Below are 72,089 nucleotides of genomic sequence, written 5' to 3' on the forward strand. Positions count from 1 at the left end.
GTCTGTTGATGATAAAGTCTCCAACAAAAAAAACAAAAAAAACATTTCAGACATGTTGCGCTGGAAAGGGGTGTGAAAAACTATGGGGAGAGATTTGTCTCAAAAATATTCTCACAAATACTTTCGCGATTTACACATATCTTTTGTCGATGCACAAATATATCCAAGATTTTCACATGTATTTTCGAGATCCACAAATATATCCATGAGTTTCACATGTGTTTTTGTAATCCACTAATATATCCTCGAAATTCACATGTGTTTTTTAATGTTGTGCGTGCACTCATCATGAATTATTGTTTGCAAACATTCGAATTGTATTTGTGAATCAGCGGCCGCGTGCATTTATTTTTGAGACAAACATAACAAGAACAAGTGCATTGGCGATTCACACGTGTTTTTCAAATTCACAAATACATCCGCGATTCTCACAAATACATGAGTGATTTTCACACGCGTTTTTCAGATCCACAAATACGTCCGCGTTTTCCACAAGTGTTTTTCAAATCCACAAATACTTCCGCAAGTTTCGCATGTTTTTTAATGATGTGCGTGCAATTATCATGACTTGACATTTTTTAAGTATTCAATTTTGCTTGTGAATTGCTGGAGCTGTGTTCTTTAACAGCAAACACGCGCATTTCTTTTTGAGACAAACGTCACTCGATGTTTCACCAAGATTTTCTCACACACAGTAAGCCGAGAATTTTCACGTGTCTCAAATAACCTCCGCCTTCATCTGATAGGTGGCAGTTTTGAGCGCATAGACTATAAAAGTATGATTCCCAAACTTCAAGAACTATCAAGACTGTCCGTGTACCTTGAGGCCGTTTGTTTTTCCTTCTAATTTTGGAAAATAAAAAACGAAAAACGAACCTTAATCCGTTTTTACAATGTCAATTTATTGAACTGAAGTCGAAAAACAAAATACGACCAATATTTGTTTTCCTCCGAGTTCGCTTTTACAATGAGCCTTGAACCGGAAAACGATGTTTTTCTTCAATAAGGCCTCGTCTTCCGGGTCATGGCTCATTGAATTCTTTGCAAAAAAAAATCTTTATTTTTGGACAATTAGAGGCAGAAGACACTTTTTGTGTCACAACTTTTTAATGGCACCTATGTTTTACGCGGAGTTTTGGGATTATTTTCAGTTACCAGTTAGACCTAAGCAATATGCTAGTGTTGATGATGCGATTCCTTCAGGATTCATTATGCTGTGCAGAAATGTAAACATGCCATTTCAAACTTTATCTCCTCCAAATATACTAAATTCAAGTGTGGGGAAATTATGTTTACTACATAACAAAAATTTGAATAGATATACTCGATCTCTATTTCAGAACGAGATTAGATCCAAAGCATATGTTAAGTCTTTTTGGAGATATCATTTGGTCCACGCCTAAGTATGGACTATCCCCAATATGTTTCGGTTGACAAGTAAGGTCAAAGAAGTCGCTTTCAAAATTATCTATAGATAAGTACTATCCTGCAAACCACTACATGAAAAAAATTAAAGTGGGACATTGATACAGAGACAGTTCAGCACCTTTTTTGGACCTGCTCTTTTTCCAATAAATTTTGGAAAGAACTTTGCAAGTTCAGAATCAGGAGCCTACACATGTGGACTTCAAACTCAAATGGGAAAATGTCTTTTTTGTTTTTGTTTCTATAAGAATCTCAAGAAAGAGATTGTTTCTATTATTAATCTTGTCATTTTGTCGAAATTCTACCTACACAAATGTAAATTTAGCAAGCTGTTACCTTCTTTTTCTCACTTTCATAACGAGACTGTGTGCTACATAAATCTGTTTAAAAAATCAAATAATCTAAAAGCGGAAAATAACAATATTTGTGGAAAAACTTGAATCTCTTTGTGAATAATTGCTCACAGCATTATTCATTGTTTTTTTGTTTTTGTTTTGTTTTGTTATTTTCCTGATGTGCAATGTTTGAAATGTTTATAACCCCCTGGCATATTTGTGCTGTTGTTTTTTTTTTTTTGTTAATAAAAACAAATATTGGACATATTTTGTTTTTCGACTTCAGCTCAAAACCATTAATTGGTAAAATGGATTAAGTCTCGTTTCCGTTATTGAATTAGCAGTTTTTAATTGGGAAACGGGAGATGATTCATTTCTCTTTTTTTTTTTTTTTTTTTTTATTAACACACATAAAAACAAAAAATGGAATAGGGTAGGTTTTCCAACGGACCCAAGACACCTGTTTATCTGTTGCCCGGTGTAATGTCACCCGCTAGGTGTCCGTATGTGATCTGGGGATGGGGATGGCGTGGCTCTGCGGTAGAGTAGTTGTCCCCCAACCCAGAGGTTGTGCAATTCTCTGCCCTGATGAACTCGCCTAAGTATCCTTGAGCAAGATACTGAACCCCACATTGCTCCTGGTGCTGCGTCACCTGTATGTAGATGGCGATGTAGTGTAAAGCGCTTTGAGCGCCTTGAAAGGTGGAAAAGCGCTACATAAGTAGAACACCATTTGCCATCTGTGTTGATGGGCACTTTTGACCTTTCTATGCGCTCAATACTGCCGCCTATCGGACTGAGGCGGAGGTTATTTGAGACACGTGAAAATTCTTGGTTTACTGTGTGTGAGAAAATCTTGGTGAAACATCGAGTGACGTTTGTCTCAAAAAGAAATGCGCGTGTTCGCTGTTTAAAAAAAAAAACAAAAACAAAAAAAACACAGCTCCAGCAATTCACAAGCAAAACTGAATGCTTAAAAAATGTCAAGTCATGATAATTGCGCGCACATCATTAAAAAAAACATGCGACATTTGCGGAAGTATTTGTGGATTTAAAAAACACACGAGGAAAACGCGGACGTATTTGTGGATCTGAAAAACACGTGTGAAAATCACTAATGTATTTGTGAGAATCGCGGATGTATTTGTGAATTCGAAAAACACAAGTGTGAATCGCGAATGCGCTTGTGTGAGAAAATTTGACCGTTTCTTGTTATGTTTGTCTCAAAAATAAATGCACTCGGCCGCTGATTCCCATATACAATTCGAATGCTTACAAACAATAATTCATGATGAGTGCACGCACTACATAAAAAAAACACATGTGAATTTCGAGGATATACTTGTGAATTACAAAAACACATGTGAAACTCATGGATATATTTGTGGATCTCGAAAATACATGTGAAAATCTCTGATATATTTGTGCATCTACAAAAGATATGTGTGAATCGCGAAAGCATTTGTGAGAATATTTTTGAGACAAATCTCTCCCCATAAAAAACTAATTGGGGGAAATCACACTTCAATCTTCTTTTCAGCATATCCCGCCTGAAACAAAGTTAAAGGGAAAGATGAGCACAAGACACACATATTCACATCACACACACCCACATAATACATTCACTCTTGCGCTTATATTTCTCATTCACACAAATACACCAAAGAGAACAAAATGAAACGTTCTCTCAAGGCTTTTTTTCAGAGACTAAATAAAAAAAAAAAAAAAAAACTTTTTAGTATGAATATTTATAAATTACCTGTAGTCTGAAGCATCAAGATCCTCATGGTTCTTCACGATGTTCACGAACAACCTTCTTGGCTTGTCCATTCTGAGCACTTCTTTGTCAACGATAATCCTTTGACGGATCACTTGTTCACAAAAGAGTTTGTAGCTCTCAGCATAGGGTTGTCTGAAACACACACACACACACGCACGCACACACCCACACACACTTAGGATGTGCAAAGAGTAACGCTTTCGATGCTTTGGCTAAAGGCAAGCAGAATACAAGTGACATGTTGTTGACCAACGCTTTACCTTTGAAATGTGTCATTTTACAGCGAACTTATCCACATCAGCACCAAGTCCAAGCCCACCAAGTCCAGGAAAGAAGTGCCCTTCCAAAACAACTGTCATATGAAAGTGCAATAGATGCTTTTGCATCAGTGAAGACAAGGTGAGTAAGGTTATAGGTCGAGGTGAAAAAAAGTTGCATTTTAAAGTGTTCGGTTTGTCTTTATATAGGTTTGTGTTGGTGGGGGGTGTTAATCATATTGTAACAACAATTGTAAAAGTCATCAAGATTGTGTTCAACTGCAGGTTTTTTGTTGTTGTTTGTTTTCCCTTCGGTCATTAAAAGTTCAATTATCCCTCCCCCTCCAGCACCTCAACCTATATGTATTCATGATCCAGATCAATTGAGATCACAGACAATGGTTTTGGAGCTAAGTTTTCTGTTGTGTTGAAGCACATGTCTTTTGGACATTCTCTTCCTACGTTTGATACATTATGACAAAACACACACACAAGCACCACATACAAAATTATCCATCTCGCAATGTGAAACAAAACACCTGGAATGTGAAGCGTTGCATTGAAAACCTCAGTCCATGTAGAACTGTAACATATATGTATTTATTTTTTATTTTTTAATGTTAATTTTATTTATATATGAAAAAATACAATTATACATTAATACAAATCTATTGGGTTTATTGATAATTTATTGATTAAAAAATCATTAAGATTATAATGGAATTAAAAAAAGTAGATATTTATTTATATCATAGGTAAATACTATGACCCTTTAGTATAAAACTAAAACTAACCAAAACTAAACTACAAGAGTATTTAACTGCCATTAGTCAATACTTAGTATTATATATTTAGTGTTATTATATTTAGTAATACTACTACTACTAATAATATAGTATTATATAATACTATAAAATTAAATTAAAAAATAAATTATTATGAATTTATTAAATTTATTATTATTAAATTAAAATTATTATTATACAATTTAATAGTAATATTTAGTGTTATTTTTTTTTAATTCATAATAATTTTAATAGTTTTAAAATAGTTATATATATACATTTGTATTAATGTATAATTTTGGTTCGTTTAGCTTACTACTGACAACAACAGAAGTGCGCTTATTCTTAACTGGGAGGACTGGCTATGGATTCTCACGTTTCTGTGCCAATGACGGTGCTAGACGTCCAATCCATTTGCAGCCTTCCAAGGCAAACCGAAGTGAATGTTTCAGGTTTTCAGTCAGTGGCGGTCAGTGAGTTAAATGAGTGGTATATCAATGCTTAAAGTCAGTCGTTAGTTTTAAATAGGCTTTACTACACCCTTTTTTCAAAAGTTCACAGTCGGATCAGAAAGTGTCTCAAAACCGCGGATGTATTATGTATTGTTTCCATTGTTTCAAATGAGACTGACAGTTTGCTTAATATGTCTAGTAATCTGACAAGTATACATTTCCCCGAGGTGGGGCCAATAAAATGCCCTTTTATATTGATCCCCTAATGATCTGAAGAAACAAATCCAGTCCCAACAACGTTTGCAGTGAACCTTGAAGTCAAATAAAAACGTGAACTCACCAAGCGAAGCCCAAATGCCAAGCACGGTCAACGCTTGGAAAAGGAGCGATTGTGCCTTCTTCATCTCTCAGGTCCAGATAGAAGATCAGCCAGATAAACTTCAGAGGAGAATTTAATACGACGCAAGCCTCTTTCGCTCTGTGACAGACACACAAGCTTGACTACGTCACGCACGCACGCACGCACGTCCAACGACACAAAGGCTGGAGGATGACGCTCTAAAGAACTCGTGCATCAAAAGAAAACAAACATACAAACAAAGAAGAATTCGTGCATCAAACACGTCTCAACGTCACGTGGAACATTTGGAAATTAGGGTCGTACTAGTGATGGAGAAACCTTAGCTTTCTGAAGCAGTAAATATATATCAAGCAACGTGTCGAAATGGTTCATTCAGTGTTATGAAGCATTTGCCACGAATCAGTGTGGTGAGTCACGACAGACGACACTGCTTCACCGCTGCTTTCTGTACCGCTGAAGCAAATGTGTTGAGATGGTTCCGTGCTACGAGGCATTTGACACAATTCAGTGTGGTGACATCTTCTGGACAAAAATATATTGAATTGTCATCTAACCAAATGACCAAGTGTCATCTGAACAATGAAACCTGTGGGTGGTATGGTGGTTATATACTATGTCTGATGTGCGAGCAGTAGTGGGTTTGACCACTAGCCTGAAATGTATTCTTTATTCTTCCCCCAGATTAATAAAAAAAAAAAAATAAATAATAATAATAATAATGAAAACAAACAAACAAAAAAAAGCTGTTGTGTTACTTTTAAATGAAATACGCAAATGCTTGTGCAATAGGGAACTCTTGATGGTAGGTGTATAGAATGCTAGTGACACTGGGATGGGGATTTGGGTGTTTCACACATTTTTATTTAAAAACAGAATCATCTCAGCAGCATTTGGTTTCAGCCGGTTCCTCTTTTTGCTAATGACCTCTCCAGCTTTTGACAATATTCTCTCACATGGCACGAACAAATATACAAACTGACAGATAGACAAACAAACACAAAAACTGACAAACAGACAGACACAAAAACAAACACAAAAACTGAGACACAAAAACTAAATTGTGTGTGTGTGGGGTGGGGGATGCGTGGGTGTGTGTGTGCGTGTACTATGGCGAGAGGCTGACGTGACTGACCTGAAAAGAAACTGCTTTTCTGTACTGTTTCTCTTTTTTATTTACCAGCTTTCAATTTAACATGTTTAACAATTGTACATGCAGTCTAAACATTAAGTATATGAAAATGTCTTGTAAACAGTAAGAATTCAAGTGTGAACATTTATAACAGCTAGTATGACTTGAACAACATTATACAAATCAATACGACGACTGTGCAAACATGTCATTGTAACACAAATGACATACGACTTGAACAGTACACTTCAAACAGACAACTTATTGTTCATGGCTGATGTGACATTATTACTTTTTGCTTTTTACTTCAATGTTTCTGTTTTTTGTTTTTTTTTTCTTCTTTTTTTCAGAGCATTTTTTTAAATACATGCACGCACATATGCACCCCCACCACAGAGACACACACACTAAAGCTATATTGCTCTTATGCCAATGAAGCGTTTAAGATTTTATGATGGCCGTAATGACAGAGAATAAAGCAAGCACATACAGAAAAATAGCGGTGGCCATTAAATGGTGATATTATAAGCCCCACTGTTGGATTATAATTTATGGTGAATGCTTTACCATCATAAAAGCTGTCAAAGAAATCACACACACACACACAGATACAAAATAACGCGACATACTAATTGCTAGATGCAGTCGGTGCCCAATCCACTCATTAAGTTCAGCCGTTTTGACAAGGTTAGAGCCGCTATCAGACTCCATCACGTTCATTTGTAGCGTTAGCCGCTAGCGTCAGCCAGTAGAAAGCAATAGAAGCACCCTCTCATGAAATCGTGAGGAAAGCGGGTGAAAGCCTGCCTGGAGGCCGCCAAGAGTCTACTTAATGTCGGGTGAAAGTTTGGCTAAGCTCCCTTAAGCCCGACTCCATCACGTTTGCTTGTAGCATTAGCCGCTAGCGTTAGCCTACTGGGCTGCTGTTTGCTTGATTTCCTGATAACCACGTGACTTCACATGTAAACACACTGACTGCTTTCTTAAAGGGGAACGAACGTAGCCGAACAACACAGCGTCAAAGCGGGATGAAAAGACTATATTCACTTGTTTTATTAAATGACCAAATTTACCGACATGGTCAAAATTACGTCGGTCATCGTGAAGAATTTTGGTAACGGTCAATTTTTGGTAAACCGCCTGGCTCTGCGGAAAACTCATTTGGGTACAATGCAACAGGTATCTGGATCTGTCAGGACATCTGGTATTGAATGAAAGAGCTACTATTCGTCTATGTACTGCCCAAAAATTATTTATTTTCTTTATGGTACAACAGACGTTATGGCCAACACATATCAAGGGGACGCCGCGTCCCCGATTTTACTACGCAGAGTGTAAAGAGTTCATTCTTGGATAATTGTGAAAAAGTGATCATCCGGGATGGAGGATCGAGCCGCTACTCCTCCGCATTGTGAGGAGCCAGCTGAGGGGGTTCGGCCATCTGGTTTGGATGCCTCCTGAACGCTTGTCCAAAAAGAATATACAAAGAATATTTTATTTAAGGCCAAAATTGAGTTTTTAAATATTCTATTGTATTTTTCTTGGTCTAAGCTCTTTTTTTTATTATTATTATTATTATTTTTTTTTATAAGATTGAAATGAAAACTGTTTGTGGTCTTGCGCCTGTCCTTCACCACAAAAACCGGCGTTACTTTGGAAGGGCATAGGTTTGGTCTCAACATTCGTAGGGACGATATAACAGCATAACTTGCATGTAGGTACACTTTTTGCTGGGGACGGGACATCAATTAGACCAAACAGATTGGATGAAGGGGGCAAAGGGCCACATTTCTCATGTATATGAACCTAATTAATTAATAGGCAAAATGATCAATGCAAAATAAATCCTTATCTTCTGATAATAACTTTTACGTGCATTGGTTCAGATGATACACTGTTCGATTCAAACCTTTGTTTTCAAAAAATACTAAAGAAACATTTTGAAAACTTCCTGAATAAATGTCTGGTTTTTATTAGCAAACATAAACATAATGAAAATGATTCACTTAATAATGGTAGGGTCAATTCTATCCTTACAACATATGGAACTATTGAAAGATCTAAATTCTCTATATAACTGAACATTATATCATGCAAAAAAGGTAAGGCTAATTAAAAGTTTGTGGGGACAATTTTAGCATCCTGAAAAGTTGGTAGTGTTATGTACCTACCGTCCCTATGCAAACCTACGCCCTTTTTGTAAAAGTCCTCCTTATTTTCCTTTACTTTAAAAAAAAATCTCTCCGCCTCAATGGAGAGGATTGCTTCAATTAGATCGTTCTGTGTTCTGTTTGACATGCCAGAAAACACAGTGGACGTGTCCAAATGTCTAGCTAACCTTTCATCTTTCTCAGCAAAACCATGTAATCGTTCTACATATATGCCACGTTTAGAAGAGCTTACACGCTTTCACCACGAAATGTTAACTCCTGTTTAGCTAGGATGCAGGTTGCATTAATGAGGTCTTTCAAACTCTTTCGGTTTTCTTTTACCTTAGCCTTGAGGATGCTACCGTTGAGCTTCCGCTGTTCTTCAAAGCCAAATCGATCCTTGAGCTTCCAAAAGTTTTTAAAGCAATCAGGCTTTGAATGTGAGTGGTCGAGCTCTCATGTTTGCTGAGGCTTCGTGGTAGTTTTTTAATGTCACAATATCTCGTGTTAGTCCAGACATTGGCACAAGTTGAGAAGAAAAGGCAGGGAAAGCAGCAAAGGCGATTTTTCGAAGGACAGCCACATAGCCAGTCTTTTCCGGTGTACCAGTCCGTTTGAAAAGCGCGAGTTATCTTCTGTCCCGTAGTTTGAAGCAAACCTTTTAGCTCCGGTGTTGTGTTAACCGCGTCCACTTTTAACGGAAAGTCTAGTTTCACGTACGCCCCTTTGCAGTGCGGCAGAGTACTATCTGACGCAGCCTGTGCCTTTTCACTGCGGTTTTATTTCCCATCAGCAAAACTAAATATGTCGCTAACAAACATTAAACTTTAAGGGATAAAGACATTAGCCAGACTGTGGAAAATCAGGTCAAATAAACGTATGTGGAAACATTATAATGGCGACATGCAGATGTACGGCAACCAGCACGCTCCAATTCCATGTATCAACCCGGTTTGTTATGGATTGCGCAATCAGAGGTGAGGCTTTACTCGTTGCTGCCGCACCTCTCGTTTCATTTCTTTATTTGAACAGGAAATAGGCAAATTCAGCGATTTTGACTATAAAAATGTTTGAAATGAGTCATACATAAAGAGCAATGGACAAATATGAATAAAAAATCAATGCTATAATTACTTTTTTGTCATGATGACAGGTGAGGCAGAGCCTCCCCTGACCGCACGTCACTGAATTATGCAAAATACGCATAAGACTTTGGTGAAACTGTATTTAAACATTTTAGCAACTCGTTTAGCTCAACAAATACACTGGATGGCAATATTTAGTCACAATATACAAACTATGTCAGGAGTCTTGTATGTTGTGAAGACAACGTACAAATGAACGTAAGGCACAAATGGACCCGCACGAAAAAGGAAACTACGGCGTCCGTCGAGGGACAAATGTAGTCATTGGCTTGATAATTTAATACTCGCCATTGACACCTTGTGGTGTATTTAAATCACTACCTAACATAGTTAAAGAGTGACACTGTGGAAGTACAGCAGTGTACTCATGTGACATCGCCGCCCTGCGACATCAACAACAATGGCGAGCTACTAGTTACTTTTTTGATTTAAAATTTTGCAACTTGTATTAAAACGAAAACATTAAGAGGGGTTTTAAGATCAAATGATTATAACTCGTACTAGAATTTATCGTTTAAGAACTACATGTCTTTCTATTCGTGGTACCCTTTAAAGTGGCAGCAGGGCACTCAGAATAGGAATGTATCTATCTGCCTGCCTGTCTTTTGGCCTGCCTGCCCATCTATCTGCTTGCCTGCAGCCCTGCCCATCCTAATAACTGTTGTTCCAATTATCTGCTCAATTGCTTACCCCCAACAAAACAGTTAAAAAAAAAAAAAAAAAAAAAAAACAGCATATATGAATGTATATGTAATATAAATAAAGTTTTTTTTTTCTGTTTTAAAGCCATTTGGGAACTTTCAATACCACAGTATGTAGTTTTGTTATACATACACTACCGTTCAAAAGTTTGGGGTCGCTTTGACCCCAGACTTTTGAACCGAATTGTACATAATGAAAAATCCCATATGATACACTATGATAGACAACTTTGAGTGTAGGCTAAAACATGATGTTCTTAGTTTTTTATCAACTTCAGCTTTGGTGACAAAGCATTACATTTTATTATTATTATTTTAACTTTACTTTCTGCCCAACGGCACTCACAGGGGGAATAAACAATACGCTTAGTCCCGTGTTTGGGTTGTATTTAGAAAAGAAACCAGCAATCTAGTTAAAATACATGAACAAAACCAAAAACTGCGAGCACGACGCAATTCAGACATTGTTATAAAGTACGTTGTTTCCATCTCGTGGTCAAATATCAAAAGCGCAACCAACGTTTTATTTCAGGTGCGATCGTAACGTTGTTCATCTCCCGTTGTCCTATGGCTCAAAAATTACGCACCCTACGAAATTAAAATGTTAAATCCAAATCTGTTTTTTTAATGATTTGTTTTTTAAATGATGAAACAACATGTTATTTATCAATCGAACCCTTTTTTATTTAACCATGTATCCACACATGACAAAAAGTCATTCACCAATGAAAATGACTCTTTATTTAATATCAACGTTATTATGATTATTATACCACATTAGATATGTGCAAGATAATATAAATTTAACATCACAAACAATAAAATATTGTCGAAATGATAATAACAAAAAAAGTGTAGAACATTCTACTTGTGACGATTTGGCTCAGACGTGCTGATCACTACAGCGGCTCTGGTTAGAGAGCACAGGAAGATGAAAACAAATTATTTTGTGGGGCTCATGTGCAGGTGTGCATACATGTACACACATTTAGTATCTGGTAAATAACGTAGACTACAGAAATATAGTCAACATTCACTGACCTCTTAATGTGTTAGTTTATTAAACATTAAACAACATCATTTTAACTATAAACCAACTTCAGTGAACATTTGCACGCCATCTCCCTTCAAACCACTACATTCACTGTTGACACATTCATTTGTTTTGATATGATGCTAACAGTAGGGAGACCATATATTGATTCCCCCAAAAAGAGAACACTTGGCCCGGCCTTGAGTCACTTGAATTTTACTCGATGTTCACTCAAAGATGCCTATATAACGTTAATATATGGCGGAAAACACAGACAAGACTGAAAAAGCAGTTTCTGCTCTTGCACCCTTCTTTAAAATAAACTGTAGCATTTTGAGCCAAAAGAACCGATGTGTTTGATAGAACAATATGTCTATATGCTGCCATAGCAGATTCATGGTGCATTAAGCCCCCGAACTATTTTTAGTTGGTCCGTTTTACCCTGGAAACCCCCGTTTACAGACGTCGCGCAACCGTTTTTGTTTCTGCCAAGCCATAAAAAGAAAGTAATTATATTTATTATCCAAAATGTCTGCCATTTTGAGTTTAGAATCATTAAACTGTGTCTAATATTTCGTTTAAGAAAAACGACTTAAAAAAAATATTTTTAATTTTTTATTATCTTAATATTATTATTGAATATATTTATTTTAATTTTGAATCATTTTTAAACATGACATATTTTAAACTTTTAATTACATTACGTCACAATGAAAACAATTGGCGTCTGTAAATAAGTCACAGATATCTACCTCATAACTATCGCTTAACTGTATTTGTTTGTTACTGTCGCATTTTCCCCGTTATGTTAGATGATTCATAATCGATCCAAACAAAGAAAATTAGGGGGGGGGGGGACGTTTACAAGGGTAAATATATGAAAAAGAAAATCTCGACTACTCCTTGATGTCCGTGATTTCTGCGTGGCGATTCTTGTTATATTACCATGTTTTACCCATAAAATCCGCCAAAAAAACAGCTGTGGCCATTCACAGCTCTGTCTTGACACTTGGTGATACATGCTACATGGAGTTTTCGGATCGATAAATGAAAGTACACGATAAGATCTCGTTAAAGTCATGGCGTCTGTAATTCTGCTGTCGCGTTCTCTCACCTCCAGATAGGCTTCCGCTGTTTAAAAAAAAAAAAAAATTTTTTTTTTTTTTAAAATGGCCACCTGTTCAAATTTTTTCTTCCCCCAGAAAATTGAGATTTTAAGCTTTCCAATGATGTATCACACATGCATATAGGTCAATTTTGAAATTTGGCCAAATTGGGGGTCTCGGAGCAGAACTTCAAGTCATCTGAGTGTTTTGCGCCATATTTATAATGTGCCTCCTCCGTTTGGATAGAAAAAAAAATAGTTTTATTAAAATATATTTTAAATATATAATATACTGTATATATATCTACTGTACAGTATATGTTATACAACCAAAGAAAATTTCAAATTCTCAGAGGTTACTCGAGAGGCTTCATTCTTCCTAAAGAAAGAAAGAAGAAAAAAAAAAAAAGCAGACAATAAATATGCAAAAAAGAAAAAAAAAAAGAATGAATAATGATGAAAGAAAAATATATATATATATAATGCAGATCCATGGACCCGGTTTTCTGACGGGCCGCCTCGTCCTGCTCGGCGTAGCTCTTGGGGCAGTAGGAAGCCATGCGTTCCAGGTTGGTGGCAGCTACTGCCATCTGGAATTTGTCGTAGATGTAGATCAGAGGCAGCGAGTCCACGTCCTGCCACTGGTGGTTGTCGGTGTTGTGGCGGGTGGTGACAGTCTTTAGCCTGTCGTCTTTGCCCATCTCCAGGGGCGTTCGCGCTGTCACACAGACGTAGCGGTCCTCAGAGCTTGCCGCGTAGACGTTGCACACGATCTTTGGCGCCGACTCCAGGTTGTGTCACTTGTCTATTTTCATTATTTTGGTAGACCTCTGACTCCATGAGAGTCAAATGCGTTGTCATCTATTGATGGAGCTGGTTTATGGTCATCTGGAGTTCTATCAAACACTGAACATCCAAGAGTATCGGTGCTCGGTTAAGCATGCTCGTTCTCCTTGCTTGCTTGTGATGTTAAACCACGATGTTTCTGCATACCGCTGTAGTCTTCTTTGACGTTGATAGTATTTGGACACTGATGAAGAAGAGATGTGCGTCCGTTTGATAGTATATTTGCCTTGTATACATTTACATCCGAAGGCTTGTGGACTGTTCCTAGGCACACATCTCCAACGATGACCCACCCCAGGTCCAGCCGTTGTGCATAAGGAGCATTATTTGGTCCGTTGATCTGTTCTCTTACTTTGTGCACTCTTAAGATGTCTCTTCCTAAAAGCAGAAGAATGGGAGCGTCGTGATCGACAGGATACAGTTTGTTGGCAATTGGCTGTAAGTGAGCGTGGTGGAGTGCAATATTTGGAGATGGAATTTCAGTCCTGTCGTCTGGTACCATCTCACACTCGATTAAAGTGGGCAAAGGAAGTTGTGATTTCCCATCCATAGCCTCCAGTATGAAATTCGATGCTCGTCGACCTGCTGTCTCTTGTATACCTGAGCATGTTTTCAGTGTGTATGGCATCATCTGAGAGTTTACACTGAAAATTTCAAAGAATTCAGTCTTAGCAAGAGACTTGTTGCTCTGTTCGTCCAACACAGCATACACTTTAACAGCTTTCTCTCGTTGACCAGCTTCACTAAGCAGATCTTGGAACATGAACGTGAGCCATTTTCGCTTCCACAAATCTTCGTACACATGGAGTTGACTGAGGATGATGAGCTTTCACTTTGCTCCCCGCTGTCGTCTTTGTTGGTTGTAGTCTGGTGTGTAGCTTCAGCCGGTGGACCAGGGTGCAGAGCTGATATGTGTCTTTCACTATTACACTCAATATGTTAGGGTGCGCTGGGAAGTGGACCCCAAAGCAGACAAGGGTGGCTGTGGTGATTTTCAAAAGTTTATTTGAGCACAAGTCGCAGCACCGCACGTGCACTTGGCGTGTAGCTGGCAGGTGTTGACAGGAGCTCAATCAGGCGTCGGTACAATTCAGGGAGCAGGCACGGGGAATCCTGGGACGGAACAAGAGGTCTGATTAGCCGGGTAAGAATTAATGTGGTAAATACCTGAATGCTGGACTTCACTGACGGGATTACTGAAAGTTTGGTCTGGCGACGAGCGGCAACGACGAGCTGGCTTATAAAGGCGGCTGATTTCGATGGCTTGCAGCTGTCGGCGTCTTCGCCCGTCTGGTCTCCAGCCTGCAATCAAGGAGCCCTAACAGTCCCCCCCCCCCCCCCCCCCCCCCCCCACGGGCGACACAAGGCGCCCGAGGCACGCGATCGGGATGGGCGCGATGGAAGTCGCGTATCAGGGACCTGCACAACACCTGCCTGGCTGGGATCCAACTTCGCTCCTCAGGCCCATAGCCCTCCCAGTCGACGAGGTACTGTACCCCACGGCCACGACGGCGGACGTCCAAGAGACGTCTCACTTTGAAGGCTGGGTGCCCGTCAATTAACAATGGAGGAGGGGGAGTCTGCACCGGAGGGGACAACGGGCATGACGAGACCGGCTTTACCTGGGAAACATGGAAGGTGGGATGGACACGCAGAGACCTGGGGAGCTTGAGGCGGACTGAGCAGGGATTCACTACCTTCTCTACTTCAAAGGGGCCGACAAAACGTGGGGCCAGTTTCCTGGAATTAACTCTTAGTGGCAAGTGTTTTGAGGAGAGCCATACCTTCTGCCCCACAGAGTAGACAGGGGCTGGTGTACGGCGACGGTTGGACTGGGCCTGGGAACTTTCGGACGAGCGGATTAGCGCAGCGCGTGCTCTCCTCCAAACCTTGGTGCACCGGTTGATGTGCCTTTGCACCGAGGGAACCGCTATGTCCTGCTCTTGGGATGGGAACAAGGGGGGCTGTTAGCCCAGTGAGCACAGGAAGGGGGACATGCCTGAGGAGGCGTTCGGCAGGGTATTATGGGCATATTCGACCCAGGAGAGGTGGTCGCTCCAGGAATTGGGACAGGACTGTGCGACACAGCAGAGTGCTGCTTCCAGCTGTTGGTTTGTGCGTTCACACTGGCCGTTGGTTTGAGGATGGTAACCTGAGGAGAGACTCACACCAACGTCCAGAGCTGCGCAGAAAGCCCTCCACACCTGCGAGGTGAATTGGGGACCCCTATCAGACACAATATCAGACGGGATGCCATGCAGGCGGAAGACATGCTGGACCAGCAGTTCTCCGGTCTCCTTCGCCGATGGGAGTTTGCGAAGCGGGATGAAATGGGCCCCCTTGGAAAATCTGTCAACCACAGTGAGTATTACGGTGTTACCTCGGGAAGGGGGGAGACCGGAGACAAAGTCCAGGGCGATATGGGACCACGGGCGGCTAGGGATGGGAAGAGGGCGAAGCAGGCCAGAGCTGGGTTTGGTCGAGGTCTTGTTGCGGGCGCAAACGTGGCAAGCAGTGACAAAAGCCCGTGTGTCCTCAGGCATTGTGGCCCACCAGAACCATTGGCGCAACACAGCGAGGGTCCTGCGGATACCCGGGTGGCAGAACAGGCGAGACGACTTGGCCCACTCCAGCACCTGTTGCCGGACTGATGCGGGAACAAACAAATTAGCCTGAGACCCCTGCCGGGGGTCCGGGTGCTCCCCAAGGGCTTCCTTAACCTTGGACTCCACCTCCCATTCCACTGCAGCAAGAAAACAGGTGGAAGGGAGAATGGGGGCCGGGTCCACCCTGGTCTCACTAGGCAGGAACTGGCGGGATAGGGCATCTGGCTTGATATTACGTGCCCCTGGGATATAGGAGAGAGAGAAATTAAAACGTTCCAAAAACATAGATCCTCCGGGCAGCCTTGAGGTACTCCAGGTTTTTGTGATCAGTCAAAACGATGAAAGGCTGGCGAGCTCCCTCCAGCAGGTGCCGCCACTCCTCCAGGGCAAGTTTAACAGCCAACAACTCGCGGTCCCCAATGCTATAGTTTTGCTCGGCGGGGGTTAGTCTGCGGGAGAAAAATGCACTGGGGTGCACCTTGCCATCGCCAGTCTGTCGTTGGGACAAGACTGCTCCCACGCCCATTTCAGAGGCATCCACCTCCACAATGAACTGTAAGGCAAGGTCAGGATGTGCCAGCACGGGGGCTGAAGTAAAGCGTTGCTTAAGGTACCTGAAGGCAGCGTCAGCAGAGTCAGACCAGCGAAACGGTGAAACGGTCGATGTGAGGGCCGTTAGCGGTGCTGCGACCCTGCTGTAATTCCTGATGAACCCCCGATAAAAGTTTGCGAACCCGAGGAAACGTTGGAGTTGTTTCCGATCGGTGGGCCGTGGCCACTCTACCACTGCGGTTAGCTTACCAGGGTCCATGCGGAGTTCACCCTTGGCAATGACGTAGCCCAGGAATTTGGTCTCTGGGACGTGGAACTCGCACTTTTCTGCCTTCACAAACAGACGGTTTTCCAGGAGTCTTTGGAGCACCTGGCGTACGTGCTGCTCGTGCTCTGTGAGGTTAGGAGAGAAAATCAGGATGTCATCAAGATAAACAAAAACAAACCTGTTGATCATGTCTCTCAGCACGTCATTGACCAGGTTCTGGAAAACCGCCGGGGCATTAGTGAGTCCAAAAGGCATGACGAGATACTCAAAATGGCCCAGGGGAGTGTTAAACGCGGTCTTCCACTCATCTCCCTCTCTGACACGGACCAGATGATAAGCGCTGCGTAGGTCGAGCTTGGTGAATATACGCGCGCCATGGAGGGGTGTGAACGCCGAGTCCATCAGGGGGAGTGGGTACGTGTTCTTAATGGTGATTTTGTTGAGGCCACGGAAATCAATGATGGGCCTCAATGTGCCATCCTTTTTCCCCACAAAGAAGAGGCCGGCGCCGACCGGGGATGAGGACGGACGAATTATACCTGTGGCCAAGGACTCTGATATAGGACTGCAGCACCTCCCTCTCAGCTTCCGAGATCTTATAAATGCGCTCCTTTGGCAGGGCGGCGCCAGGAAGTAGGTCTATGGCACAGTCATAAGGGCGGTGGGGGGGCAGGGCCACTGCTCGGTCTTTACTGAAGACTAGGCTCAGGTCATGGTAGCACTCAGGGACTGATGAGAGGTCTAGCTGGTCTGGGTTCTGGACAGGATAGGCCGGAGCTAGGGCAGATTTTAAACAATTTTTATGGCAAAAGGCACTCCATGCAGTGAGCTTGGGATGGGTCCAATCCTCCGCTGGGCTGTGAGTCTTGAGCCAGGGTAGGCCAAGAACCAGCGGCGTGTGAGGGCAATCGATTACTAATAGACTGAGTACCTCTTGGTGGTTACCCGATAGCAGAAGGTGGACAGGGTCGGTTTGCTCCCCCACACTAAACAGCACCTGTCCATTGAGTGCGATGGTCTTTAACGGGACAGGTAACGAGCGCGTTCCGACGCCCAGCTGTTTCACCAACCTGCGATCAATAAAACTTTGATCAGCACCACAATCAACAAAAGCCTTCACTCTGCAGGACTGGTCTTTCCAAGTAAGTGTGGCGGGGAGCTGGAGCCGAGCTGAGGAATTGTTAAACGCATGACTCACCAGTATTTCCTCACCTACTGGTGAGCCTGCCCGTTTCCCGGACGCACCGGACAATGGCGGAGGAAATGCCCTGCTTGGCCACAGTAGATGCATAGCTGGGCAGCGAGCCTACGTGTGCGTTCCTCCTCAGTGAGCCTGGCTCTCCCTAGCTGCATGGGCTCGGGGCTCTCAGCAGAGGGCAGTGTAGAGGCGACGATGTGTGGGGAATACCCGGAAGTAGGGCCATACTCTGGGCAGCGGGACAGTGAAACTTGAAAGGCGGCGGCTCGCTGCGTTGACGTCGTCTTTCGCGAAGTCGATTGTCGATTCGAATCGAACGATCGATGAGCTGATCGAGATTCCCTGGCTCGTCCCTGGAAGCCAACTCGTCCTTGAGCGATTCGCTGAGTGCGCCGGTGAAGACCTCTTGAAGCGCGGCGTCGTTGAATTGGCTCTCAGCTGCAAGCGTGCGGAACTCCACGGAGAACTCTGCGACGCTGCGCCCCCCCTGACGGATGGACATTAGGCGTTTGGCGGCTTCCTTACCACGGACCGGGTGGTCGAAAACTTTGCGCATCTCGGCTGTGAAGCAGTCATATGAGGCGCACGCCGCCGAGCCCTTGTCCCACTCAGCTGTGGCCCAGGCTAAAGCTGGACCGCGAAGGCACCCGATCAGGTAAGCGATCTTGGCCCGCTCGCTGCCGTATGTTTGTGGCTGTTGATCGAACACGAGACCGCACTGCACTAAAAAGGCACGACAAGAGCCCAAGTCGCCATCGTAGGGGGCAGGGGGTGGCACGTGCGGCTCGCGAGGCGTTGGGGAGATGAAGTCTCGGCGGGGTGGTGACGTCGGATGCAGGGGAAGCGGCGTGAACTGCGCCTGGAGAGACTGTAGTGCCTCAGAAATTTCTCCTACCTTTTGGTAAAGATATTCGAGGGCTTGAGCGTGTCGATCAACGGCGGGGGGTGACGGGGAAGCATAACTCGGATCCATGTCCGCGGGGTCCGTGATGGCCAGACCAAGCTGTTAGGGTGCGCTGGGAAGTGGACCCCAAAGCAGACAAGGGTGGCTGTGGTGATTTTCAAAAGTTTATTTGAGCACAAGTCGCAGCACCGCACGTGCACTTGGCGTGTAGCTGGCAGGTGTTGACAGGAGCTCAATCAGGCGTCGGTACAATTCAGGGAGCAGGCACGGGGAATCCTGGGACGGAACAAGAGGTCTGATTAGCCGGGTAAGAATTAATGTGGTAAATACCTGAATGCTGGACTTCACTGACGGGATTACTGAAAGTTTGGTCTGGCGACGAGCGGCAACGACGAGCTGGCTTATAAAGGCGGCTGATTTCGATGGCTTGCAGCTGTCGGCGTCTTCGCCCGTCTGGTCTCCCAGCCTGCAATCAAGGAGCCCTAACACAATACACTTTACAACCACCTTACAGTCTTTTGGGGCCTCCTCCCACGTGAAGTGCAATCGAACTCTGGCGACACCTGCATGCAACGTTGACGCCCTGGGTCAAACATTAGGGTCAAGGGTCAAAGGTCAGGAGCGATGCGGCCTCTGTCTTCAAATTGCAAAAAGTTGACTGATTTGTAGCATTCTGCCCTACTGTTAAAGACGCTCTCTCTGATTGGTCATCAGTCCAGAGTGTGGGGTGGTACCCCAACCCTGCTCTGATTGGCCAGTTCTTCCGGTCTGCAATCTGTGACCGAACCCACTCGGATTGAACATCCCCTCCAGGGTGGCAGCTATGAGTTTTTTGTAAAACAGTTTATGAATGAGTTGAAAGTGTATTTAAACAATGAGCACTAATTCCAGTTACTTACTGCACTTTAGGCCCACATAGTCTAGTCAAATCATTTTCTCCATCTTGTTTTGCGCGTTAAAGACTAACAGATGAATGTGAGATTATCCCACTTACTTACTTCAGTAAATATTGCCATTTGTTCTTATTAAGCACATACATCTAAACGTTGGTCATTTTTTACCTAAATCAAGAAAAATCTGCTTTCAAATAATGTTTTGAACCATATTTATTCTGGAATTAAGAATATTTATAACATTTCAAAGCTTTTTAAATTTATTTTAAGGAGGTGTGTTTTTGGCCAATGTAAAAGAATCCTAAATGCCTTTGTTAGGTGAATTTTCCCCCGCAGAATATATAAAATACGTATACACAGATGAGCTCATTCATTCATATTTTAGGTCCATTTGTGTGTTGTCTTTTCTGTGGTAGTTGCAGGCGGTTGAATACGGCTGTTTGAATGTTAGAATAGAATAGGCTCTGTCATTCAAATAGTACAATGACATTAAAAATAGCAACACCCTACTAGTGCATCACACAATAAATTAATGTCAATAGTACATAAATAAATAATATACACTAGTACTACCTAAAAATAAATTTAAGTGTACGAAGGAGGTAGTGTTGATGTTAAAATAAATAAAATGATAGCCGACTCCTGAACTAGGCCAATAGCAAACTGCAATATGCAAGTGTTAATCAGATATACAAGTGTTAAGAAACTAGTATTCCATTAGAAGTAAGTTACTAGGTTTTAAATTTTCATTCACGATGTCATTCTGCCCAACAGGTAACAAGTTAACTCTGGGTGGCCTTGGCATCTTTCCATTCTGCAGGGTGGTTGAGCATCTGTTCAGAGGCTGCGGGAGGGCGGGACCAAAGTTCGACGTTGTTTCCTTCAAGTGGCGTCGTGGTCCGAAGCGCAGCATTATAGATTTCTTCATTACTGTTTTAGCTGTTGTGTTGTCTTGGCCTATTTTTTCCCCACTTTCAATTATGGGCATTTGGACTTTTCCCAATTTCTGTATGCCTTAAATGTATTTGTTATTACACTCAAATTCCAGTTTTTTTTTTCTTGTATTTAAATAAAGGAGATATAGTACACAGTAAAAGTTAAGCAGCCTGTATTGAGTCTTAAATAAGTTTAATGATAAGCAAGTGTTTTGCAGATATTGACGTGTTGAGAAATAAGGACTAGGTTTTTAATTTTCTGTGAGCACTCATTGGGAAAGTGCACAATATACAGGACTATATGCTATGCCGAGCAATATGGTTATTTGTGTGTGTAAAAAGAAGTAGCTGAGACATGAAGTACATCTCAATATGTTTTATTTTACAAGGTCATTGACCGCCTCCTTAAAATTTACAAAGTTTTCAAAAGACCTGCCAGAAAGTCCTTTGGACGTGGACGCCTTGACCATGTAGGTCTTTTTTTTTTTTTTTTTTATCAATATTTTTTGTGACCCTGTGCAGATTGGGCAAAAAGCGCACAGGCGCGTAGTATTTTACATTGCCAGTCTTCATCATCACCTTGTGGTGGTGGTGCTTGTTGTTGTGCTGCTGCTACTGCTGCTGAAGATGGTGTATTTGCTACAGCAGGTCATGTTGATAATGCTGCTAATGCTGATGCACAAGCTGACGTGAGGGGCGTAGCTGGTGCAACTTTGCCTTTAGCTTGCTACAGAACAAAAAATAAATATCACGGGTAAGCCCTGAAATGCATTAAAACACTGGCAAAGGAAATTATGTTATTTTTTTATCGACCTACTGACCTCCTCCTCCTTTGTGAGGATGTACAGTCGAAATCGCTTAACGTGACATTGATGTCCTACTCTGTCATCAGTAGCCACTGACGCACGAAGCAGAAGGCTTCCTGGACCATCTTCCATTCTTCTGCGCTTTTGGCGAGATCGTTACGGAAGAACTTGGAGAGGTCATAAAACTGCCACATCTCCTCGAACGTGAAGGACCGGAAGCTGCCATGCCCGCAGATGGCCCGGTCGATGTTCTGCTCCAAGTGGCATGACACCGGAGGGAACATATCCACGTAGCGTAGAAGCTGCTCCTTCAGCCACCACTCCCCAGTTTTGGTGTCGCACCTTCCCATCTGTCGTCGCCTCTCCTTCACGTGGCTATCGAGGAGACTTTTTAAGAGAGCATGCAGTAGTTGTTTTAAACTGATTTTTTTATTTTCTTTTGGGTAACAAAGACACACATCAATTTCTTATTTATACTCACTACTTGACATAGCAGACATCTTCCTCCATAAGCCACAGAAGGTCTTGCCTTTGTATTTCCCAAAGGTCACCGTGAGCTGGCCAAGGATCTGCTGGTCTGTTGGAGCTGCGGTGACGGCATGGCAGTTTTTCCTAGCTGTCAGGCGTAAAAAAACATCAGACAAGAAGAAATAATGTAGTTCAATTCATTTTTTAAATGAAGGAGATGTTGTTGTTTTTTTAAAAGGCATCCAGAACAATACCTTGTTTGTACATGTACTTCTCAGGCGCAGTTTAGGCAGCAAAGCATGGTGGCCGGTCATCGCTTCTGATGTACACTGAGAAACACAAAGGCAAGTGTCAACACAAAAAAGCAGGACATGACACGGAGGAAAAATTCTAGATGATAGTAATAATAAAATTGCATTTTTGTTGGTTGTGAAGACGATGCCTCCATTCCTAGCTGGCAATTAGAAAAACAAAAATGACGATGTTCAGAGATGCTAAAATGTTGAGAGGGGTGTCTTGAGTTCATCTAATTCCCAAATTCCAAATAAAAACGAACTTATTGGGGAAAGTGCAAAATTGGCCCACTTACAAAATGATGACGTCTATGTAGTACAGTATGTAGAAAGTGACCTTATCCAACATTGGGGCTTCTTCCCCTTCACATGGAAGAATCATGTTTATGGGTATGGTTCCCTTTTAAGATCTTATACTTCTGACAAACATTTCCGATGACCCTTTCAACATGGATTCTCAAATGTGCTGACAGCGGCCTTTTGTAAATGCTGGGAGTTTGACATCTGAACACTACATGCCCACACATTCTTGCATGTCAAAACCTCTGTCAGCCAAGACATTGTCCCCAGGTAACAAATATTTAAAAAACAAAAAAATCACTGTTCAGGGTTATATGTTTGTCACTTGTACGCCCTCCCCAGCCTTTTGATAAGAAACAAATGGCTCCCTTGGGTGTAATACATATTAAATACTTCATAGTGTGGTGGTGCTTGTAGCTGGAAAACATTTGGGCACGTGCTTTCAGATTTGATGAGTTTTCTGTGAAAATTTCAAAACGGTCAATAATCACAGTCTGTGTCACATCCTGATTGGTGTTGTGCGTCTCATCCTCCGTGATTAGCTGATCACCTTTTTCTCCAGCTTCATGTGTCCCCTCTTCAGTCTGTAGCTGACCACTTTCTTCTCCAGCGTCAGGTGTCCCTTCCTCATTCTGTTGGTGACTGTTTATTTCACCAGGCTCAGATGGTCCCTCCTTGGTCTGCAGCTCTTCAATGTTTGCATCCTGCTGGACCCCCATCTCTGGTGCTTGCAGTGTCTCTTTCCGTAGCTGCTCACGTTCGTCTTGCAGAGCGTGCAGTGTTTGTCGGTGTAACAGATGTGTGTCCCAGATGTAGGGGTGGTGCCCAGTCTGGGTCAGTCTCCCTCATTTCATAAGCTGGTTCACCTGCAATCACAGGTTTTATTTAGAAAGCTAGGCAAGATTGGATATTTCCATGGCATTTCACTTTCGTAAACACTTAATCAGACATGCTACCATCCCATCAGATCATCAGAATTTATAAATCAAGCCGGATGCAACGGACAGGACGTGAAAAGTGGACATGTCCGGGCAAAGAGGACGTTTGGTCATCCAAGCAAACAGTCATGGCCGATAAAAACTAGATCACGATTGTGTACGATCGGGGAAAAAAACGGACCCAAGAAGACATCATCACAACTGTTTCTCCACCAAGCATTGTGAGGAATGTTCACAGTCTATGTGCAGCGACATTAATTCACTTTACAACGCATACTCACATCATCAATGAAGGAGCCGACGTACACTGCTGGCCAAAAGTATTGGCACCCATGCAATTCTGTCAGTTAATGCTCAATTTCTCCCAGAAAATGATTGCAATTACAAATGCTTTGTTAGTACTGCTTTGTCATGTACGTGTACAATCATTTAGTTTATTTTTTTTTTGTCTGTGAATTTCAATCTGTTTGTCACTAGTAAACATACACTCCATTTGAACAAGGAGGGGGACAGCGAATACGTTCGTTCGCTTCCAGCCCTTCCAGTTCAAATGGAGTGGAGGTTTAAGTGCTGTCAATGGCAACACTTGGTCACTTTTCAGTTTTAGTCGATTTCAGCGACGCCGTTGGACAAAAGCGGTGGTGTTTTGCCTTAAGGCAGACACACACCCAAATAGTGCTGTAAAATCACGATGGTCGCCTGCAGATGGATAAAACATTTGTTTCCAGCGGCTGTGTGAAGGATTAAAAGTAACAAGGTAATGAATCCAGTTGTGGCTAAACAATAGGATAGGATCAAGGCCGGCCCAGCCTATACGCAGACTATGCAGCTGCTTAGGGCCCCTGACCACTCGGGGGCGGGGCCCCAATCTGGAAACCTCATTTTATAGGTTGTTAATAGGGCATCGTGAATAATGTGGGGCGCATTGCCGTTGATCTATGCAAACATCCATTTTCTTGTCATTACAATCTGGCAACCTGGGGAGTGACGTTAAACCTGCTTTGCGATGATTGGTGCTCAAACTTGCTTGGAAAATAGATGCACGGATATGTGGAAGAGAATTTATCCCTCTGGAGCAGAGAAAGGAAAGAAGAAAATCGTAGAAGAAAAGAAACAACAGTATAGTGCTGCAACGATTAATCGATGAACTCGAGTATTCGATTAGAAAAAACATTCGAATTAAATGTTGTTGCTTTGAGTATTTGTTTAATGAAAGTGGCATTGTAATGGTTTATTTTGAAATTGTTTGCATTTACTTTTATTGATTAGGGTGGATGCACTGCCCTCTGGTCTGCCTCTTTTTACATGGCTGAATCCAACTGCTCCCTGTTAAGACCAACGTGAGCTAAGTTTTTGTTTGAGCTAATGTTTTTTTAATGTATTCATAATTTAGTTTATAGGTATATTTAGCCGTTTTTTGTGGGAATATGTGTCTGAATCATTTGTTAAGAGCATTGTGAAAAAAACTTCAGCATTTTATAGCATTTAAGCTAGCTGACTTTTTCTATGCAAGTTAGCCAATTGTTCTTTTGTTGTACATAGATCCTCATTAAAAAAAAAAAAAAAAAATTATACTCTTTGAGGCTGAGCTCAGGTATTTTAATTTTTCATGTTTCTAATCCGATTACTCGAATATTCCAACTGACTGGTCCATCAATTAATCGATTACTAAAATATTCTATAGCTGCAGCCCTACAACAGTATCGCGGTAATTGAGCATGTTGTTTATGTTGTTGTTGTTGTTGTTGTTGTTGTGCAAGACACTCCGACTTGAACGCTGTTGTCAGCTGAGCTTGTCAATATGTCGTACTGGTAATTGCCATTAGCTGCAGGGCAAAAGCCTGGAGCGAATCAAGTAAAGCGGAGCAAGCTGTCACCTGTCGGCAACGGCAAATGTACGGCTTCCGCTGATTGTAGTAAAACGAAATATTGGCATAATATGCATTTGGACTGGAGAGCGTAGATATAGTCATTTCATTTATATCGGACATTATTATCAAGTAGTATACCAATCAGAAAAAGGTTTGGCGCCATCTACTGTAAGTACTGACAATCATTTGGGGTGAGAAGTTTGAAGTATGCGGTGCAACAAAATCTGATTAATATACAAAATGTGGACGTATGGGTTGGATTGCATGTATGGGTTTCACAGTACTCTGTGACGAAATGGTGGGCCAAAAATATGGGCCCCTTGGCATTTTGCTTAGGGCCCCCAAGTGGCCTGGGCCGGCCCTGCGTGCAAGTGCATCCAATCCACGGGGGACAGACGAGATGGCAGCCCAGACTCAGCAACCTCACCTGCACCTGGCCGAGCTCACAGCCGCCCAGTTCATCGACATCTGGAAACACTTTGACGTGGATGGTCAGTGACTTTTGCTCTTTTTTTTTTCCCTTCCATCAGAAGTTCATTTCTTAAAAAGAGAAAATGTGTTAACTATTAAACATTCATTTTCTTGACTTGGAGTGAAAGATTTTGCAATTTTAATCCTATATAGGGCACTCATTTTTACACAACGTTTGGTTGCCATTGACGGCACCAGACGTCCATATCCATTTTGGCTAGGAGAGGCTAGCAGCGAATGACTACTGCCAACCCTTCCAGTCAAAATGAATTGGATGTCTAGTGTCGCCACTGACACTGAAAGATGAGCATTCACAACCATTCTTTCCAGTTTAAACGAGTTGGATGTCTACAGCTGTCAATAGCAGGCAATGAGTAAAATACTAAGAAGAACAAAAAGATCGACTTTGGAGTCTTATTGGAGATCATAACACATCCATCCATCCATCCATTATCTTCCGCTTGTTCCAGGGTCGGGTCGCGGGGGCAGCAGCTTTAACAGGGAAGCCCAGACTTCCCTCTCCCCAGCCACTTCAACCAGCTCCTCCGGCGGGATCCCAAGGCGTTCCCAGGCCAGCCGAGAGACATAGTCTCTCCAGCATGTCCTGGGTCGTCCCCGGGGCCTCCCGCCGGTGGGACATACCCGGAACACCTCTCCAGGGAGGCGTCCGGGAGGCATCCGGACCAGATGCCCGAGCCACCTCAGCTGGCTCCTCTCTACGCGGAGGAGTAGCAGCTCGACGCCGAGTCCCTCCCGGATGACCGAGCTTCTCACCCTACCTCTAAGGGAGAGCCCGGACACCCTGCGGAGGAAACTCATTTCGGCCGCTTGTATCCGGGATCTTGTTCTTTCGGTCACGACCCAAAGCTCGTGACCATAGGTGAGGGTAGGAACGTAGATCGACTGGTAAATCGAGAGCTTTGCCTTTCGGCTCAGCTCCTTCTTCACCACTACGGACCGGTGCAGAGTCCGCATTACTGCAGACGCCGCACCGATTCGCCTGTCGATCTCCCGCTCCCTCCTACCGTCACTCGTGAACAAGACCCCAAGATACTTGAACTCCTCCACTTGGGGCAGTATCTCATCCCCGACCCGGAGAGGGCACTCCACCCTTTTCCGACTGAGGACCTTGGTCTCGGATTTGGAGGTGCTGATCTTCATCCCAACTGCTTCACACTCAGCTGCGAACCGCTCCAGTGAGAGTTGGAGGTCACGGCTTGATGAAGCCAACAGCACTAAATCATCTGCAAAAAGCAGAGATTCAATGCTGAGGTCACCAAACCGGACCCCCTCAACGCTTCGGCTGCGCCTAGAAATTCTGTCCATAAAAATTATGAACAAAATCGGTGACAAAGGGCAGCCTTGGCGGAGTCCAACCCTCACTGGGAACGAATTCGACTTACTGCCGACAATGCGGACCAAACTCTGACACCGGTCGTACAGGGACCGAACAGCCCTTACCAAGGGGCTCGGTACCCCGTACTCCCGGAGCACCCCCCACAGGACTCCCCGAGGCACACGGTCGAACGCCTTCTCCAGATCCACAAAACACATGTAGACTGATCGGGCGAACTCCCATGCACCCTCGAGGACCCTGCCGAGGGTGTAGAGCTGGTCCACTGTTCCACGGCCGGGACGAAAACCACACTGCTCCTCCTGAATCCGAGATTCGGCTTCTCGGCGGACTCTCCTCTCCAGCACCCCTGAATAGACTTTACCAGGGAGGCTGAGGAGTGTGATCCCTCTATGATTGGAACACACCCTCCGGTCCCCCTTCTTAAAAAGGGGGACCACCACCCCGGTCTGCCAATCCAAAGGCACTGTCCCCGATGTCCACGCGATGTTGTAGAGACGTGTCAGCCACGACACCCCTACAACATCCAGAGCCTTCAGGAACTCCGGGCGGATCTCATCTACCCCCGGAGCCTTGCCACCGAGGAGCTTTCCAACCGCCTCAGTGACTTCAACCCCAGAGATCGAAGAGCCCACTACGGAGTCCCCAGACTCTGCTTCCTCAAAGGAAGGCGTGTCGGTGGAATTGAGGAGGGCCTCGAAGTATTCTCCCCACCGGCTCACGACGTCCCGAGTGGAGGTCAGCAGTACACCATCTTCACTATACACAGTGTTAATGGTGCACTGCTTTCCCCTCCTCAGGCGCCGGATGGTGGACCAGAATTTCCTCGAAGCCGTCCGGAAGTCGTTTTCCATGGCCTCGCCGAACTCCTCCCATGTCCGGGTTTTTGCCTCGGCGACCGCCGAAGCCGCAGTCCGCTTGGCCAGCCGGTACCTGTCAGCTGCCTCCGGAGTCCCACAGGCCAAAAAGGCCCGATAGGCCTCCTTCTTCAGCTTGACGGCATCCCTTACCGCTGGTGTCCACCAGCGGGTTCGGGGATTGCCGCCACGACAGGCACCAACCACCTTACGGCCACAGCTCTGATCAGCCGCCTCAACAATGGAGGTGCGGAACATGGCCCACTCGGACTCAATGTTCCCCACCTCCCCCGGGACAAGGGAGAAGTTCTGCTGGAGGTGGGTGTTGAAACTCTTTCTGACAGGGGATTCTGCCAGACGTTCCCAGCAGACCCTCACAATACGTTTGGGCCTGCCAGGTCTGGCCAGCATCTTCCCCCGCCATCGGAGCCAACACACCACCAGGTGGTGATCAGTTGACAGCTCCGCCCCTCTCTTCACCCGAGTGTCCAAAACATGCGGCCGCAAGTCCGATGACACGATTACGAAGTCGATCATCGAACTGCGGCCTAGGGTGTCCTGGTGCCAAGTGCACATATGGACACCCCTATGTTTGAACATGGTGTTCGTTATAGACAAACCGTGACGAGCACAGAAGTCCAATATCAGAACACCACTTGGGTTCTGATCGGGGGGGCCGTTCCTCCCAATCACGCCCCTGCAGGTCTCACTGTCATTGCCCACGTGAGCGTTGAAGTCCCCCAGTAGAATGAGGGAGTCCCCAGAGGGGGCGCTCTCTAGCACACCCTCCAAGGACTCCAAAAAGGGTGGGTATTCTGAACTGCTGTTCGGTGCATAAGCGCAAACAACAGTAAGAACCCGTCCCCCCACACGAAGGCGGAGGGAGGCTACCCTCTCGTCTACCGGGGTAAACTCCAACGTACAGGCGCCAAGCCGGGGGGCAATAAGTATGCCCACACCTGCCCTGCGCCTCTCACCATGGGCAACTCCAGAGTGGAAGAGAGTCCAACCCCTCTCGAGAGGATTGGTACCAGAACCCAAGCTGTGTGTGGAGGAGAGTCCGACTATATCTAGTCGGAACTAGTCGGAGAGGTGACATTCCATGTCCCAAGAGTTAGCTTCAGCAGCTGGGGGTCGGACCGCCAAGGCCCCCGCCTTTGGCTGCCGCCCAACTCCCTACGCACCCGACCCCTTTGGCCCCTCCCACAGGTGGTGAGCCCATGGGAAGGGGAACCCACGTTGCCTTTTCGGGCTGAGCACGGCCGGGCCCCATGGGGACAGCCCCGGCCACCAGACGCTTGCCTTCGAGCCCCACCTCCAGGCCTGGCTCCAGAGGGGGGGCCCGGTAACCCGCGTCCGGGCGAGGGAAACTGGGGTTCATTAATGTTGCTCATCATAAGGGGTCTTTTTGAGCCATACTTTGTCTGGCCTCTCACCTAGGACCTGTTTGCCATTGGTGACCCAACCAGGGGCTTAAAGCCCCAGACAACATAGCTACTAGGATCATTGAGACACGCAAACCCCTCCACCACGATAAGGTGATGACTCACGGGGGGGGGGAGATCATAACCACAGTGTGTAAATAAATGACATTTTTGATCTATAAAATTAGTTGATTTCATGTGCTCGTTAGTAGGTCAGAATAAGGTTGGATATCGGCCAACTGTTGTAGTCGCACCTCCCGTTTTCATGGGATTACCTTCTCATGTCATTCAAACCCCCCTCTGACCTCTGTTAAACCAAACCAGTCTTATTCCGAGCCAGTATTAACTCTCACAACAACAGCTTTCTGCTTGCATATATTGTAGGTGGTAAATGCTGGAGAGGACTGCAAGACGTTCCTAATGTTGTTGTGAATTTGGTGATAAGACTTGGCTCAATTTGCTATGGTCAACGATGAGTTGAATCAAGAGCCAATGGACACGCATTGGACCCACTGGCAATTCCAATTTTGTGTTAAGACAAGATTAACACACAGAGCTGCCTCTGAATGATCGTGTTTTTGTGTCATTGACGGCGACAAATGTCCAGTCCATTTGCTAATGGTGAAGTGATAGTCAAATAGCAAAAATAGTGGCGCTTCGATGTACGAGTGACCAGACTCAAGTGTTTTTCGAGGTCTGACCTGAGGTGGTTAAAAGCAAAAGTAGTTATCCAAAACATTCCTCAAGTACAAGTAAAAAATATTCGTTGAAAAGAATACTCTAGTAAGGAGTAACTTTGTCAGTAACTGCTTACAATGTCTTATGAAAAAAAAAAATAATAATAATGTTATATATTTTTTTCTCAGCACAACTTCATCTACTAGTAGATGAACTGTCATTACATTACTGTACTATAACCTATCCGGCCAAAAAGATGACACACAAACCCTCAAATTCAGACCAGAACAACACGATGAAACATCACCCAGAGCATGAGTGCCCTCTAGCGGAGAACAAACATTGTTACCGCTACTTATAACGTATAATGGAGTCAGGTGGTTATTGTTGCGACGTCTCATTGGTACAACTGAGACGGCCACTGTCGGCACCTCTGGCGAGAATAAAGTCAATATGTACAATAAAGACGAAAAATGTAATGACTCTAGTGTAGCCCAAAGTAGTGGCGTAAGAGTTGTGTTTCATCACAAATCTACTCAAGTCAAAGTAAAAAGTATCGCGTGGTAAAACCATAAGGTGGAGTTTGACTTTTCTGGCAAGAGGGGCCAAAAATGTTGATGACCCCGAAACGCAGTGTCAGCAATAAAATCAACTTACACGATATATGCTCCGATAGTAGCTTAGCCCATGCTCGTACATACAGGCACCCCAGCTGTGTGTGTGTCTGCGTGTGTGAGCGTGTGCGTTTTTCTGTCTTACCTCGTGGAGAAGTAGACGCCACATCTGTTTTGGCTATTTCCAGCCAGGAACATAATTTATAATAATACGTTGAAAATGAACTTTTTTTTTTTTTACCTTGTTTCCATTTTTGGGGGTTAACGTCTGAAGTGGAGCCAACTGAAATTCCGCTCACCATTTTGGCGATGCTCTCCGGTGTTTCATGGTCCACATCTTCAGTTCTTGGTTCTCGCTCAGTAGTTGTTGTCGCTTTTGAAAGCTTAGGTTTGAAAAAATGATGTATATCCATCTTGCCTCTTCTGACCTCAAGTGTTTTTTTGGGGGGGCTTAGCAAAGCAAATGACCGTCTCTAAGGTGCTAGTTGTCAGGGAGCGCGGGCGGGCAAGGTGGACCCAAATGCAGGGAAATGTAGGCGAGGCAGATGAATGGTGCAAAAATGATTTAATTAAAGCCAACGAAAAACAAAGTACAAACAAAGGCTGTGATAATCCAAAGAAGGCACTGAGGCAAACAAAAACTGTCACTAACAAAAGACTGCTTTTCAAAAACTCACTTGGAACACAAGGGCTTGGATAGGCGTGAATACTGCTGATGAGAACCTGACATGGACTTTGACGTTGACATAGACACTTACATTGACAATGACGCAACAAGGACTGAAAAGAAACTGGGTGCTTTTATACACACACACATGCAGACAAGGGGTAACGAGACAACGAGGAACAGCTAGGTAATACAGGAGGACTCACTATGTGCAGGCACGACAGGTGAAATCACAGAGACAAGTCACACCCCCGTCTCATCTGGCTAGATGGACCTCTTCTTGTTCCTTTACTCCAATGTATCTTTACGGACTGTAACTTCGCCTGCTAATTCCAGTCCTGGTGCTTCCTGCCTATCTGTCCTGGGAGTGGATCTCTCCTCACTGTGGTACTTCCCAAGGTTTCTCATTTTTTCCCCAAAGACTCTGGAGTTTTTGGAGTTTTTCCTTGCCGACATGGAGGGTCTACGGATGGGGGATGCCCAGGATTCGAAATGTATGTATTCATCTTTATTGCTTCATTTGCTGTTTCTGATTGTGTATCACATTGCCTCTGCAAAGCCCTTTGAGACAACCTTGTTGTGATTTAGGGCTATACGAATAAAATTGAATTGAATAGATATGTCAAGAACACTTGGAATGTTTGACAATAGAGATCTACAATGAAAAAAAGAAAAATATAATTGTCAGTTGAATCTATCAATCACCAGGTTCATGTATTGAGTCCTTCACTGAATGGATGAGCCAATTGTTTTCCACTATTAAGCAAAAAAAAATTCTTCATCTGTGGAGATTTTAATATTGATTCATTATGTATAATGTATAATGTATAGTATGTCTCTTTACCCAACAATAACTAAACCTTTGAATCGAACAGTGTATCATCTGAACCAATGCACGTAAAAGTTATTATCAGAAGATAAGGATTTATTTTGCATTGATCATTTTGCCTATTAATTAATTAGGTTCATATACATGAGAAATGTGGCCCTTTGCCCCCTTCATCCAATCTGTTTGGTCTAATTAATGTCCCGTCCCCAGCAAAAAGTGTACCTACATGCAGGTTATGCTGTTATATCGTCCCTACGAATGTTGAGACCAAACCTATGCCCTTCCAAAGTAACGCCGGTTTTTGTGGTGAAGGACAGGCGCAAGACCACAAACAGTTTTCATTTCAATCTTATAAAAAAAAAAAAAAAATTAAAAAAAAAAAAAAAAAGAGCTTAGACCAAGAAAAATACAATAGAATATTTAAAAACTAAATTTTGGCCTTAAATAAAATATTCTTTGTTTTTTTTTCACACTTTTTGTTTAGCAATCTGTAATAAATTGATTAAAGTATCAGAATTAAAAGTTTTAAAAACAACTGAATATTTCACTAAAGGTCAGAATTGAATTCTGTGGTTTTGTACACCACTCTTTACTCTCATTTATGTTGCATGAATTATAGAATTGCGACGACCAACACATTGAGGGTGTAGAGCAAATGCATGCTATTTTCTTACTTTTACGTATCGATAATATGTACCGTGTGTGCGTGTTTTGTGAAGAATGCTGATGAGATATGAAATAACCAGTAGCCAATTGAATAAGCTACCGTTTTTGGTTTATATATTTGGAAATCGGACACTAAAGGAGTCAGCCATGAACCTCACCGCACGTCACTGATTTTGATCGTGACTTTGTGAATGCCAGTGGCCTGTACTGTACTGTACTGAAGTAATCCTGCTTACCAGCGGCTAACCGGAGTTGACGAAACCTGGTTATCTAGTTTGTGGTCAATCAGTGCTACGACGCTAGTTATGAGGTTGATTAGTCGAACCTATGTCAACCCAATCAGAGTTACTGCGCGTTCACATAAAAGGGGGCGGAGACCAGAGTCAAAAACTACTTGTGACGATGGCACGGGCACCTTACTTCACGGAGGAGGAATGCGCGATAGTAATGCGGAGTTATGAAGAATTAAAAGCCACCCTCACCGCGAAATCCAACACCGCTCCAGCGAGTAGAGCGCGACTGGTCTGTTGGCAGCGAATTACAGATCGTGTGATTTGTGAATGCGTCAATATGCCAGTTTACTTATGTACATGAAAAGAAATAAAGTCTGCTGTCAGGACAATAAAATAAGATTTGGTACGTTAAGTGTAAGAAATAATTTATCGTGCATTACCACATAAAGCAGGGTGATATATGTTTAGTCCCATTGACTGTATGAATATGTATGTCCTTTGAACATCGTCAGAGTAGAGGTTAGATTGGGCCTAAAAAAATCCAGCCCAACCCGGCCCGAGCCTGATCAATTCACTTGATTTGCAGGCCCAGAGCCTGACCCCCCCGCCGTCAATTTTATGTTATATTTGGGAGGACTCAGGAGAAGAAGGAAATGCGGGGATGAGATGCATGGTTGCGTTCTGTGTGATCACATTTGTGACAATGAATAATAAAAAAAATTAAAGCCTCTCTTTTGCAATGAATTTTCAGTTAAACAATACCGTTAGATGCATATTCAATAAACATTTATATCTTTTATATTTGTGTGTCTGTTCTATCGGTGGATTTGACATTTATTTTAATCTCTTCGAGCTGGCAGAAAAAAAAATCCGCATCTTTCTAAATGTTTAAATAGTCTACATATTTTTGTGATTATTATAAATGCATTTACACAACGAAATAACACTGGAAAAGTTCCTTAAATATATTTCTTGTATGAGAGCAAAGCTCCACATTGGCTTACATTCAGCGAAGCCTCCTGGACGCATCCAAACCAGATGGCCGAACCCCCTCAGCTGGCTCCTCACAATGCGGAGGAGTAGCGGCTCGATCCTCCATCCCGGATGATCACTTTTTCACAATTATCCAAGAATGAACTCTTTACACTCTGCGTAGTAAAATTGGGGACGCGGCGTCCCCTTGATATGTGTTGGCCATAACGTCTGTTGTACCATAAAGACGTAATTTTTGGGCAGTACATAGACGAACAGTAGCTCTTTCATTCAATACCAGATGTCCTGACAGATCCAAATACCTGTTGCATTGTACCCAAATGAGTTTTCCGCAGAGCCAGGCGGTTTACCAAAAATTGACCGTTAACAAAATTCTTCACGATGACCGACGTAATTTTGACCATGTCGGTAAATTTGGTCATTTAATAAAACAAGTAAATATAGTCTTTTCATCCCGCTTTGACGCCGTGTTGTTCGGCTACGTTCGTTCCCCTTTAAGAAAGCAGTCAGTGTGTTTACATGTGAAGTCACGTGGTTATCAGGAAATCAAGCAAACAGCAGCCCAGTAGACTAACGCTAGCGGCTAATGCTACAAGCAAACGTGATGGAGTCGGGCTTAAGGGAGCTTAGCCAAACTTTCACCCGACATTAAGTAGACTCTTGGCGGCCTCCAGGCGGGCTTTCACCCGCTTTCCTCACGATTTCATGAGAGGGTGCTTCTATTGCTTTCTACTGGCTGCCGCTAGCGGCTAACGCTACAAATGAACGTGATGGGAGTCTGATAGCGGCTCTAACCTTGTCAAAACGGCTGAAGTTAATGAGTGGATTGGGCACCGACTGCATCTAGCAATTAGTATGTCGCGTTATTTTGTATCTGTGTGTGTGTGTGTGATTTCTTTGACAGCTTTTATGATGGTAAAGCATTCACCATAAATTATAATCCAACAGTGGGGCTTATAATATCACCATTTAATGGCCACCGCTATTTTTCTGTATGTGCTTGCTTTATTCTGTGTCATTACTGCCATCATAAAATCTTAAACGCTTCATTGGCATAAGAGCAATATAGCTTTAGCGTGTGTGTCTCTGTGGTGGGGGTGCATGTGTGCGTGCATGTATTTAAAAAAATGCTCTGAAAAAAAGAAGAAGAAAAAAACACAGAAACATTGAAGTAAAAAGCAAAAAGTAATAATGTCACATCAGCCGTGAACAATAAGTTGTCTGTTTGAAGTGTACTGTTCAAGTCGTATGTCATTTGTGTTACAATGACATGTTTGCACAGTCGTCGTATTGATTTGTATAATGTTGTTCAAGTCATACTAGCTGTTATAAATGTTCAAACTTGAATTCTTATTGTTTACAAGACATTTTCATATACTTAATGTTTAGACTGCATGTACAATTGTTAAACATGTTAAATTGAAAGCTGGTAAATAAAAAAGAGAAACAGTACAGAAAAGCAGTTTCTTTTCAGGTCAGTCACGTCAGCCTCTCGCCATAGTACACGCACACACACACCCACGCATCCCCCCCCACACACACACACAATTTAGTTTTTGTGTTTGTTTTTGTGTCTGTCTGTTTGTCAGTTTTTGTGTTTGTTTGTCTATCTGTCAGTTTGTATATTTGTTCGTGCCATGTGAGAGAATATTCTCAAAAGCTGGAGAGGTCATTAGCAAAAAGAGGAACCGGCTGAAACCAAATGCTGCTGAGATGATTCTGTTTTTAAATAAAAATGTGTGAATCACCCAAATCCCCATCCCAGTGTCACTAGCATTCTATACACCTACCATCAAGAGTTCCCTATTGCACAAGCATTTGCGTATTTCATTTAAAAGTAACACAACAGCTTTTTTTTGTTTGTTTGTTTTCATTATTATTATTATTATTATTTTTTTTTTTATTAATCTGGGGGAAGAATAAAGAATACATTTCAGGCTAGTGGTCAAACCCACTACTGCTCGCACATCAGACATAGTATATAACCACCATACCACCCACAGGTTTCATTGTTCAGATGACACTTGGTCATTTGGTTAGATGAAAATTCAATATATTTTTGTCCAGAAGATGTCACCACACTGAATTGTGTCAAATGCCTCGTAGCACGGAACCATCTCAACACATTTGCTTCAGCGGTACAGAAAGCAGCGGTGAAGCAGTGTCGTCTGTCGTGACTCACCACACTGATTCGTGGCAAATGCTTCATAACACTGAATGAACCATTTCGACACGTTGCTTGATATATATTTACTGCTTCAGAAAGCTAAGGTTTCTCCATCACTAGTACGACCCTAATTTCCAAATGTTCCACGTGACGTTGAGACGTGTTTGATGCACGAATTCTTCTTTGTTTGTATGTTTGTTTTCTTTTGATGCACGAGTTCTTTAGAGCGTCATCCTCCAGCCTTTGTGTCGTTGGACGTGCGTGCGTGCGTGCGTGACGTAGTCAAGCTTGTGTGTCTGTCACAGAGCGAAAGAGGCTTGCGTCGTATTAAATTCTCCTCTGAAGTTTATCTGGCTGATCTTCTATCTGGACCTGAGAGATGAAGAAGGCACAATCGCTCCTTTTCCAAGCGTTGACCGTGCTTGGCATTTGGGCTTCGCTTGGTGAGTTCACGTTTTTATTTGACTTCAAGGTTCACTGCAAACGTTGTTGGGACTGGATTTGTTTCTTCAGATCATTAGGGGATCAATATAAAAGGGCATTTTATTGGCCCCACCTCGGGGAAATGTATACTTGTCAGATTACTAGACATATTAAGCAAACTGTCAGTCTCATTTGAAACAATGGAAACAATACATTATACATCCGCGGTTTTGAGACACTTTCTGATCCGACTGTGAACTTTTGAAAAAAGGGTGTAGTAAAGCCTATTTAAAACTAACGACTGACTTTAAGCATTGATATACCACTCATTTAACTCACTGACCGCCACTGACTGAAAACCTGAAACATTCACTTCGGTTTGCCTTGGAAATTCACTTCGGTTTGCCTTGGAAGGCTGCAAATGGATTGGACGTCTAGCACCGTCATTGGCACAGAAACGTGAGAATCCATAGCCAGTCCTCCCAGTTAAGAATAAGCGCACTTCTGTTGTTGTCAGTAGTAAGCTAAACGAACCAAAATTATACATTAATACAAATGTATATATATAACTATTTTAAAACTATTAAAATTATTATGAATTAAAAAAATAACACTAAATATTACTATTAAATTTTATTATAATAATTTTAATAACTTAATAATAATAAATTTAATAAATTCATAATAATTTATTTTTTAATTTAATTTTATAGTATTATATAATACTATATTATTAGTAGTATTATTATTACTAAATATAATAACACTAAATATATAATACTAAATATTGACTAATGGCAGTTAAATACTCTTGTAGTTTAGTTTTGGTTAGTTTTAGTTTTATACTAAAGGGTCATAGTATTTACCTATGATATAAATAAATATCTACTTTTTTAAATTCCATTATAATCTTAATGATTTTTTTAATCAATAAATTATCAACAAACCCAATAGATTTGTATTAATGTATAATTGTATTTTTTCATATATAAATAAAATTAACATTAAAAAATAAAAAATAAATACATATATGTTACAGTTCTACATGGACTGAGGTTTTCAATGCAACTTTTCACATTCCAGGTGTTTTGTTTCACATTGCGAGATGGATAATTTTGTATGTGGTGCCTGTGTGTGTGTTTTGTCATAATGTATCAAACGTAGGAAGAGAATGTCCAAAAGACATGTGCTTCAACACAACAGAAACTTAGCTCCAAAACCATTGTCTGTGATCTCAATTGATCTGGATCATGAATACATATAGGTTGAGGTGCTGGAAGGGGAGGGATAATTGAACTTTTAATGACCGAAGGGAAAACAAACAACAACAAAAAACCTGCAGTTGAACACAATCTTGATGACTTTTACAATTGTTGTTACAATATGATTAACACCCCCCACCAACACAAACCTATATAAAGACAAACCGAACACTTTAAAATGCAACTTTTTTTCACCTCGACCTATAACCTTACTCACCTTGTCTTCACTGATGCAAAAGCATCTATTGCACTTTCATATGACAGTTGTTTTGGAAGGGCACTTCTTTCCTGGACTTGGTGGGCTTGGACTTGGTGCTGATGTGGATAAGTTCGCTGTAAAAGATGGCCCAGAATGTACAGAGGCAGAAGGAAAATATTTCAGAAGAGCATCTAGAGAAGAAAGTGGAATCTTACATTATATTTGTCAAATAGCTGCTCATTGTCAAACCAGCATGATAGCGCCTAAAGTCTTGCAGCCTACTGTACCTGTCTATTGGACCCGGTCACTATCTTTGATGGGCGTAGTTGAAAGAAAATACATTCTTGAAGCACTGCAACTACACAGGACTATTCAATAATAATGAATTAAATAAAATAAGACAGCAAATAAATACCTATTGAATTTTTTTTTTTTTTTTACATGAACGTGATCGCCATTTTAATGAATTAATGACACATTTAAAAACAAATGTTTGCATTTAAATCCATGGCACTTTTAGTCCCCCATACCACAGAACTTTGAAATTATTAATGCATATTTTATGGTGTATTTGTATAATTAACCTTGCCACTTTTTTAGGCAAGGCAAATTTATTTGAAAGGCAAAATTTCACACAAGGTAAAAGTGGTTCACATCACATGAAAGTAAGCAAGACAATTTGGGTCCCCCATAGACTTTGTCCAAATTTCTCAAAAATTGGAGGGGGAGTAAATTTAACTGAAACTAATCAACAGCTGGCTGAATACTGAAAATATTTCTAAAACAACAGCCTGGCTAATGATACAGTATAATCTTTCTTTAGCACTAAGTCATATAAACTCTATGTGAATAACCGCTAGCTTGCAGTTGCGCTAAGTCTACGTGCTTATGCTGTTGAAAAAAAATCATCACAACAAACCTCTGTTTTTCTTCACGTTTATGGTCTCTTCTTTCTTTTTCTTCTGACCCGGAGGGCTTTTGTCTTTTCATGAAGTTGACGTCACCGTAACGTCGCTCAATTGCGGAGGCTAAAAATAGCACCTTCAGGTAGCTCACTCGTCTGCTGGGTGGTGAGACTGGGGTCTGTGGTGAAATTATCACATCACAGGAAAAAGTGAAACGGGCAGAGGGTCCACTAGAAAAATGATTTCATTATTATTTAAAGACTTATTATGAACGGTTTTGCTCTTCTTTTCTTTGAATTTTTTTAATACTGCTATCATCAAATATTATTTGAATATTTTTCTTGACGCCCTTAGGACGCTGCTGCGGGCCTACGAGCCCTCCTGCTACGCGCCCTCCTGCTACGCGCCCTCCTGTTACGCGCCCTCCTGTTACGCGCCCTCCTGTTACGGTCGCTCCTGCTACGGTCGCTCCTCCTACGGGCCCTCCTGTTACGGGCCCTCCTGTTACGGGCCCTCCTGTTACGGTCGCTCCTGTTACGGTCGCTCCTGCTACGGGCCCTCCTCTTACGGTCGCTCCTGCTACGGGCCATCCTGCTACGGGCGTTCCTGTTACGGGCCCTCCTGTTACGGTCGCTCCTGCTACGGTCGCTCCTGCTACGGTCGCTCCTGCTACGGGCCCTCCTGTTACGGTCGCTCCTGCTACGGTCGCTCCTGCTACGGTCGCTCCTCCTACGGGCCCTCCTGTTACGGGCCCTCCTGTTACGGTCGCTCCTGCTACGGGCCCTCCTCTTACGGTCGCTCCTGCTACGGGCCATCCTGCTACGGGCGTTCCTGTTACGGGCCCTCCTGTTACGGTCGCTCCTGCTACGGTCGCTCCTGCTACGGGCCGTCCTCCTACGGGCCCTCCTGTTACGGTAGCTCCTGTTACGGTCGCTCCTACTACGGGCCCTCGTGCTACGGGCCCTCCTCTTACGGGCCCTGATAAGAAGGTTGTATCGCCTACTCGACGGCCCAAGTCTGCTGAGGGCTGTCAGGCACCCTGGCGGCTCAACAACCAACATAGTTACTGCTTTGCCAATGACTCTAAATCTTGGGATGATGCCAAACGCTACTGTTCATCCAATGGGGGGCACCTGCTGATAATCCGGAGCAGCGCGGAGAGGGTGAGCGGCCTTTCACTAAGTGTCTCTCGTGCCCTTTAGTACTGATGCAATTTGTTTCAGGACTGGTTGAAAGAACAACTCGATGGCTTTGACTACTGGATCGGCCTGAAGAGCCCATACCCGTGGAAGTGGATTGACGGAACTCCTTTGAAATCAGAACTAGCGTAAGCAGTATAAGGAAAGCGTAATGTAGACACGTAAAATTTGGGTACTTCCTACTCACTCATCACTATAACACCCAAAATGACAGCTGCACCCAAGGAAAAGTGCTTCTTCTTTGCTTTATAGGGAACTGAACAGCCTTATGTGGCGACTGCTATTATCAATAAGATGATTGGTAAAGCACAACCGAATCAGAATCGATCAAAATAACATCCCTCAGCGTATCTGCTTTTTAACAGGCCGTTTAGTTAAAAAGAATTTCTGAAATGTTTTTTGACAGGCCGTTTTGTTAAGAAGAATGGTTCTAGTCAAGGCTGATTTATGCTTCTGCGTTCCGGTGACAGCGGAGCGACGCCGTAGGCCCTACGCCAGGGTTCACTAAATCCGGACCCTAGTGACGGGATCTGTCGTTCACTTGAGTAAACGAATCCATTCCGGATCGTTCAGTAAAAAGATTCGTTCAAACGAATCGTTCAACGAATCGTTCGCCCCCCTCATCTCCCTCCCCGTCCAAATGAATCGTTCGGTTACTGAACGGGAAGTGACGTTGCCGAACGAATCACCAAAGACCGCTTCGCAGTATAACTGAACGGGAAGTGACATTCTTGGTCCCTCCCTCTCTTGCACATTGACCACTCGTCGTAGTTTCAGTAATGAGTGACAGGCAATATCATTCTGCTTTCACAGACAGCCTCGTCTCCCTCCCACCCGCTGCTGCAAAAGCGAGGGAGAACTTCCGCGTCGTCTGTCCTAGTTCTATGGGCTCAAAATCATGGCTCGTGCTTGCATTTCGATTTAGGACACGGTTAAACATTTTCCTTTTGTGGGAGGAGTGGGGGTTTGGGGTCGGGGGCGCACGGACTTTCTTTAGCATGTTCTCGATCACATATACAATGCTGCTGCTAGCCTGCTACCAGCCAACGCAGCATGCTTGCTGTCACGAAAATAAAAATAAATCGAAAGTTTAATTTCTAAATGGAACGACCAACACATATTTACCTCTCACTCTGTTGTATTTTTGTTTTCATGCTCATCACTATTATTTTTAGTCACTATTGTTAAAACTATAAGTGTAAATAGCTAGTTTTCGAATGTGCTGCTCTGAAATAAAGACAATACTGCATTTTGATATTTGACAGTTTAATTGCAAATCAGTATTAAGATGATCGTACTGAATTTTTGCACTGGTATTAATAAATAAAATAATCCGGTCAGCTCCCCTGTCGTCCCCGCATCTCAGATCGTCAAATGCTGACGAGAAATAGTTGTTTGCCCTTTACGATGTCGCCTTTCTACCCTTATTAGTCTGTTAAGAAAAATGTAGACATATTGCGACATCTCCCGTGTCCGCGTGCGTTGTTTTGGGGCGCTTGAGTAGTGCATGATGGACGGATTGACATAATTTGTCAAACCAACCAACACCTGACACGGGGGAAAAAAATAAAACACTCGGAAAAAAATGACATGTATATACAGTTTCATTGCAAATCAGTATTATGGTGATCGTATTGACGTTTTGCACTGGTATTAATAAATAAAATAATCCGGTCAGCTCCCCTGTCGTCCCCGCATCTCAGATTGTCAAATGCTGACGAGAAATAATTGTTTGCTCTTTACGATATCGCCTTTCTACTCTCATTAGTCTGTTAAGAAAAATGTAGACATATTGCGACATCTCCCGTGTCCATGTGCGTTGTTGTGGGGCGCTTGAGTAGCACATGATGGACGGATTGACATAATTTGTCAAACCAACCAACACCTGACATGGGAAAAAAAAAATAAAACACTTGGAAAAAATGGACATGTGTATACCGTTTCATTGCAAATCAGTATTATGGTGATCATACTATTCTTTTTTTCTGTGCACATATGAGGTAAATATCGCTGCCATGAAGCCTCCATATAGTGACAGTTCTTTGCCCCCTTCATTGCCGTCACGCGACCGCAGCTCAGCTTTTGCTTGCCTCGTAGCTACCCGTGTTTTAAATTACTGTAAATTTGATAGTATGTCGTAATAGGTAGTCCCGAGTCTGTTGAGAAAAGTAGTACACTAAACCATGCTCGCTAGATTTGTGTGGTGTTTTTGTCTTTTTGAGCTGCATTTGATAGGCTCCACGTTAACAAATATGTGACAAAGTCCTTTCCTTTCATTTTTTGATTCGTTCACCGCATAGTCATTACTGGAAAGTCACGTTAGCAGCAAGCTAGGTCAGGAACCGGAGGACCGAGTCACTGAACGGGAAGTGACAAAACTCAGTCTTGCCCCCTTGCCTGCACGCTGGCTGCTTATTGGCCACACGTGGAAGTGAGTGACATACGCCCTGATTCTGTTTCCGGTCCCTCCCCTGCCCGCGATGAGGCTGGCGTCTGATTGGTCGTGTGCGATGTCAGAAGACGCTGCCGCTTGCTCAACGCCCTCCCACGCAGTGAACAAGCACCAACTTCATAGAACGAATCAGTGCAGATGGTGATTAGTTCGGTCTCGTTCACCCAAACAATTCGTTCAAAAAGAACGAATCATTCGCGACCGATACAACACTACCGGACCCCGGTGCCACTTTTCCTGTCGTGTTTTCCACGTCTCTCTCCCCTAACACACCTGAATCAAATGATTATGTCATCAGCAACCTCTCCAGAAGCCTGATAATGATCCTGATTATATTGATTCAGGTGTGTTGGAGGAGGGAGACATGGAAAACACGACAGGAAAAGTGGCACCGAGGTCCGGATTTAGTGAAGCCTGCCCTACGCCGTCATTGCGCACTTGAACTTCTGCGTCACGGGAACACTTTGCTCTGTAACTCACCACCATGCCACTAGAGGAGGTGTGGGCTTGAACAATTTTGCGCAACCGAAAAGAGTGTATTTGCAGCTGCAGCTAATCAATACTGAACAACAAATGTTGACGCGTGGGCAACACAGAAGACGTGTGCGAATGTTTGAAAATGGCGGCGGTGTTGTGCTGAACCGGAAAAAGAGCGGACCAATCACAGTCCTTCAACGTTTACGTTACGCGCGTGTGTGTTAACGGCGTAGAATATCTTGCCGGAACTCCCTGACATAAGGGTAGGCACGGAGCCCTTTTTTTGGTGGGGGGGGGGGGGGGGGGGGGGTTGTGCTTTTCGCACAGTTTTAAATAGAGCACACAATAAAACACAACAGGTTTCACACACACACAGTGGTTAGCACGTCGGCCTCACAGTCCTGGGATCAAGGGTTTTTTGAAAAACGCTCTGGCCTTCCTGTGTGGAGTTTGCATGTTCTGCCCATGCCTGCTTGGGTTTTCTTCGGGTACTCCAGTTTCCCCACATCCCAAAAACATGCATGGTAGGCTAATCGACCACACTAAATTGTCCCTAGGTACGAGTGTGTGCGCGCGAATGGTTGTTCGTCTCCTTGTGCCCTGCAATTGGCTGGTAACCGATTCAGCGCGTACCCCGCCTAATGGTTGTTCGTCTCCTTATGCCTTGCAATTGGCTGGTAACCGATTCAGCGCGTACCCCGTCTACCGCCCACAGTTATCTGGGATTGGCTCCAGCCGTGACCCTCTTGAGGATAAGCGGCTCAGAAATGGAATGAATGAAAGGTTTCACACATGCATTACTGCATTACAGTGAAACGAGGCATAAATGAGAAACTGATTCCCATATATCCATTATTTTTTCACTGGTTTACAAAATTCCATCTAAAAGTCCATCTAAGAAACACACTTATAAGAAATAAACGTGATCATTACAAAAAAAATCTTCTTACTGAGCAAAATCATATATATATATTTTTTAACTATATATTTTTAAGGATAATTTCATGTATTGATTTTGTTTTTTTTTTTTTTTTTTGCACTTGATTTGTAAATGCGACTGATGCTCAACTAGGGATGAGCTTCAGAGCAGCTGCCGAAAGGTTGTTTTATAGCAGGATCTCGGTATGAAAGGTACTTCTGTGCAGGCTCTGGGATGCAGGTGAGCCTAACCTCCAAAATGAAGACTGTGTTGAGATGGGGGGACGTCGAGGTCGCTTGAACGACCTCTCCTGCACCTCCCTTAGACGTTACATCTGCAAGCGATGCCAAGGTGAGTTGGCGCCTTCTGTTGGTGTGCACCAACTATACTACACTGTGCTTTCGATTAGAGCAGGGGATTCTCAAACTTTTTCCTGTGAGAGCCACATAACTTTTCCCTTCTCTGATGAGGGGCCGGGTCAGTTTGTAACAGAAAAAGTGTGACGATTGCAGGAGTGCCTAAATGCAAAAATGAATTGTTTTTCAGAAAGCCACAATCAAATAACCCTTTCTGGATTCTTCACGGAACAAAAGTAAATAAAATTAATAATATAAAATAAAGATAATATGTCAAGTTCAAAAATAGATCTTTAGGTAGACATAAGGAGAGAAGACACTCAGTTTTCTTGGCCAAGGAGAGCAACATGTGACTCGTGAGTCACCAAAATTGATCTCGAGGAAAAATATCCTCCTTGGTATTTTATTTAGGGGTTTGTCCTAAACAAAGATGGATGTCGCCCTAAGGGAGGGGAGAGCAAGCTGGAGACACCCATGTGGTTTTCGATTGGATATGTGTGTGCATGTAGGTGGAACTAAGTGAATACACATGTGGAAGCAAGATCTTATGTAATCCAGACACTTCAGTTATGCAACGCTGCGGCCATGGATGGAAAATTGTCCTCGAAGGTCTAGACGGAAGTCCAGACGCCAGGTGCTGAAGATGCCTCGGAAGGTCTAGTTACGCAATGATGCGGCCATGAAGCAAAATAGTTGTCATCCCGACCCCCTTTTACCCTTTGTAACACTTAAGCATTATACTACAACCTGGTATAGCAAGCAATAATCATTTACTGGTTATATAAGTAAGAAAAATATGGCATTATGTATTTATGGTATGTATGAGCACAAGCAAATATTCAATCAATCAACCAAGCAAATATTTAATCAATCAAACCTCGATAATTACCTCAACATAATATAATATTATCACTATTAATTAAATAGATAATAACCAAATAGCCCTCTGGGTTCTTCACAGAAAAAAGCCAGGAAATAAATAACACTATTGGAAAAAAAAGAAATTGATTGTTCAGGGGGCCGGACCGAATGTGGAGGCGGGCCGTAGTTTGGAGAGTGAATAATATATGAATGTGAGAGAATATATGTGTGTGAGGGTGAATATGTATGTGAATGGAGAATGTATGTGTGTGTGAGGGCCAGAATGAAAAATGTCTTGTACGGCCCCTCATATAGTTCAGTTAGTCTTTCGTCTACTTTAAGAATGAGCTTGCATACGATTGATAATAGAGGCCTACTTGTACCACTAATACTTTTTCCATTCTGAGAGATTCAGGCATCATTATTAGCTGCCTATCAATCAAATACATTTGCTTAGTTGGCAAATTGTGCACTATCATACTTCTGACTCCGAGGCTGCAAGTGTTCTGCGCTCATATACATCTGTGAAACGTGACCGTGTTGCGGACGCAGCTTGAATGTGGTCTACCGATGGAGCACAGGATCACATGGTGTGCTGATTATTTAGCTGGGAAGATTCATGGCTTCCTAATATGCAATGTGCTCACTCACACTTAAAATCTTAATGTCAAATCTCATGTGTCCTACCTTGGTTGATGTTTGTTTCAATACCAGATAGCGATGAGATTATGTACAACGGCATTAAAGGCACTTGCAACCTCCAAGTGGATGTGTACCAGGTGAGTTGACGATTGTATGAGTTGTAGTTGGCATGTTCTGGAGGTTGCCCATAGCGATTAGCGCTTGACTGATATATCAATTTCACGCTGCCTTTATGTGTGCGTGCAGGAAGTTTCCGAAGTGCTGTTCAAAGAGCGTCTATACGCTGGCTGCATCATCGTCATCCAAGGAAAAGTGAAGCCGAACCCAACCAAGTAATTGTCACCATTCCCCCACGTTGTGTTAGGTTCGCTGTTACAAGAACTACCTGTCTGTATTGCAGGTTTATCGTCCACCTATCTTTGGGCCACGGTGAAGACACCCCGATGCGCATCGAAGTTGATTTCAAAGATGGGGACCTTGAGCTATTGACCCGCATCGGGAGTCATGTTGATGGAAAGTATGTCAACAAGATCGTCAAAAAGGACTCCTTCCCCTTCGCAGCCGGAAGCGACTTTGAGGTCATTATGTCATTTTAGGCACACCATCAAATTACAAAAAATTGAGGTGGTTGGAGCTTCTTCTCACGTCGGCTGGACTAATCATGCATTCTTTTACAGATGACCATCGAGTGCGGCGACGACATTTTCCGCTTGGCCGTCGGCAACGACTTTGAGGTGGAATACGAGAATGATGGTTATGATCTGCAAGATATCCACAGGCTGTTGGTGGAGGATGATGTGACAGTCACCAACGTCAGGCTGATTTGAGGCTGCCAGCGCAGTAAAATGGGAGGTGCTGCTTCTTCTCAGGATGTTGACGCCATGACGGCTCTTAACTAGGGTGACCGCCAGAGGGGAAAGTGGCTAGAATTCATTGCTGGAACTCCCCGACATGAACGGAGCCAGAATTTTTTTTTTACACACATAAAAATAAAACGGTATTACACATGCATTAGGCTACTGCATTACACATCCTATCACAAGGTAAACATGAGAAGTTGATTTTCATTCAAAATTGTATTTTTCAATGTAACAGTTAATAAAATAGCAGAAACCCCAACCTCTCCCAACCTCTATCTCTTTATTTTCCCTCATTTCCTCACGTCTAAATGCAAAAATTGAACTCCGAAAGAACATAGAATTACAATTGTGAAAATTTTTTGTCAAATAATCATGTCACAAAAAATACAAATGACTTACAGTGAAATGGAATGTATTTTGAAGATCGCACATTGACATGGAAGATGTTCTGAACCTCCCCATCTAACAAATGTAACAAAATTTAATGAAATAAGCCTCTTCAATTCTTTCCTCTCTCTGAAAGAGCTGAGCAATTTTCTGTTGAATTGCCCTTTTTTTATCGCCTTAATTTTGAACGGAAAAATGAGTCCATGCGCACATTGACCCGACTCCTCGTACTTTATAACTGCTGCAGCAAAGGAGAGCTCTGTGCTGTCCATGGAATAAATAAATGTACTGAATTATCGCCTTTCAAACAACACGAGTGTCCCATTTATCAAAGACAATGATGAAAGCAAAGACGATTCTCACTGCTCAGTTGTTTACAATAAGTGTACACTCAAAATAACGATTCAACCCACAATGCACTGTGGCCTTCCGATTGGCTGGCCTCTACAAGACACCACAACTTAAGAAGTTTTGTACATGTGACCCTTCACCACTTAGGTATACATACACTGCCCATCCATATGTTATTATACACATAAAATACTTAGACATTTGTTTCCGAGGCAGAAACGTAACCGAAAGCATTCACGAGTGTCAATGCTACCGCTAGACAACCGCACTGTGAAAGTGAATGAGCTTATGGGCAAAACCGTGACAAAAAAAAACAGATGCCGCGAATTATTCTGACCAGCAGGTGGCAGCAACGCACCGCAAAGGGTCAACTGATGGCCCATATTATTGCATAAAGTCAGCACATCGACACACAATACAACAGCATAAACGTCTCTCAGAACTACTACTTCTCACACTACTAGTAGGAGCCACGTCAACGCAGGCAGGCGATTCTCCTCAAATTGTTCCCGTGAAAAATCATGAAAATCCGACATTTTCACAAATTTATAAATCAGGCCGGATGCAACGGACAGGACGTGAAAAGTGGACATGTCCGGGCAAAGAGGACGTTTGGTCATCCAAGCAAACAGTCATGGCCGATAAAAACTAGATCACGATTGTGTACGATCGGAAAAAAAAAACGGACCCAAAAAGACATCAACACAACTGTTTCTCCACCAAGCATTGTGAGGAATGTTCACAGTCTATGTGCAGCGACTTTAATTCACTTTACAACGCATACTCACATCATCAATGAAGGAGCCGACGTACACTGCTGGCCAAAAGTATTGGCACCCATGCAATTCTGTCAGTTAATGCTCAATTTCTCCCAGAAAATGATTGCAATTACAAATGCATTGTTAGTACTGCTTTGTCATGTACGTGTACAATCATTTAGTTTATTTTTTTTGTCTGTGAATTTCAATCTGTTTGTCACTAGTAAACATCCACTCCATTTGAACAAGGAGGGGGACAGCGAATACGTTCGTTCGCTTCCAGCCCTTCCAGTTCAAATGGAGTGGAGGTTTAAGTGCTGTCAATGGCAACACTTGGAAACTGTTCAGTTTTAGTCAATTTCAGCGACGCCGTTGGACAAAAGCGGTAGTGTTTTGCCTTAAGGCAGACACACACCCAAATAGTGCTGTAAAATCACGATGGTCGCCTGCAGATGGATAAAACATTTGTTTCCAGCGGCTGTGTGAAGGATTAAAAGTAACAAGGTAATGAATCCAGTTGTGGCTAAACAATAGGATAGGATCAAGGCCGGCCCAGCATATACGCAGACTATGCAGCTGCTTAGGGCCCCTGACCACTCGGGGGCGGGGCCCCAATCTGGAAACCTCATTTTATACGTTGTTAATAGAGCATCGTGAATAATGTGGCGCGCATTGCCGTTGATCTATGCAAACATCCATTTTCTTGTCATTACAATCTGGCAACCTGGGGAGTGACGTTAAACCTGCTTTGCGATGATTGGTGCTCAAACTTGCTTGGAAAATAGATGCACGGATATGTGGAAGAGAATTTATCCCTCTGGAGCAGAGAAAGGAAAGAAGAAAATCGGAGAAGAAAAGAAACAACAGTATAGTGCTGCAACGATTAATCGATGAACTCGAGTATTCGATTAGAAAAAACATTCGAATTAAATGTTGTTGCTTCGAGTATTCGTTTAATGAAAGTGGCGTTGTCATGGTTTATTTTGAAAGTGTTTGCATTTACTTTTATTGATTAGGGTGGATACACTGCCCTCTGGTCTGCCTCTTTTTACATGGCTGAATCCAACTGCTCCCTGTTAACACCAACGTAAGCTAAGTTTTTGTTTGAGCTAATGTTTTTTAATGCATTCACAATTTAGTTTATAGGTATATTTAGCCGTTTTTTGTGGGAATATGTGTCTGAACCATTTGTTAAGAGCATTGTGAAAAAAACTTTAGCATTTTATAGCATTTATATGCTAGCTGACTTTCTCTATGCAAGTTAGCCAATTGTTCTTTTGTTGTACATAGATCATTTAAAAAAATATTTATATATGTATCTATATATTACATATATATATATATATTACATATATATATATATATATATATATATATATATATATGTATATTACATATATATATATATATATATATTTATATATACTCTTTGAGGCTGAGCTCAGGTATTTTAATTTTTCATGTTCCTTATCTGATTACTCGATTATTCCAACTGACTAGTCCATCAATTAATCGACTACTAAAATATTCTGTAGCTTCAGCCCTACAACAGTTTCGCGGTAATTGAGCATGTTGTTGATGTTGTTGTTGTTGTTGTGCAAGACACTCCAACTTGAACGCTGTTGTCAGCAGAGCTGGTCAATATGTCGTACTGGTAATTGCCATTAGCTGCAGGGCAAAAGCCTGGAGCGAATCAAGTAAAGCGGAGCAAGCTGTCACCTGTCGGCAACGGCAAATGTACGGCTTCCGCTGATTGTAGTAAAACGAAATATTGGCATAATATGCATTTGGACTGGAGAGCGTAGATATAGTCATTTCATTATTATCAAGTAGTATGCCAATCAGAAAAAGGTTTGGCGCCATCTACTGTAAGTACTGGCAATCGTTTGGGGTGAGAAGTTTGAGTATGCAGTGCAACAAAATCTGATTAATATAAAAAATGTGGACGTATGGGTTGGATTGCATGTATGGGTTTCACAGTACTCTGTGACGAAATGGTGGGCCAAAAATATGGGCCCCTTGGCATTATTTTGCTTAGGGCCCCTAAGTGGCCTGGGCCGGCCCTGCGTGCAAGTGCATCCAATCCACGGGGGAGAGACGAGATGGCAGCCCAGACTCGGCAACCTCACCTGCACCTGGCCGAGCTCACAACCGCCCAGTTCATCGACATCTGGAAACACTTTGACATGGATGGTCAGTGACTTTTGCTCTTTTTTTTTCCCCCTTCCATCAGAAGTTCATTTCTTAAAAAGAGAAAATGTGTTAACTATTAAACATTCATTTTCTTGACCCTGAATAAAAGATTTGCAATTTTAATCCTATATAGGGCACTCATTTTTACACAACGTATGGTTGCCATTGACGGCACCAGACCTCCATATCCATTTTGGCTAGGAGAGGCTAGCAGCGACTGACCACTGCCAACCCTTCCAGTCAAAATGAATTGGATATCTAGTGTCGCCAATGACACTGAAAGATGAGCATTCACAACCATTCTTTCCAGTTTAAATGAGTTGGATGTCTACAGCTGTCAATAGCAGGCAATGAGTAAAATACTAAGAACAAAAAGATAGACTTTGGAGTGTTATTGGAGATCATAACCACAGTGTGTAAATAAATGACATTTTTGATCTGTAAAATTAGTTGATTTCATGTGCTCGTTAGTAGGTCAGAATAAGGTTGGATATCGGCCAACTGTTGTAGTCGCACTTCCCGTTTTCATGGGATTACCTTCTCATGTCATTCAAACCCCCCCTCTGAGCTCTGTTAAACCAAACCAGTCTTATTCCGAGCCAGTATTAACTCTCACCACAACAGCTTTCTGCTTGCATATATTGTAGGTGGTAAATGCTGGAGAGGACTGCAAGACATTCCAAATGTTGTTGTGAATTTGGTGATAAGACTTGGCTCAATTTGCTATGGTCAACGATGAGTTGAATCAAGAGCCAATGGACACGCATTGGACCCACTGGCAATTCCAATTTTGTGTTCAGACAAGATTAACACACAGAGCTGCCTCTGAATGATCGTGTTTTTGTGTCATTGACGGCGACAAACGTCCAGTCCATTTGCTAATGGTGAAGTGATAGTCAAATAGCAAAAATAGTGGCGCTTCGATGTACGAGTGACCAGACTCAAGAGTTTTTCGAGGTCTGACCTGAGGTGGTTAAAAGCAAAAGTAGTTATCCAAAACATTCCTCAAGTACAAGTAAAAAATATTCGTTGAAAAGAATACTCTAGTAAGGAGTAACTTTGTCAGTAACTGCTTACAATGTCTGATGAAAAAAAAAAAAATAATAATGTTATATATTTTTTTCAAAGCACAACTTCATCTACTAGTAGATGGACTGTCATTATCATACTGTACTATAACCTATCCGGCCAAAAAGATGACACACAAACCCTCAAATTCAGACCAGAACAACACGATGAATCACCACCCAGAGCATGAGTGCCCTCTAGCGGAGAACAAACATTGTTACCGCTACTTATAACGTATAATGGAGTCATGTGGTTATTGTTGCGACGTCTCATTGGTACAACTGAGACGGCCACTGTCGGCACCTCTTGCGAGAATAAAGTCAATATGTACAATAAAGACGAAAAATGTAATGACTAGTGTAGCCCAAAGTAGTGGAGTAAGAGTTGTGTTTCATCACAAATCTACTCAAGTCAAAGTAAAAAGTATCGCGTGGTAAAACCATAAGGTGGAGTTTGACTTTTCTGGCAAGAGGGGCCAAAAATGTTGATGACCCCGAAACGCAGTGTCAGCAATAAAATCAACTTACACGATATATGCTCCGATAGTAGCTTAGCCCATGCTCGTACATACAGGCATCCCAGCTGTGTGTGCGTCTGCGTGTGTGCGTTTTTCTGTCTTACCTCGTGGAGAAGTAGACGCCGCATCTGTTTTGGCTGAATATTTCAGCCAGGAACATCATTTATAATAATACGTTGAAAATGAACTTTTTTTTTTTTTTTTACCTTGTTTCCATTTTTGGGGGTTAACGTCTGAAGTGGAGCCAACTGAAATTCCGCTCACCATTTTGGCGATGCTCTCCGGTGTTTCATGGTCCACATCTTCAGTTCTTGGTTCTCGCTCAGTAGTTGTTGTCGCTTTTGAAAGCTTAGGTTTGAAAAAAATGATGTATATCCATCTTGCCTCTTCTGACCTCCAGTGTTTTTTGGGGGTGGCTTAGCAAAGCAAATGACCGTCTCTAAGGTGCTAGTTGTCAGGGAGCGCGGGCGGGCAAGGTGGACCCAAATGCAGGGAAATGTAGGCAAGGCAGATGAATGGTGCAAAAATGATTTAATTAAAGCCAACGAAAAACAAAGTACAAACAAAGGCTGTGATAATCCAAAGAAGGCACTGAGGCAAACAAAAACTGTCACTAACAAAAGACTGCTTTTCAAAAACTCACTTGGAACACAAGGGCTTGGATAGGCGTGAATACTGCTGATGAGAACCTGACATGGACTTTGACGTTGACATAGACACTTACATTGACAATGACGCAACAAGGACTGAAAAGAAACTGGGTGCTTTTATACACACACACATGCAGACAAGGGGTAACGAGACAACGAGGAACAGCTGGGTAATACAGGAGGACTCACTATGTGCAGGCACGACAGGTGAAATCAATGGGTAATCACAGAGACAAGTCACACTAAGGAAAAAAACAACACAAAACCCAACACTAGTCACATGATCTTTTTGAAAAATATTTTTTTTACCCATTACAAAAAATGTTTTTTGTTCATTTCATTCATTTTTGTTGTTTGTTTTATTGCTTTACAACTTTTACAGACAACATTTTACCGGCAACGTCTTAATTTTAAATCCATATATTGGAAAGTCATTTATAAGATCCGACCGCGCACTTATGCGCGTGCGGTGGCCACGGACAACGGGGAACCCAGCCAGCAGGAGGAAAACTCGGTGGAGCAACAAGTGGCATCTTACCTTCGGAGCAAGGGAATAACGTTGGACTTGGAGCACATCGAGGCGTGCCACTCAATGCCGATGAGGAATGACAGACCGCCAGCCATCATCGTGAGATTTATCAGTCGAAAAAACAAGACAATGCTGCTGAAACAAGGTCGCAAGTTGAAGGGTACCGACGTATATATGAACGATCACTTAACACGGAAGAATGCTGATATCGCCAAAAAGGCAAGGTATCTTAAAAAGCAACGCAAGATTCAACACACGTGGGTAGTCAATTGTAAAATATACATTAAATGGAACGGAACGCCTGAGGAAGCAAAAGTGCTGATGGTGCGAGATATTGAAGAGCTTGAAAAGTACTGATACCTATCAAGACCAGGTACCATCTCTGCATACAATGACTATGAACGATACATCAAACACACGAACTGTACTCAGGAATAAGAGCGACATTGATCCACTTCTGCGAACCCTTCAGAACAAACAAATAGAACTTGAGGCCTTTAAATCCAACGAGTCCAACAAAAGAGTCCCTAATATAGAAAGTGATCCTGACAATCATTTCTTTTCTTCTACTGTTACCAATTGCGATTATTTTTACACAAGATCTGTATGAAAATCATATCAACTCAATGGGCAAAACTGTCAATTATACATTTCAACAGCAGAAGCATGTACAAAAATGTCAGCTCTACCAAAGACTATCTGCACCAATTTACACACCCCTTCAGCATAATTGCGATCACAGAAACGTGGTTTAATATTGATAAAGGTATTGATTTTCTTATGGATGATTACGAATTAAAATACATAGAGAAAAGAAAACTGGTGGTGGAGTTGCCCTATATATTCATAAATCAATTAAATGTATGGTATTAACAGATACAGCTGCACTAGAAGCTATAATGCTGGGGGAAGTACAGCCACTGAGTTCTATCTCCTTTTTCTCACTCTACCTACAGTACCACTTGTCTTACTTAATTTCTATTTTCCAATGGTAATATCTAGTAATATGGTAATATCTGTCTAGTCTCTTCATCACTCGTCACCCGGTCTCCCCTTTCCCCCCACCCCTTTTTCAGCTGCAGCCTCCTGACTGTCCGGACCCCTGGCTGGATGGATGTCCTCGTTGCTACCCCCGTCTCATCTGGCTAGATGGACCTCTTCTTGTTCCTTTACTCCAATGTATCTTTACGGACTGTAACTTCGCCTGCTAATTCCCATTAGCAGTACTGGTGCTCCCTGCCTATCTGTCCCGGGAGTGGATCTCTCCTCAGTGTGGTACTTCCCAAGGTTTCTCATTTTCTCCCAAAGACTCTGGAGTTTTTGGAGTTTTTCCTTGCCGACATGGAGGGTCTAAGGATGGGGGATGCCCAGGACTTGAAATGTATGTATTCATCTTCATTGCTTCATTTGCTGTTTCTGATTTTGTATCATATTGCCTCTGCAAAGCCCTTTGAGACAACCTTGTTGTGATTTAGGGCTATACAAATAAAATTGAATTGAATAGATATGTCAAGAACACTTGGAATGTTTGACAATAGAGATCTCCAATGAAAAAAAGAAAAATATAATTGTCAGTTGAATCTATCGATCACCGGGTTCATGTATTGATTCCTTCACTGAATGGATGAGCCAATTGTTTTCCACTATTAAGCAGAAAACATTCTTCATCTGTGGAGATTTTAATATTGATTTATTAAATCCAAGCAAACTGGCAGCAATGGACAATTTTTTGGATACAATGTATAGTATGTCTCTTTACCCAACAATAACTAAACCAAGTAGGATTACATCACACACCATCACAGCTGTGCCACAGGCGCCAGTGAACTGGACAATGGATGTAAATTGGGACAGAAATCAAGAAAGAAGAGTTGGGATGCATTTCAGCCTCAGATCAAGCTACAGTATGCGTTATAAGGTGAAATAATCAAATGGGTAACCGTCAGCCATTCCGACAGAGTTATGTAACCAACGGGGTTGCATCCACACTTGTGTATAGCACAAAAAGGAACATTTGTGTGGTAATTTGCACTTTTTATTTTTGAGGATGATGTTTAACCCTTTCGGTTACAGTGGTCACATCAGTGGACATCTATCCAAAAGTTATCATTAGTTTACCTCACCACCGCCAGCCCAGGTCACAATTTTTGTTGTGGTAATAAGTAAAAGATATTGATAGACGTCCAATCCATTTTAACTGGGAGGGGCTGGAAGCGATCGAACAATCAGTTGAAATGGATTGAATACCGTAAGAGGCAGCCATAGAGTTAAGATATGAGAGGTCACAAGATTCATCAAACAAAACAAAATTAAATGAATAACTTTCCCACAGCAAAATTCACACATGGGACACTTATTTGAATTAATGTTATTATTATTATTATTATTTTTAATCTTGATTTATTTCAATAATTTTTCATTTATATTTTGAAGTTTTGATTTTTTTTTTAGAATGAATTTCATTTCATGTAGAATTATTTCTATTTTATTACTTCATTACTATGTATTTTTTTTTCATGTGCTTTGTTTCTTAATTTAAAAAAATACTATTTAAGTATTTGATTTGCCCCCGCCCCCATGACTAGGGTCATAGTAGGGCCATCAGGGAGTGTCCCGCAATACAAACCCTCAAAACTCGGCTCAAGCACTTTTTGAAAGTAAACCAGTCCTGCAATCACTGACTTTTAAAGCGCCTGTGACACGATGAAATTAAATAGCATTATTATGTGAATTAAAATCATATTTTGAGATCATTCGACTATATACAACAATTTGGCAAAGCGCAGATGAAGAGAAATGTTTCTTTTAATCTGCCGTTTAGCCCCGCCTATCATTGTAGCGCTCTAGTGCCTCCATCTAGGTGATGACGTCGGCAGAGTAACGATTTCAGCTGATTTAGAAATCAGCCCAATGGGGAAGATTCAGAACGCGGAAAATGCAACAGACAGCAGCAAAATGTCATCATTGTTTTTATCTCTCTACTCCAATATTTTTACAGTATGTATCTAAGTAATTTCCCCCAATTGCTAAATAAATTGTATGGGATGAAAAATAAGTCTTGTGTTAAATAGAATTAGGCCTTGGGGTGGACCCTGAAAAAGTGCCTAGAAAATGGGTTTCGTTCCACTGTCTGGGCACTACTTGTTCAATGCATTTTTTGATAAGATAATACCCTTCTGAACTTTGGGTTAAAAGTTCACCCAACGTTTCCCTGCACCAATTTTGTCAAAATCTAGGAATATATATGTATAGAGTGGGGAGAACAAGTATTTGATACACTGTCCATGGGTTTTCCCATGGGCAGTGTATCAGTGTGTATATATACACATATATATATATATATATACACACACATATATATATATATACACACACATATATATATATATATATACACACACATATATATATATATATATACACACACACACATATATATATATATATATATATATATATATATATATATATATATATATATATATATATATATATATATATATATATATATATATATATATATACACACACACATATATGAAATGTGCACTCTCAATAAAACAATAGCACTTCATTGGAACATCCATCTTTTTTGGCAGTCAAATTGAACAAAGGTCTATTTTTTTGGAAAAGGGAAAAGAGCCTTTTTTTGTTGTTGTTTTAAAGGTGTTAAAATGGAGAGTAACATTTTGATAATGAAACTAAACATAGGAGAGATGGTGGGTGATTACTCATCAATATCAGTATCATCAGTGTCATTATCCCATTTCCTTTGAAATATTTTCACAGTCCTGGCAGTGGCATAAATCTGTACAGGACATTTTTGCAGACAAGCATGAACATCTTTCAGTCTCACACTTGCTTATCTTGCAACCACAGTGGATTACCTGTAGCACACTATCTGGGGCAGGATTTCTAGTCATCCATTTTACTGTTAATTCACCATCCTCAATGTCCCATCCATTGCCAATTGGTGAAGGGGCACACATCATACCAGTCAGACAATGTCGCATTACTGCTGCCTCGTAGTTTGCCCTTTTGCTGTGTTGGAAGAGAGCATCACTTGTTGGAGGAATGGACATTCCAGATACACAATGTCTTGACATAGAGAGAGAACTTTTAGATTCACATCATCAGGAATATCAACATACCCGGCTAGTGTTGGTTCTTCTGTTGCACCAATCGATTGTACTGTTCAACAGGCACAACAGCTTTCGCTTCACATACATTTAAATCTTCTGCTGTGGGAGGCCATGGGCATTTCAGTGAGGGTGATTCGCTTAGAATGGTCCTCAATAGCAGCCCTGCACTGTAAAGTGTCCTTCTTTGTTCTGTGGATTTCCAACCAGATGTTGTGCTAGCCATTTGTTCAGTGTCACTTTCTTGTCTTACCTCAGTAGAGTCGGTAGCTGATGTACCTGATGACTGAGGTATCCTGTCTAAAAGTTTTGTCTGTTGATGATAAAGTCTCCAACAAAAAAAACATTTCAGACATGTTGCGCTGGAAAGGGGTGTGAAAAACTATGGGGAGAGATTTGTCTCAAAAATATTCTCACAAATACTTTCGCGATTTACACATATCTTTTGTCGATGCACAAATATATCCAAGATTTTCACATGTATTTTCGAGATCCACAAATATATCCATGAGTTTCACATGTGTTTTTGTAATCCACTAATATATCCTCGAAATTCACATGTGTTTTTTAATGTTGTGCGTGCACTCATCATGAATTATTGTTTGCAAACATTCGAATTGTATTTGTGAATCAGCGGCCGCGTGCATTTATTTTTGAGACAAACATAACAAGAACAAGTGCATTGGCGATTCACACGTGTTTTTCAAATTCACAAATACATCCGCGATTCTCACAAATACATGAGTGATTTTCACACGCGTTTTTCAGATCCACAAATACGTCCGCGTTTTCCACAAGTGTTTTTCAAATCCACAAATACTTCCGCAAGTTTCGCATGTTTTTTAATGATGTGCGTGCAATTATCATGACTTGACATTTTTTAAGTATTCAATTTTGCTTGTGAATTGCTGGAGCTGTGTTCTTTAACAGCAAACACGCGCATTTCTTTTTGAGACAAACGTCACTCGATGTTTCACCAAGATTTTCTCACACACAGTAAGCCGAGAATTTTCACGTGTCTCAAATAACCTCCGCCTTCATCTGATAGGTGGCAGTTTTGAGCGCATAGACTATAAAAGTATGATTCCCAAACTTCAAGAACTATCAAGACTGTCCGTGTACCTTGAGGCCGTTTGTTTTTCCTTCTAATTTTGGAAAATAAAAAACGAAAAACGAACCTTAATCCGTTTTTACAATGTCAATTTATTGAACTGAAGTCGAAAAACAAAATACGACCAATATTTGTTTTCCTCCGAGTTCGCTTTTACAATGAGCCTTGAACCGGAAAACGATGTTTTTCTTCAATAAGGCCTCGTCTTCCGGGTCATGGCTCATTGAATTCTTTGCAAAAACAAATCTTTATTTTTGGACAATTAGAGGCAGAAGACACTTTTTGTGTCACAACTTTTTAATGTCACCTATGTTTTACGCGGAGTTTTGGGATTATTTTCAGTTACCAGTTAGACCTAAGCAATATGCTAGTGTTGATGATGCGATTCCTTCAGGATTCATTATGCTGTGCAGAAATGTAAACATGCCATTTCAAACTTTATCTCCTCCAAATATACTAAATTCAAGTGTGGGGAAATTATGTTTACTACATAACAAAAATTTGAATAGATATACTCGATCTCTATTTCAGAACGAGATTAGATCCAAAGCATATGTTAAGTCTTTTTGGAGATATCATTTGGTCCACGCCTAAGTATGGACTATCCCCAATATGTTTCGGTTGACAAGTAAGGTCAAAGAAGTCGCTTTCAAAATTATCTATAGATAAGTACTATCCTGCAAACCACTACATGAAAAAAATTAAAGTGGGACATTGATACAGAGACAGTTCAGCACCTTTTTTGGACCTGCTCTTTTTCCAATAAATTTTGGAAAGAACTTTGCAAGTTCAGAATCAGGAGCCTACACATGTGGACTTCAAACTCAAATGGGAAAATGTCTTTTTTGTTTTTGTTTCTATAAGAATCTCAAGAAAGAGATTGTTTCTATTATTAATCTTGTCATTTTGTCGAAATTCTACCTACACAAATGTAAATTTAGCAAGCTGTTACCTTCTTTTTCTCACTTTCATAACGAGACTGTGTGCTACATAAATCTGTTTAAAAAATCAAATAATCTAAAAGCGGAAAATAACAATATTTGTGGAAAAACTTGAATCTCTTTGTGAATAATTGCTCACAGCATTATTCATCGTTTTTTTGTTTTTGTTTTGTTTTGTTATTTTCCTGATGTGCAATGTTTGAAATGTTTATAACCCCCTGGCATATTTGTGCTGTTGTTTTTTTTTTTTTGTTGTTAATAAAAACAAATATTGGACATATTTTGTTTTTCGACTTCAGCTCAAAACCATTAATTGGTAAAATGGATTAAGTCTCGTTTCCGTTATTGAATTAGCAGTTTTTAATTGGGAAACGGGAGATGATTCATTTCTCTTTTTTTTTTTTTTTTTTTTTATTAACACACATAAAAACAAAAAATGGAATAGGGTAGGTTTTCCAACGGACCCAAGACACCTGTTTATCTGTTGCCCGGTGTAATGTCACCCGCTAGGTGTCCGTATGTGATCTGGGGATGGGGATGGCGTGGCTCTGCGGTAGAGTAGTTGTCCCCCAACCCAGAGGTTGTGCAATTCTCTGCCCTGATGAACTCGCCTAAGTATCCTTGAGCAAGATACTGAACCCCACATTGCTCCTGGTGCTGCGTCACCTGTATGTAGATGGCGATGTAGTGTAAAGCGCTTTGAGCGCCTTGAAAGGTGGAAAAGCGCTACATAAGTAGAACACCATTTGCCATCTGTGTTGATGGGCACTTTTGACCTTTCTATGCGCTCAATACTGCCGCCTATCGGACTGAGGCGGAGGTTATTTGAGACACGTGAAAATTCTTGGTTTACTGTGTGTGAGAAAATCTTGGTGAAACATCGAGTGACGTTTGTCTCAAAAAGAAATGCGCGTGTTCGCTGTTTAAAAAAAAAAACAAAAACAAAAAAAACACAGCTCCAGCAATTCACAAGCAAAACTGAATGCTTAAAAAATGTCAAGTCATGATAATTGCGCGCACATCATTAAAAAAAACATGCGACATTTGCGGAAGTATTTGTGGATTTAAAAAACACACGAGGAAAACGCGGACGTATTTGTGGATCTGAAAAACACGTGTGAAAATCACTAATGTATTTGTGAGAATCGCGGATGTATTTGTGAATTCGAAAAACACAAGTGTGAATCGCGAATGCGCTTGTGTGAGAAAATTTGACCGTTTCTTGTTATGTTTGTCTCAAAAATAAATGCACTCGGCCGCTGATTCCCATATACAATTCGAATGCTTACAAACAATAATTCATGATGAGTGCACGCACTACATAAAAAAAACACATGTGAATTTCGAGGATATACTTGTGAATTACAAAAACACATGTGAAACTCATGGATATATTTGTGGATCTCGAAAATACATGTGAAAATCTCTGATATATTTGTGCATCTACAAAAGATATGTGTGAATCGCGAAAGCATTTGTGAGAATATTTTTGAGACAAATCTCTCCCCATAAAAAACTAATTGGGGGAAATCACACTTCAATCTTCTTTTCAGCATATCCCGCCTGAAACAAAGTTAAAGGGAAAGATGAGCACAAGACACACATATTCACATCACACACTCCCACATAATACATTCACTCTTGCGCTTATATTTCTCATTCACACAAATACACCAAAGAGAACAAAATGAAACGTTCTCTCAAGGCTTTTTTTCAGAGACTAAATAAAAAAAAAAAAAAAATACTTTTTAGTATGAATATTTATAAATTACCTGTAGTCTGAAGCATCAAGATCCTCATGGTTCTTCACGATGTTCACGAACAACCTTCTTGGCTTGTCCATTCTGAGCACTTCTTTGTCAACGATAATCCTTTGACGGATCACTTGTTCACAAAAGAGTTTGTAGCTCTCAGCATAGGGTTGTCTGAAACACACACACACACACGCACGCACACACCCACACACACTTAGGATGTGCAAAGAGTAACGCTTTCGATGCTTTGGCTAAAGGCAAGCAGAATACAAGTGACATGTTGTTGACCAACGCTTTACCTTTGAAATGTGTCATTTTACAGCGAACTTATCCACATCAGCACCAAGTCCAAGCCCACCAAGTCCAGGAAAGAAGTGCCCTTCCAAAACAACTGTCATATGAAAGTGCAATAGATGCTTTTGCATCAGTGAAGACAAGGTGAGTAAGGTTATAGGTCGAGGTGAAAAAAAGTTGCATTTTAAAGTGTTCGGTTTGTCTTTATATAGGTTTGTGTTGGTGGGGGGTGTTAATCATATTGTAACAACAATTGTAAAAGTCATCAAGATTGTGTTCAACTGCAGGTTTTTTGTTGTTGTTTGTTTTCCCTTCGGTCATTAAAAGTTCAATTATCCCTCCCCCTCCAGCACCTCAACCTATATGTATTCATGATCCAGATCAATTGAGATCACAGACAATGGTTTTGGAGCTAAGTTTTCTGTTGTGTTGAAGCACATGTCTTTTGGACATTCTCTTCCTACGTTTGATACATTATGACAAAACACACACACAAGCACCACATACAAAATTATCCATCTCGCAATGTGAAACAAAACACCTGGAATGTGAAGCGTTGCATTGAAAACCTCAGTCCATGTAGAACTGTAACATATATGTATTTATTTTTTATTTTTTAATGTTAATTTTATTTATATATGAAAAAATACAATTATACATTAATACAAATCTATTGGGTTTATTGATAATTTATTGATTAAAAAATCATTAAGATTATAATGGAATTAAAAAAAGTAGATATTTATTTATATCATAGGTAAATACTATGACCCTTTAGTATAAAACTAAAACTAACCAAAACTAAACTACAAGAGTATTTAACTGCCATTAGTCAATACTTAGTATTATATATTTAGTGTTATTATATTTAGTAATACTACTACTACTAATAATATAGTATTATATAATACTATAAAATTAAATTAAAAAATAAATTATTATGAATTTATTAAATTTATTATTATTAAATTAAAATTATTATTATACAATTTAATAGTAATATTTAGTGTTATTTTTTTTTAATTCATAATAATTTTAATAGTTTTAAAATAGTTATATATATACATTTGTATTAATGTATAATTTTGGTTCGTTTAGCTTACTACTGACAACAACAGAAGTGCGCTTATTCTTAACTGGGAGGACTGGCTATGGATTCTCACGTTTCTGTGCCAATGACGGTGCTAGACGTCCAATCCATTTGCAGCCTTCCAAGGCAAACCGAAGTGAATGTTTCAGGTTTTCAGTCAGTGGCGGTCAGTGAGTTAAATGAGTGGTATATCAATGCTTAAAGTCAGTCGTTAGTTTTAAATAGGCTTTACTACACCCTTTTTTCAAAAGTTCACAGTCGGATCAGAAAGTGTCTCAAAACCGCGGATGTATTATGTATTGTTTCCATTGTTTCAAATGAGACTGACAGTTTGCTTAATATGTCTAGTAATCTGACAAGTATACATTTCCCCGAGGTGGGGCCAATAAAATGCCCTTTTATATTGATCCCCTAATGATCTGAAGAAACAAATCCAGTCCCAACAACGTTTGCAGTGAACCTTGAAGTCAAATAAAAACGTGAACTCACCAAGCGAAGCCCAAATGCCAAGCACGGTCAACGCTTGGAAAAGGAGCGATTGTGCCTTCTTCATCTCTCAGGTCCAGATAGAAGATCAGCCAGATAAACTTCAGAGGAGAATTTAATACGACGCAAGCCTCTTTCGCTCTGTGACAGACACACAAGCTTGACTACGTCACGCACGCACGCACGCACGTCCAACGACACAAAGGCTGGAGGATGACGCTCTAAAGAACTCGTGCATCAAAAGAAAACAAACATACAAACAAAGAAGAATTCGTGCATCAAACACGTCTCAACGTCACGTGGAACATTTGGAAATTAGGGTCGTACTAGTGATGGAGAAACCTTAGCTTTCTGAAGCAGTAAATATATATCAAGCAACGTGTCGAAATGGTTCATTCAGTGTTATGAAGCATTTGCCACGAATCAGTGTGGTGAGTCACGACAGACGACACTGCTTCACCGCTGCTTTCTGTACCGCTGAAGCAAATGTGTTGAGATGGTTCCGTGCTACGAGGCATTTGACACAATTCAGTGTGGTGACATCTTCTGGACAAAAATATATTGAATTGTCATCTAACCAAATGACCAAGTGTCATCTGAACAATGAAACCTGTGGGTGGTATGGTGGTTATATACTATGTCTGATGTGCGAGCAGTAGTGGGTTTGACCACTAGCCTGAAATGTATTCTTTATTCTTCCCCCAGATTAATAAAAAAAAAAAATAAATAATAATAATAATAATGAAAACAAACAAACAAAAAAAAGCTGTTGTGTTACTTTTAAATGAAATACGCAAATGCTTGTGCAATAGGGAACTCTTGATGGTAGGTGTATAGAATGCTAGTGACACTGGGATGGGGATTTGGGTGTTTCACACATTTTTATTTAAAAACAGAATCATCTCAGCAGCATTTGGTTTCAGCCGGTTCCTCTTTTTGCTAATGACCTCTCCAGCTTTTGACAATATTCTCTCACATGGCACGAACAAATATACAAACTGACAGATAGACAAACAAACACAAAAACTGACAAACAGACAGACACAAAAACAAACACAAAAACTGAGACACAAAAACTAAATTGTGTGTGTGTGGGGTGGGGGATGCGTGGGTGTGTGTGTGCGTGTACTATGGCGAGAGGCTGACGTGACTGACCTGAAAAGAAACTGCTTTTCTGTACTGTTTCTCTTTTTTATTTACCAGCTTTCAATTTAACATGTTTAACAATTGTACATGCAGTCTAAACATTAAGTATATGAAAATGTCTTGTAAACAGTAAGAATTCAAGTGTGAACATTTATAACAGCTAGTATGACTTGAACAACATTATACAAATCAATACGACGACTGTGCAAACATGTCATTGTAACACAAATGACATACGACTTGAACAGTACACTTCAAACAGACAACTTATTGTTCATGGCTGATGTGACATTATTACTTTTTGCTTTTTACTTCAATGTTTCTGTTTTTTGTTTTTTTTTTCTTCTTTTTTTCAGAGCATTTTTTTAAATACATGCACGCACATATGCACCCCCACCACAGAGACACACACGCTAAAGCTATATTGCTCTTATGCCAATGAAGCGTTTAAGATTTTATGATGGCCGTAATGACAGAGAATAAAGCAAGCACATACAGAAAAATAGCGGTGGCCATTAAATGGTGATATTATAAGCCCCACTGTTGGATTATAATTTATGGTGAATGCTTTACCATCATAAAAGCTGTCAAAGAAATCACACACACACACACAGATACAAAATAACGCGACATACTAATTGCTAGATGCAGTCGGTGCCCAATCCACTCATTAAGTTCAGCCGTTTTGACAAGGTTAGAGCCGCTATCAGACTCCATCACGTTCATTTGTAGCGTTAGCCGCTAGCGTCAGCCAGTAGAAAGCAATAGAAGCACCCTCTCATGAAATCGTGAGGAAAGCGGGTGAAAGCCTGCCTGGAGGCCGCCAAGAGTCTACTTAATGTCGGGTGAAAGTTTGGCTAAGCTCCCTTAAGCCCGACTCCATCACGTTTGCTTGTAGCATTAGCCGCTAGCGTTAGCCTACTGGGCTGCTGTTTGCTTGATTTCCTGATAACCACGTGACTTCACATGTAAACACACTGACTGCTTTCTTAAAGGGGAACGAACGTAGCCGAACAACACAGCGTCAAAGCGGGATGAAAAGACTATATTCACTTGTTTTATTAAATGACCAAATTTACCGACATGGTCAAAATTACGTCGGTCATCGTGAAGAATTTTGGTAACGGTCAATTTTTGGTAAACCGCCTGGCTCTGCGGAAAACTCATTTGGGTACAATGCAACAGGTATCTGGATCTGTCAGGACATCTGGTATTGAATGAAAGAGCTACTATTCGTCTATGTACTGCCCAAAAATTATTTATTTTCTTTATGGTACAACAGACGTTATGGCCAACACATATCAAGGGGACGCCGCGTCCCCGATTTTACTACGCAGAGTGTAAAGAGTTCATTCTTGGATAATTGTGAAAAAGTGATCATCCGGGATGGAGGATCGAGCCGCTACTCCTCCGCATTGTGAGGAGCCAGCTGAGGGGGTTCGGCCATCTGGTTTGGATGCCTCCTGAACGCTTGTCCAAAAAGAATATACAAAGAATATTTTATTTAAGGCCAAAATTGAGTTTTTAAATATTCTATTGTATTTTTCTTGGTCTAAGCTCTTTTTTTTATTATTATTATTATTTTTTTTTTTTATAAGATTGAAATGAAAACTGTTTGTGGTCTTGCGCCTGTCCTTCACCACAAAAACCGGCGTTACTTTGGAAGGGCATAGGTTTGGTCTCAACATTCGTAGGGACGATATAACAGCATAACTTGCATGTAGGTACACTTTTTGCTGGGGACGGGACATCAATTAGACCAAACAGATTGGATGAAGGGGGCAAAGGGCCACATTTCTCATGTATATGAACCTAATTAATTAATAGGCAAAATGATCAATGCAAAATAAATCCTTATCTTCTGATAATAACTTTTACGTGCATTGGTTCAGATGATACACTGTTCGATTCAAACCTTTGTTTTCAAAAAATACTAAAGAAACATTTTGAAAACTTCCTGAATAAATGTCTGGTTTTTATTAGCAAACATAAACATAATGAAAATGATTCACTTAATAATGGTAGGGTCAATTCTATCCTTACAACATATGGAACTATTGAAAGATCTAAATTCTCTATATAACTGAACATTATATCATGCAAAAAAGGTAAGGCTAATTAAAAGTTTGTGGGGACAATTTTAGCATCCTGAAAAGTTGGTAGTGTTATGTACCTACCGTCCCTATGCAAACCTACGCCCTTTTTGTAAAAGTCCTCCTTATTTTCCTTTACTTTAAAAAAAAATCTCTCCGCCTCAATGGAGAGGATTGCTTCAATTAGATCGTTCTGTGTTCTGTTTGACATGCCAGAAAACACAGTGGACGTGTCCAAATGTCTAGCTAACCTTTCATCTTTCTCAGCAAAACCATGTAATCGTTCTACATATATGCCACGTTTAGAAGAGCTTACACGCTTTCACCACGAAATGTTAACTCCTGTTTAGCTAGGATGCAGGTTGCATTAATGAGGTCTTTCAAACTCTTTCGGTTTTCTTTTACCTTAGCCTTGAGGATGCTACCGTTGAGCTTCCGCTGTTCTTCAAAGCCAAATCGATCCTTGAGCTTCCAAAAGTTTTTAAAGCAATCAGGCTTTGAATGTGAGTGGTCGAGCTCTCATGTTTGCTGAGGCTTCGTGGTAGTTTTTTAATGTCACAATATCTCGTGTTAGTCCAGACATTGGCACAAGTTGAGAAGAAAAGGCAGGGAAAGCAGCAAAGGCGATTTTTCGAAGGACAGCCACATAGCCAGTCTTTTCCGGTGTACCAGTCCGTTTGAAAAGCGCGAGTTATCTTCTGTCCCGTAGTTTGAAGCAAACCTTTTAGCTCCGGTGTTGTGTTAACCGCGTCCACTTTTAACGGAAAGTCTAGTTTCACGTACGCCCCTTTGCAGTGCGGCAGAGTACTATCTGCCGCAGCCTGTGCCTTTTCACTGCGGTTTTATTTCCCATCAGCAAAACTAAATATGTCGCTAACAAACATTAAACTTTAAGGGATAAAGACATTAGCCAGACTGTGGAAAATCAGGTCAAATAAACGTATGTGGAAACATTATAATGGCGACATGCAGATGTACGGCAACCAGCACGCTCCAATTCCATGTATCAACCCGGTTTGTTATGGATTGCGCAATCAGAGGTGAGGCTTTACTCGTTGCTGCCGCACCTCTCGTTTCATTTCTTTATTTGAACAGGAAATAGGCAAATTCAGCGATTTTGACTATAAAAATGTTTGAAATGAGTCATACATAAAGAGCAATGGACAAATATGAATAAAAAATCAATGCTATAATTACTTTTTTGTCATGATGACAGGTGAGGCAGAGCCTCCCCTGACCGCACGTCACTGAATTATGCAAAATACGCATAAGACTTTGGTGAAACTGTATTTAAACATTTTAGCAACTCGTTTAGCTCAACAAATACACTGGATGGCAATATTTAGTCACAATATACAAACTATGTCAGGAGTCTTGTATGTTGTGAAGACAACGTACAAATGAACGTAAGGCACAAATGGACCCGCACGAAAAAGGAAACTACGGCGTCCGTCGAGGGACAAATGTAGTCATTGGCTTGATAATTTAATACTCGCCATTGACACCTTGTGGTGTATTTAAATCACTACCTAACATAGTTAAAGAGTGACACTGTGGAAGTACAGCAGTGTACTCATGTGACATCGCCGCCCTGCGACATCAACAACAATGGCGAGCTACTAGTTACTTTTTTGATTTAAAATTTTGCAACTTGTATTAAAACGAAAACATTAAGAGGGGTTTTAAGATCAAATGATTATAACTCGTACTAGAATTTATCGTTTAAGAACTACATGTCTTTCTATTCGTGGTACCCTTTAAAGTGGCAGCAGGGCACTCAGAATAGGAATGTATCTATCTGCCTGCCTGTCTTTTGGCCTGCCTGCCCATCTATCTGCTTGCCTGCAGCCCTGCCCATCCTAATAACTGTTGTTCCAATTATCTGCTCAATTGCTTACCCCCAACAAAACAGTTAAAAAAAAAAAAAAAAAAAAAAAAAACAGCATATATGAATGTATATGTAATATAAATAAAGTTTTTTTTTTCTGTTTTAAAGCCATTTGGGAACTTTCAATACCACAGTATGTAGTTTTGTTATACATACACTACCGTTCAAAAGTTTGGGGTCGCTTTGACCCCAGACTTTTGAACCGAATTGTACATAATGAAAAATCCCATATGATACACTATGATAGACAACTTTGAGTGTAGGCTAAAACATGATGTTCTTAGTTTTTTATCAACTTCAGCTTTGGTGACAAAGCATTACATTTTATTATTATTATTTTAACTTTACTTTCTGCCCAACGGCACTCACAGGGGGAATAAACAATACGCTTAGTCCCGTGTTTGGGTTGTATTTAGAAAAGAAACCAGCAATCTGGTTAAAATACATGAACAAAACCAAAAACTGCGAGCACGACGCAATTCAGACATTGTTATAATTATAAAGTACGTTGTTTCCATCTCGTGGTCAAATATCAAAAGCGCAACCAACGTTTTATTTCAGGTGCGATCGTAACGTTGTTCATCTCCCGTTGTCCTATGGCTCAAAAATTACGCACCCTACGAAATTAAAATGTTAAATCCAAATCTGTTTTTTTAATGATTTGTTTTTTAAATGATGAAACAACATGTTATTTATCAATCGAACCCTTTTTTATTTAACCATGTATCCACACATGACAAAAAGTCATTCACCAATGAAAATGACTCTTTATTTAATATCAACGTTATTATGATTATTATACCACATTAGATATGTGCAAGATAATATAAATTTAACATCACAAACAATAAAATATTGTCGAAATGATAATAACAAAAAAAGTGTAGAACATTCTACTTGTGACGATTTGGCTCAGACGTGCTGATCACTACAGCGGCTCTGGTTAGAGAGCACAGGAAGATGAAAACAAATTATTTTGTGGGGCTCATGTGCAGGTGTGCATACATGTACACACATTTAGTATCTGGTAAATAACGTAGACTACAGAAATATAGTCAACATTCACTGACCTCTTAATGTGTTAGTTTATTAAACATTAAACAACATCATTTTAACTATAAACCAACTTCAGTGAACATTTGCACGCCATCTCCCTTCAAACCACTACATTCACTGTTGACACATTCATTTGTTTTGATATGATGCTAACAGTAGGGAGACCATATATTGATTCCCCCAAAAAGAGAACACTTGGCCCGGCCTTGAGTCACTTGAATTTTACTCGATGTTCACTCAAAGATGCCTATATAACGTTAATATATGGCGGAAAACACAGACAAGACTGAAAAAGCAGTTTCTGCTCTTGCACCCTTCTTTAAAATAAACTGTAGCATTTTGAGCCAAAAGAACCGATGTGTTTGATAGAACAATATGTCTATATGCTGCCATAGCAGATTCATGGTGCATTAAGCCCCCGAACTATTTTTAGTTGGTCCGTTTTACCCTGGAAACCCCCGTTTACAGACGTCGCGCAACCGTTTTTGTTTCTGCCAAGCCATAAAAAGAAAGTAATTACCTGGGTCTTTCCTATGGAAAGTCCAGGTAGTGCTGTTCTGCAACTTTATTCGTCTTATTATTACCTGGGTCTTTCCTATGGAAAGTCCAGGTAGTGCTGTTCTGCAACTTTATTCGTCTTATTACCTTGGTCTTTCCAAGGGAAAGAACAAGGTTATGTTGTTGTACAACTTTATTGTACTTCTTTATTACCTGGGTCTTTCCTTTGGAAAGGCCAAGGTAATGCTGTTCTGCAACTTTATTATGCTTATTTATTACCTTGGTCTTTCCAAGGGAAAGAACAAGGTTATGTTGTTGTACAACTTTATTGTACTTTTTATTATTATTACCTGGGTCTTTCCTATGGAAAGTCCAGGTAGTGCTGTTCTGCAACTTTATTCGTCTTCTTATTATTATTATTATTTATTACCTGGGTCTTTCCTATGGAAAGTCCAGGTAGTGCTGTTCTGCAACTTTATTCGTCTTATTATTATTACCTTGGTCTTTCTGAAAGAAAGAACAAGGTATTGTTATTGTGCAACTTTATTATTATTATTATTCAATAATTCTCCGCGTTTTTTTGAGCCAACGCACAGCCCAAACCGTAGCACCGATCGGCACCGTTGAAGTATCGGCACGACCGGATTTTTCGCGTGACGATGGGAATTTTTCAAACCGCCACGAAAAATTTTCCGTTCGCCCGTAAACGGCAATTTTCCGAAAAATAAAAAAAGTTTCAAAATGTATCTAGTCCTACAATTTTTGACCAAATCACATAATTTGGGCATCAAAAATTCCGGGACGGTGAGGGGCATAAAAGTTGTATACAGAATTTGGCAAAAATTTACGGTTCCCCGGAAATTTGCCAAAAACTTTCCTATTCATTTTGAATGGAAAAAAAACGCGCGCTTCACAGCCCGAACCGTTAGACCGATCGGCACCGTTCAAGTATCGGCACGACCGGAATTTTCGCGTGACACAGGAAACTTTACAAATGGCCCCGAAAATTTTTCCGTTCGTCCGTAAACGGCAATTTTCCGTGAAAAAAAAAAAAGTTTCAAAATGTATCTAGTCCTACAATTTTTGACCAAATCACATAATTTGGGCATCAAAAATTCCGGGACGGTGAGGGGCATAAAAGTTGTATACAGAATTTGGAAAAAAATTACGCTTCCTCGGAAATTTGCCAAAAACTATCCCTTTCATTTCGAATGGGAAAAGTCCCATTCACTTCCAATGGGATTTCCAATGGAATTTACATTGCATTGATGCCATTGACGGCCATGCATGTCGAATCTACTGATGCCAATGTACTTGGATTCAATTGATTATATGGATGTCGATGCCATTGACTGCCATGGACGTCCAAAATTTTTCCCATTCATTTTCAATGGGGAAAAAACAAAATTACCCCAAATCAACAGAAAATGACCAGATATCAATAGGACGTGTCCCCCAAACTTCCCCAATTCCATTGACGCTTATGAAGGGTGCCGCCATTGACGTCCATGGACGTCCAAAATTTTTCCCATTCATTTTCAATGGGAAATTTTTTTTTTTCCCCAAATCAACAGAAAATGACTAGATATCAATAGGACCTGTCCCCCAAATGTCCCCGATTGCATTGCCTCTTATGGAGGGTGATGCCATTGATGTCCAGGGACGTCCAAACTTCCCATTTATTCCAATGGCATTTCTTCATGTTTGTTCATTCTATTGATGCCAATGTACTTAGATTCCATTGACGCTTATGTAAGTTGAAACCATTGACGTCCATAGACGTCCAAAATTTTTCCCATTCATTTTCAATGGGAAATTTTTTTTTTTCCCCAAATCAACAGAAAATGACTAGATATCATTAGGACGTGTCCCCCAAATGTCCCCGATTGCATTGCCGCTTATGGAGGGTGATGCCATTGACGTTCATGGACGTCCAAACTTCCCATTCATTCCAATGGCATTTCTTCATGTTTGTTCATTCTATTGATGCCAATGTACTTGGATTCCATTGACACTTATGTAAGTTGATACCATTGACGTCCATGGACGTCCAAAATTTTTCCCATTCATTTTCAATGGGGAAAAAACTACATTTC

At 41.4% G+C, this 72,089-nt stretch overlaps 1 protein-coding gene and 3 long non-coding RNA genes across 12 annotated transcripts in view; 1 reads left to right on the plus strand and 3 right to left on the minus strand.

The window, feature by feature from the left end:
* LOC130911494 (uncharacterized) overlaps positions 1-5,598 on the minus strand; it is a 6,477-nt gene extending 879 nt beyond the window's left edge. Inside the window, exons 1-5 of one of the 6 annotated variants that reach the window (XR_009062207.1) lie at positions 5,375-5,598; positions 3,801-3,917; positions 3,520-3,672; positions 3,282-3,310; positions 1-18 (exon numbers count right to left, since the gene is read on the minus strand). The exon at positions 1-18 is cut by the window's left edge and continues 298 nt beyond it. This is a non-coding gene — a long non-coding RNA (uncharacterized LOC130911494). Of the gene's footprint in view, positions 19-3,281; positions 3,311-3,519; positions 3,673-3,800 lie in introns of all 6 variants that reach the window. The other 5 variants (XR_009062208.1, XR_009062206.1, XR_009062209.1 and 2 more) reach the window with 5 other exon arrangements.
* Positions 5,599-21,408: 15,810 nt separating this feature from the next.
* Positions 21,409-26,528, minus strand: LOC130911497 (uncharacterized). Its single transcript, XR_009062215.1, has 6 exons — positions 25,964-26,528; positions 23,278-23,593; positions 22,389-22,463; positions 22,148-22,282; positions 21,682-22,053; positions 21,409-21,587 (listed from the first exon to the last, which is right to left on the minus strand). It is a non-coding gene; the product is annotated as an uncharacterized LOC130911497 (long non-coding RNA).
* Positions 26,529-36,764: 10,236 nt separating this feature from the next.
* Positions 36,765-47,303, plus strand: LOC130911498 (collectin-12-like). Its single transcript, XM_057829255.1, has 8 exons — positions 36,765-36,932; positions 39,633-40,441; positions 40,502-40,605; positions 44,552-44,676; positions 46,257-46,321; positions 46,431-46,516; positions 46,585-46,762; positions 46,862-47,303. The coding sequence occupies exons 1-8, from the start codon at positions 36,869-36,871 to the stop codon at positions 47,009-47,011; spliced, it is 1,581 nt and encodes a 526-aa protein (XP_057685238.1). The 5' UTR covers positions 36,765-36,868; the 3' UTR covers positions 47,012-47,303.
* A 9,724-nt stretch (positions 47,304-57,027) lies between these two features.
* On the minus strand, positions 57,028-63,804 carry LOC130911495 (uncharacterized). 4 transcript variants are annotated; one of them, XR_009062213.1, is made up of 6 exons: positions 63,316-63,804; positions 61,742-61,858; positions 61,461-61,613; positions 57,890-61,251; positions 57,649-57,828; positions 57,028-57,538 (listed from the first exon to the last, which is right to left on the minus strand). It is a non-coding gene; the product is annotated as an uncharacterized LOC130911495 (long non-coding RNA). The 4 variants fall into 4 exon arrangements; XR_009062212.1 differs by having other exon boundaries at positions 61,742-61,833; positions 63,316-63,803; XR_009062211.1 differs by having other exon boundaries at positions 57,649-57,806; positions 61,742-63,804.
* Between the last annotated feature and the right edge of the window lie 8,285 nt (positions 63,805-72,089).

This window comes from Corythoichthys intestinalis, unplaced genomic scaffold (assembly GCF_030265065.1).
Source record: "Corythoichthys intestinalis isolate RoL2023-P3 unplaced genomic scaffold, ASM3026506v1 HiC_scaffold_52, whole genome shotgun sequence".
Classification (NCBI taxonomy): domain Eukaryota; kingdom Metazoa; phylum Chordata; class Actinopteri; order Syngnathiformes; family Syngnathidae; genus Corythoichthys; species Corythoichthys intestinalis.

What these genes read in the sequence shown, in the direction of transcription:
- LOC130911498 (XM_057829255.1), top strand. Translation starts at nt 36,869, where the DNA reads ATGAAGAAGGCACAATCGCTCCTTTTCCAAGCGTTGACCGTGCTTGGC. An exon ending in CCTTTGAAATCAGAACTAGC is followed by an intron (nt 40,606 to 44,551) that starts GTAAGCAGTATA and finishes ACTTCTGTGCAG; the next exon opens with GCTCTGGGATGCAGGTGAGC. An exon ending in CAGCCGGAAGCGACTTTGAG is followed by an intron (nt 46,763 to 46,861) that starts GTCATTATGTCA and finishes ATTCTTTTACAG; the next exon opens with ATGACCATCGAGTGCGGCGA.